The 72,089-nt window shown below is 39.0% G+C and overlaps 2 protein-coding genes across 2 annotated transcripts; both read right to left on the bottom strand.

Annotated features, from left to right (window-relative positions):
- Positions 1-58,063: 58,063 nt before the first annotated feature.
- On the bottom strand, positions 58,064-58,797 carry LOC141613543 (uncharacterized). The gene is made up of 2 exons (XM_074432279.1): positions 58,488-58,797; positions 58,064-58,380 (listed from the first exon to the last, which is right to left on the bottom strand). The coding sequence occupies exons 1-2, from the start codon at positions 58,795-58,797 to the stop codon at positions 58,064-58,066; spliced, it is 627 nt and encodes a 208-aa protein (XP_074288380.1).
- An 84-nt stretch (positions 58,798-58,881) lies between these two features.
- Positions 58,882-59,529, bottom strand: LOC141613542 (uncharacterized). Its single transcript, XM_074432278.1, has one exon. The coding sequence runs from the start codon at positions 59,527-59,529 to the stop codon at positions 58,882-58,884; it is 648 nt and encodes a 215-aa protein (XP_074288379.1).
- Positions 59,530-72,089: the final 12,560 nt, after the last annotated feature.

Here is a 72,089-nt window from a genome sequence, read left to right as displayed (position 1 = left end):
ATTGAGAGCTCGTTCTAGATCGGGTGCTAATGAAAGGTTTCTATTTCCAGACATGGAATAGGTAAAGAGAATGGACACGGAGTTTGGAGTCCTTTGCTTACTCGGTACGGAACGTCACTCGAGTGTACTCACATTGAATTGGAACATGTTGCTTGTTTTAAATCATTTCTCAAATCAATTCTCGTTGTCAACGGGAACTGGTAAAGGCGAGAATATATGATAGTAGGAAATCGTGCTTTTATTTAGATAAATAAGAGGTTGGCACAGACTCGATGAATACATGTGACTCATGGGGACAGCCCCCAGCTTGTCACTTAGGAACAAAAGGACATACATTAGGATAGATATGAGAAAGCCTAAGACTCGGACTCGAACTCAGACTCAATCGTAGATACAGACTCCTAATCATCACTTTCCTCCTCGAAGGTCTCCTCCGCAGCATCCAGCGGCTTGAATGTTCGATGTTGAGCATTGACCCACTTGAGCACCTTAGTCTCGTTGTTGGGAATGATATGAGGACAACAGTCCATGAGGCTCTTATCTCCTTGCAGAAAGAGATGTTCATGAGTGTTGTTTTCATCAATTGGTTGGCCCAGGGATGAAGCTACCAATTCATGGTTGTCGATCATATTTTGAATAACATGTTTCAGTTTGAAGCATATTTCAGTGTCATGACCTCTTCCTTGGTGATATTGGCAATAGGCACCGCCGTCCCAGAATCGGGACTTATTGCAATCAGACGGGTCCGGAGTGGGCCCGACTGGTTGTAGCTTCCCTTCAGTCATGAGCTTTTGAAGAGCTGCGGCATAGGTTGTGTTGAGTTTAGTGAATGTCCTTTGAGAACTCTCAACCTTGCTGTTTGATTTGAGACATTCAGGAGGATTGTCTTGACTGAGAGGTGCAATTATGATTTTGCAAGCTTCAATCATTGTTGGAATATGTGTCCTCCGAAAATAATGCGATCACAACTGTCGATCATGATGATCACATGTTTAAGTCTCATTTATAAGAATATATGTGGGAAGTAATATTTTACTGTCAACTGGTCCACACATATCGGTAATGATTGGCTGACTAGAGTTTGACATTATTGTCGTGCGACGGTGGTGATCAGTTGATCCCCTTAGGTCATACCTAAAGGGTAACACTCTTAATTGAATATTTAATTGGTCGTATGACGATACGAGTCAATTAAATTACTTAAAATTGACGGACGATTTTGGAAGTAATATTTACGTATCTCATTATAATTTGATTAAATAAGATACGGTCTAAGTGATCGAATTGTTTTATTACTTAGATGAAATTATTGTTTACGGAAACAATTGAATTTGAATGAATAATTTATTATAAAAACAAGATGTTGTGATTTATAAATTGGTAAACCATTTTGGTACAAGTAATTGTGAATTACTATGTTATTTTTATAAATGACATATTTTATTAATATGTTGATTTTTAATTGTTAAAAATACATTTCAATTATAAGATGTCATGTAATGTGTCACATGTGACATATTGACAGAATCACAAAAAAAATGGCCACATCCATTTTATGTGTGTATACCGAAATGGAGAGGGTATTAGGTTAAAATTGTGTTAATTATTTATAAGTGGAAAACACAATTATGAAACCAACACCTAGCCTTGCATGCCTACATTCTTGGTTAGAGAATCAAGCCCATGCATAGGGCACCCTTCCCACACCACCGGTTTTCCCCCTCTATGAGAATCAAATGGGTTGTTTTTCATTATTCATTCATACCATATACAATATTTCTAGAGTAAGAAATAGAAAATGCTCTCTAAGAAAAACTAGAGAAATAAAACTCCAAATATCTTCCTCCCTCTTGACCGAAAATCCAAGAGGACAAAACAATAGTTTTGGGTCATTTTTTAGTTAAATTAATATTGTTCTAGTATTAATAATATTAATTTTTAAGAGGTTATCTTGGGTATAATTCCTTGGGAGGGATTCTAAGCTTGAATCCTTTGTTCATCCAATATTTGGAAGCTCAAGAACAAGTGAGTAGGAGAACTCATTTGTGCCCATTTATCCGATTTCTCAATGTAAGGAAAACGATTTATTCTCTATATTTTTCCTTGTTTGCATGCATAAGATCTAAATTAATTTTATGACTAAATTAATTGAAACATATATGAATATGTTGAGTATAATGAGATATAGATTTCTAACAAGCGGTATCAAGAGCTTTAGGTTGTTTGCATGCAAATCGGTTATAGTTTTTCCGAGTTATACGATTAACAAATAAAACATATAAATTTGTGTTTATTATGATATATAACGAAATCAATTACGCATGTCAAAGTTTCTGGTCCTAAAATGTATTTAGGATTTTTGGTTAATTTATGAATTTTTATTGTTCATTTTATATAATAATGGCATTAAAATGTGATTTTATGATAAAAATGTCATTTGTGGAATAAAATTAGCTAAACTTCGTTTTTTCCAGTGGTTTTTGGATATGTTTTCACATATATTATATTTTGATGACCTGTAAATGTTCATAATTTTATGAGTTCTTATGCTCGAAATATGGATTTTTCATGATAAAACCGAATTTAAATGGAAAAATAGGTTAATATGAGTAATATTTCGAATCTGGTCATAGAAATTTAGTATGTTGTCACATGAAGTTTTACAAGATGTGTGTAAAATAATTGGCTATAATGAAGTCTTTATGCATGATTTATGAATTTTTGATGGAAAATAACATAAATAGTGACTTTAATTAGTGAAAATTGCTAAAACATACTTCATGACTAAGGAAAAACGTCACATGTTGCATTTTATCATATATTTCAGATCTAAAAGTGACAAGTTAATATATATAATTTTTCTCATATTTTTATGGTTATTATTGATAAATCCGATACACCGCAACATTGTTTTTCCTTGATAATTTTCGAAATTTTTAACCTAAGTTTTTGAACAATGAGTGGCATGGTATTTTTCCAGAATGTTCATGAGTTTAAATTTCAAATTTCAAATTTATTTGAAATTTTTATGATTTGTTTGAAGTTTATGGCTTTTTATTGTAATTTTAAGTCCTTTTATGAACAATATTAAGAAATATAAGTTAATTATAGTCAATATGTTAGTGGAGACTAATTTTGAGTCCTAAGATGGTTAGGGTAATTAACTAGTACATAAATATGATTTTATGTAATTTATTGTGATTTTAAAAGGTTGAATCACGCAAATCTGTAAAAACCGTTTAATATATGATATTGGCTCCTTAAAGGCAATTTAGCATAAAATTGGGCATGTTCATACATATTATAATGCTGCATTTTATTTATGATTGTCATAATTTTATTTTATGTAATTTTTGAATTATGTAATTTTACTTAGTATGGCCTTAGTTTTTAATTGATATTACCCGAAATGTATGGGAATATCGATTCGGTTGTAATTTATTGTGATCTCGTATCACCGTTTTGTAATTTAATAGATTTATTTTATTTTAATTACAAATGTATAATAGGAAATTATGTAATTTGTTATGTAATTTATTTATTCCGGAGATCCTTGAAGACGGTGCCACTTAAGAAGGCGATCCATTAAAGACGGTGTTACCTCGAGATGCGTGCCAAAACCGAAGTTCAAGGGACCAATGGAGTTGGTTTCCGAATTTGTAATAGTTTATTAGATTTACTATTTTAGGAAGGCCATACTAGGATTTTTTTTTTTATGCTTTGCATTTTATTTATATGTCGCATGCATCGCTAAATCGCCATAACTAAAACATGCATTATCTTTTTATCGAGTCTATCGACCGTGTCAATTACAATTATCGTAGTTCACCGCTTTAGTTCACTTAAAACGTGATAGATAATAAATTGACATGACCTCTCGCTAAAAATAAACAATTGAGAAATAGCCTTACCAAAAAGTAGAAACCATGAAAACCTATTTCGTGAGGGAGTGCACTCGGCCACACCGGGGTACAAACGTTGTTACGTAGGCGAAGTGGGTGATAAATGTCTATCCACCGAATTTATGTTAATAAAGGGTATTTCGGCACACCGTGCCCTAAGTTGATATGAGTTTGGATCTTGGACACATTTATTCGAAATTTGGGTTGAACTCAACGAAAGTATTCACGACGATTTCCGGATGTGTTTCAGGCTAGAGATAAATATTAATGTAATTTTATCGACCAAGAGTTCAAAAAGTAGAATCGATTAAAAGGTTAATCCACCGAATTATGTTAATAAAGGGTATCTCGGCACACCGTGCCCTAAGTTGATATGAATTTGGATCTTGGAATCATTTATAATAGTTGGGTAGAGATCACTATATAAATGTATTCATATCTTGTTGAAATATTTACAAGTATGTTTTAAAAAGACAAATGTTAATATTTCCTTTTCCTCCATACTTGTAGTTCATTACAATGAATCCATCAAACGCTACTACACCGATAACCATTGAGTCTTGCCACAATGTTTTTGACAACGTTTGCTCCAACAATGATTTCGACACTACTAGAGAACTTCATTTTGGGATAGGTTCGGATGGAAACCTTAACTTCATCACTTCTTCTTGACCACCTACTACTACTAGATCTCTTGTGAGCCAGTCTCAGGAAGACCGCCTCATAAAATCTATAGGATCTTTGTCTTTGGAAGAGAAGGATGCCGAAACTAGTGGGAGTTCAAGCAATCAAGCTCGTGCTTCTAAGGGCAAAAAGTTAAGAAGAAGGAAAAGAAAGGGAAAAACTTCAAGTAAGTTGAAGATGAGTGCCATTATTGCTATGGCATGGGACATTGGCTTAAGAATTGTCCCGTATATTTGCGAAATATAAGGGAAGGAATCATCGTTCCAAAAGGTAAAATTCCTAAGGAAATTTATGTTATTGATATAAATTATACTTCCACTACGACATGGGTACTGGATACCGGTTGTGGTTCTCACCTTTGTAATCATTTACAGGGTTTAAGAGACGTGAAGAGGCTTAGCAAAGAAGATGTGGATCTACGCCTTGGAATGGAGCTCGAGTAGCGGCCGAATCCAAAGGAACTTATGTATTAGCTTTGCCTAATGGATTTGAATTGTATTTACATAATTGTTTTTATGTGCCTACACTTTCTAAAAACATTATTTCTATCGCTATGTCAGACATGGACGGATTTTGTTTTGTCATTAAGAACAATCGTTGTACTATTTCAAGGAACGACTTGGTTATAGGCCAAGCTTCTTCCATTAATGGCATTTACATTTTAGAAACCTCGAATACGACTAATCATATCTATAACATTCAATCAAAGAAACTCAAATCAAGTGACCCAAATGAATCATTCATTTGGCATTGTCGATTAGGTCACATAAACGAGAATCGCATCAAAAGATTAATTTTGACTAATGTGATTACACCATTTGATTTTCAATCATATGGAACATGAGAATATTGCCTTCTTGGCAAGATGACTGATACCGTCGTAAAGTATCAAGATTTAAATTTATAAATTCGAAACTACTACTGTAGACAGCGGTAGCACGAGTCGAACCACAGGGAGGAAGGGAATTTCAGTTGTTCTAGATTTCAGTCTAAAAGTAACAAATAAGGGGGGTGTTTTGGGTTTATCTAAAGCTAATATGCAATATAATTAAACTAAAGCAAATATATAAACAGTTAAAGAAAATGGATAAAATCAAATATTAAAAGGGATGCTAAGATGGTCGGTTCACTATAGCTATGACGGCGCATGTCCTGGGTGAGTCTGAAATAAAGTCGTGTAGATGGGTAAATAACAAGTCCTCTCGGTCGAAGTTAACCAGTAGCTCCTTTCGGCCTATGCTACTAGCCCCTAAGTCTCACTAATGCTAGTTCTCGCCCTGAAAAGTGATTCTTAAAGCCTAAATTACCTATCTTTCGATCTTAGCAATTTAGTCCTTCTAATTCATTAATTATTTCCCTCCCCTATCTCTCGATCTTAATGGGTTGGTCAATACTAAGCATCTAACAAGTCTCCTCTCGGTCTCGTTGTCAAATATTGTACTTAATAAATTAAAAACGGTGCTAATCATACACGCGTCAGTCGATCAACCACTATAGGCAAATCGATCGACCAAGCGGCACATCGATCGACCGGAGAAGCTTGATCGATCGACCAATGCCCTAATTCAAGTCGCCTAATTCTACGCCATCTACGCTATAGGTCCCCTACATCTTAGCACGAAGGGTTTAGCTACACATATTAATGAAGATAACAAAAACTAATTCGATAAATACGATGAACGAATGCATAATTGAAATTGAACGATTAAAAGCAATAATAAACTAAAGGTTTCGGGATTATTCTAACAATTCTAACTACTGCAAGAATAACTAAAACAAACTAGAATTATGAAGAAGGAATACCGTAACAAGGCAGGAACAAGAGAATCCGAAAGCGAAATAACGAATTCTATTGAGAGTAAAAATTAAAGTAATTGAATGTAAACCGCATGCTGAATTCTAAAATAATGTCTCTGTTCGGAGATACCTCCTAATCTGATAGCAGTCGAGTTATATAGGAATAACACAACTTCTTATTTTCTAAAACCTAATTGCGTTGGGCTTCTAACTTCTCGTTTAATTTGCGTCAGATTCGAAGCTTGGTCGATCGACCACTGAGTCCAGTCGATCGACCAAGGTACCTGGCACAGTAGTTTCTGGAATTCGCGCTCTGGTCAATCGACCATGTAGGTCAGTCGATCGACCAAGGGTGCTGTACAGTAATGCATTCTGACGAATTCTGCAGCGCGTAATGATCTTAAAAGAGCTGCCATTTCTTCGTTACTTGGTCAAATCAGGCGTTCTACGTGGCGTTGGAAAGCTAAGAGGATAAGCTTTCACCTCCAGTTAGAATCACTCAATTATCAGCTTTAGAACTCGAGATATTGCCATCTGAAGCAGGCTGGAATATCGTGAAGTACTTCTTCGCTTGTTAAACTCGTACGCACCCATGCTTTTGCTATCTTTAGGCCTTGAAACGCGCACCAAGCTCATTCCTCGAGCTTTCCCTTCATGTCAAATGCTATGCTAAACACTTAGGGACGGATTTGGCCCACTTTCCGCTGAACTCTTCATATTTCTGCAATATCACACAAAAAGGAAGAAATACACGAAACAAGGGAAATAGTAGCATAAACTACTCAATTGAGCTCTGAAATGCGTGTGAAATGACGTGCAAAAACATCATATATTAGACACGCATCAAACTTCCCCAAACCAAACCCTTGCTTGTCCCCAAGCAAGAACTAGGCTCGATCTTAGAACCTAAGGGAACGAGTTCAATCTCAGAGCGAAATGCAACATGTAAAGCCTAAACCAATTTAATGCTACAAATCAACAATCAATTAGTAATGTGAATCATGCAAACGATTTATGTAGTCGTTAAAAACTTGCTGAACCGCCAACTATAGAGACTTATCAATTCGGACTCTCACGGGTCGCTCAAATCACACATAAGCATAGGTGAATATATGTAAAAGATAGGAAGAAATAATTTTGTAATGACACTCACCTAACTACGACCTATAAGAACATGCCTGCAGTCTAATATGAAAGTAATCTCTACAACCGTACATATGCATTCCAACCAAATAGATGACCAGGACACATGCCGAGGTAAATATGGATATGTGAGGTATGGGTAAGAAGGGGCTAAGATAAATTTGGATATGAGGAGTTAAAGCCAAGCTAGTAACGACAGATCCAAACTTTAACGACATCCCAACTTCAAACTCAATGTAGACGATACAAGACGATGCCAATTCGAGGCACAAAACTCACAACCTCCATAAAAGTCAACTCCCCAAAGAATATAAATGATAACATGGGAGAAATAATCGCCATCTAACAAAGACTTAGAAGCATGCGACGTTTCAATTCTGCAGAGGAGGGTCGACCGACCAAAGGGGGCGGTCGGTCGACTAAATGTCGGGTCTGATATAATTTTTTCGTCTCTTTTTTTTTCTTTTTTTTTCTTTCTATATTTTCTTTCTCTTTCAAACCTTTTCTCTTCTTTTCCTTCTCATCATTTCACGAATCACTCAATTGAGCATATAACCAAATAGCATTAAGCACATTCCCAAAAACACCATTACTAGCTCGGATAAGGTAGGCTAATTATAGAGTGTAGTTTATGGGACAAAAAAAAGGCAAATTCAGTTATGAGCGGTTCATGGGTAAAATGAGAAAAGGGGTCCTCTTCCACATGTGTCAACAAACCACAGACCGAATGCATACAGGTATTAAGCAGATTAAGTTCATATTTATGCATATTGATATAACATGTCTCATAAGGAGTACTACTCACAATCCTAGATAAACCGGTCACAGATGACACCAGTTATAAGCTCTAATAACTCAGAAAATGATGTAGTTTGCCAAAACTCAAAGTCAAGTCTAAAGCTCAGCAAGATATTCAACGAAAACTCGTAGACTATGCATATACGATTCTACTAATAACATGTCAATTAAGCACGGCTTAGGCATAAACAGCTGCAAATGCAATGTCATCATTGAAATACTACCGTTCCAACTCGACCTATATGCTAAAATAAACGTGCATTTTTTTTTGAATTTTTTTTGAAATTTTTCAATTTTTTGGATTTTCTGTATATATAGGAAATGAAATAACAAATGCAAACTGAAGTGCAATAAACGTGAAACAGAAATGCAATAAAGCATGTGAATGCAATGCAAAACCCTTCTCCAAACCAAATCACACAATGTCCCCATTGTGCGAAATCATGTGTATAAATAAGCAAAGGAAATTGGGATTTTGCGATAAAAAAAAAAAAACTAAATAGGACATGAAATTGGGACTCGGAAACTTACAAGATTTTAAGCGCAGCAAAAGGAAACCTCTCCAAACCAGCGTGAGCTAGGAGGTTTCAGTAGCCAGCAGTGCTACCAAAAGGCATCTGAAAAGAACAAAACATACCACGCATAAAACCAGAAAACAACATTTGAACGGAATTTACGTGCAAAAGAATTAAGATTGAAAATAGAAGAAAGGAAGAAAGCAGCGTGACCGGGTCGATCGACCACTCCAACCAGTCGATCGACCAGGCTAATTGAAACAGTAGCCTTAGAGCTGCGTGGGACGGTCGATCGACTACTATGGCCAGTCGATTGACTGCCCACCTGACGTGAACAGTTCCTGATCTTCTAATTAACTCAATAAATTGAGTTAACTTGGTCTTCTTACCTGCAATGCACATAAATACGCGCCCGGAAATTGCGCAAACCCAAAAACACAGTCTATAGTCTTAATAATCCTAAACAAAACAAATAAAATACGTAGTCTCGCAAACTTAAAGCGGGAAATAGTCTAAAAAATGCAATAAAAAGAATTGTCTTACAACTCAAGCAATAAAATGTGAAAGTCTTTATCCGCGGAAACTGCGGGATAACTCCGACCATGGCCTTTGGCTAGATGCAGTCGCCTCAGCAATACTAATTTCAGCAGATGGAGACCACCCATCTCCGTCATCTAGGCAACTCAATGGATCGTCAGCAGCTCTAGCCCTCCATGCTCTAGTATCGTCCGGCTCATCGAACTCCAGATCATACTCCATGCCTCGCTCTGACTTCTTCAAAGCTGGAAAATCAGGTGGCTCTTTCTCCGGCTCCTCATCAGATCCATAGCTTAAACATCCCAGTCCACCTTTCTGAATAATTGGTTCCTTCACAGCTGGAGCAATATGCGGTAGTTCCTTCCCCAAACCAGACCCTGCAACAAGTAAAACACGAGATTTTTCCTCCAATTCGCTCCCAATCTGGGGCGGAGATGTTAAAGCAGGAATAGGGGTAGGAATAAAAGGCGAGACATCATCAATAATCACATAAGTATTAGCTGTCTTAGTATTGCACTGAACCATCATAGGATCCCTACTAATGGGAGACTGAGCAAATGAAATTTTTTCCTTCCCCACCTTAAAAGTCAATGTCCTAAGGCCAACATCAATAATTGCACCAGCAGTGTGCAGAAATGGTCTACCCAAAATAATCGGGGTGTGACGATCCTCGGGTATATCTAGAAGAACAAAGTCTACAGGAAAGAAGAATTTCTCGATTTGCACAGGAATATCCTCTAACACTTCTATGGCCTGGACTGCAGAACGGTCGGCCATCTGAACTGTCATACTTGTGCAAGCAAACTCAGTTAAACCAAGTCGTTTAGCTAGACTTAATGGAATAACACTCACGCTAGCGCCTAAATCACATAAAGCTTTATCGAGACTAAAGGTGCCTATTTGACACGGGATAGAGAAACTACCCGGGTCAGCTAATTTCTGCGGAGCAGTATGAATTAAGTAAGAACTAGACTCAGTAGTTAATGCAACAGACTCGACTCTTTCAAGTTTCCGCTTTTTAGTCAAAAGTTGCTTCATCAATTTCATATAAGCAGGAACTTGATTTACCAACTCAAGAAAAGGTATTTGAACATTTAAACTATGAATAACAGATTTAAATTTCTCGAAAGATACCTCATCCTTTGTCGGCACCAGTCCTTCTGGATAAGGGGCAGTGAGAAGTAATTTAGTACGCTCCCCTAAATATCTCATACCAGCATCTGAAAACTTGGGCTGAAAATCGACCATCTTCTGTTTGTTGTAGCTAGAACCCTCTTCAGTCCGTCGCAGGAATGAACCATTGACAGTAGTGGGGTCATACTTGGGCAATGGAATTGACCCATCAGCATTTGGGTCTTGCCTCAATATTTTCGGAGTTGTCGAACCCCGAAACAAATGGTCTCTCAAGTCATCAGGCATTGGAGGACGGAACTGTGCACTTTCAGCAGCTTCCTCGGTCGATTGACTAGGTTCATCAGTCGATCAACTGAGGTCTTCAGGTACAGTAGCACTGGAAGGTCGGGGACTGGTCGATCGACCATGATGGTCAGTCGATCAACTGATCCTGCTACTGTTTACAGACGCCCTTTCTTTCTTCTTTTCAGACCCATCTTTCGCCACAGTGGGCCCGACAGTATTAGACCCACTCCTCAGTGTTATGGCGTTCAAAGTCTCTTTTCGGTCAGTCTCGTCATTCGATTTCTGGAGCCGCTCAGGAGATGAAAGCTTTATCGACAACTTTGCTTGCTCTTCTACTTCCTTCTTTGAAACATCCTTTGAAGTAAGGACCTTGTCCTTATCAACACCTGGAAATAACTTCATGGCTCTTGAAATGAACGACCCGTCAAGAATTCGGGTCGAATTATCAACAATATCAGCAGTAGGCGAGGTCGATCGACTTTCAAATGCTGCAATTCTACTCCTAACGCTATTCTTCTGTTCTGACAGTTCAGCCTCTTCTCTTCCCGATTCATCTTTATTAATTTCCGGGCTTACCCTTTTCATAGCAGGCCCTTTAGGGGTTGACCCACTACGGACGCGCATAGCATGCACGGTCGCCACGTGTTGAGGAGGAGAAAGGTCGGCCATTCGGGACTGAAAAGATTTAAACCATGCTGCATGTTCTTCACGATGTTTGGCAGTTTTGGTCGCAAGCTCTTGTATCATAGCTTTGAGATCCGCCATCTCGTTAGAGGGAAGAGAGATTTGCGGAGGTGGTGCAAAAGAATATGAAGGCTCTTGAAAGCCTTGTTGATAGTACGGATGTGGCGGCGTATAATGACCTTGTTTATATTGCCAGTAAGCATAGACTTGGTCCATATCCGCTCGGCACATAGCAGGATCATGCCCCTCAGCACCACATCTCCCACAAAATTCCACCTGGTACTCCCAAGAATGGAACCTGGTGAATCCTTCTGAAGTACTGCTAATAGGACCTGTAGGACCTATCGAAACAACACTAAAGAAGAAGATAAGAACTGCCTCAAGGTACTCAGTCTTCCCTTGAGGCTAAAGACAGACCAAAATAAAAACAACTAAATCTAGCGCTACCTCCCCGGCAACGGCGCCAAAATTTAATACCGTCGTAAAGTATCAAGATTTAAATTTATAAATTCGAAACTACTACTGTAGACAGTGGTAGCACGAGTCGAACCACAGGGAGGAAGGGAATTTCAATTGTTCTAGATTTCAGTCTAAAAGTAACAAATAAGGGGGGTGTTTTGGGTTTATCTAAAGCTAATATGCAATATAATCAAACTAAAGCAAATAAATAAACAATTAAAGAAAATGAATAAAATCAAATATTAAAAGGGATGCTAAGATGGTCGGTTCACTATAGCTATGATGGCGCATGTCCTGGGTGAGTCTGAAATAAAGTCGTGTAGATGGGTAAATAACAAGTCCTCTCGGTCCAAGTTAACCAGTAGCTCCTTTCGGCCTATGCTACTAGCCCCTAAGTCTCACTAATGCTAGTTCTCGCCCTGAAAAGTGATTCTTAAAGCCTAAATTACCTATCTTTCGATCTTAGCAATTTAGTCATTCTAATTCATTAATTATTTCCCTCCCCTATCTCTCGATCTTAATGGGTTGGTCAATACAAAGCATCTAACAAGTCTCCTCTCGGTCTCGTTGTCAAATATTGTACTTAATAAATTAAAAACGGTGCTAATCATACACGCGTCAGTCGATCGACCACTATAGGCAGTCGATCGACCAAGCTAATACGATCGATCGACCAGAGAAGCCAGTCGATCGACCAATGCCCTAATTCAGGTCGCCTAATTCTACGCCATCTACGGTATAGGTCCCCTACATCTTAGCACGAAGGGTTTAGCTACACATATTAATGAAGATAACAACAACTAATTCGATAAATACGATGAACGAATGCATAATTGAAATTGAACGATTAAAAGCAATAATAAACTAAAGGTTTCGGGATTATTCTAACAATTCTAACTACTGCAAGAATAACTAAAACAAACTGGAATTATGAAGAAGGAATACCGTAACAAGGCAGGAACAAGATAATCCGAAAGCGAAATAACGAATTTTATTGAGAGTAAAAATTATAGTAATTGAATGTAAACCGCATGCTGAATTCTAAACTAATGTCTCTGTTAGGAGATACCTCCTAATCTGATAGCAGTCGCGTTATATAGGAATAACACAACTTCTTATTTTCTAAAACCTAATTGCGTTGGGCTTCTAACTTCTCGTTTAATTTGCGTCAGATTCGAAGCTTGGTCGATCGACCACTGAGTCCAGTCGATTGAACCTGGCACAGTAGTTTCTGGAATTCGCGCTCTGGTCAATCGACCATGTAGGTCAGTCGATCGACCAAGGGTGCTGTACAGTAATGCATTCTGACGAATTCTACAGCGCGCAACGATCTTAAAAGAGCTGCCATTTCTTCGTTACTTGGTAAAATCTGGCGTTCTATGTGGCATTGGAAATCTAAGAGGATAAGCTTTCACCTCCAATTGGAATCACTCGATTATGAGCTCTAGAACTCGAGATATTGCCATCTGAAGCAGGCTGCAATATCGTGAAGTACTTCTTCGCTTGTTAAACTCGTAAGCACCCATGCTTTTGCTATCTTTAGGCCTTGAAACGCGCACCAAGCTCATTCCTCGAGCTTTCCCTTCATGTCAAATGCTATGCTAAACACTTAGGGACGGATATGGCTCATTTTCCGCTGAAATCTTCATATTTCTGCAATATCACACAAAAAGGAAGAAATACACGAAACAAGGGAAATAGTATCATAAACAACTCAATTGAGCTCTGAAATGCGTGTGAAATGACGTGCAAAAACATCATATATTAGACACGCATCAATGACTCATAATCCTTTTAGCGGTAAAGGAACTGGAGCAAGTGAACTATTGGGACTCATACATACCGATGTATGTGGACCAATGAGTATCACCGCTCGAGGAAATTATGACTACTTCATAACCTTCACCGATGACTTGAGTAGATATGGGTATATCTATTTAATGAAGCATAAAAGTGAAGCTTTTGAGAAATTTAAGGAATTTCAAAACGAAGTAGAGATCCAATTGAACAAAAGGATAAAGGCACTACGATCCGATCGTGGTGGAGAATATCTTAGCCTTGAATTCGATTCACACTTGAAAGGTTGTGGTATTATATCACAACTTACTCCACCCGGAACACCACAACTCAATGGTGTTGCCGAAAGGAGAAATCGAACCCTACTTGATATGGTTCGATCCATGATGAGTCAAACCGAGTTACCGAACTAGTTTTGGGGATTTGCGATTCAAACCGCAATAAAATCTTTGAACGTAAGTCCAACCAAAGCATCTGAAAAGACTCTATATGAGATATGGAGAGGAAAGGTTCCAGTTCTATCCCATATGAAAATTTGGGGTTGTGATGCTTATGTCAAAATTAAAAATGACAATAAGTTGGCACCACGATCCGAAAAATGCATTTTTGTAGGTTATCCCATGGCCTCACGAGGCTATTACTTCTATAAGCCTCAGGATAACAAAGTCTTTGTGTCTCGAGATGTTGTCTTCCTAGAAAGTGACTTTATTTCTAGGCGACAGAGTGGGAGAAATTTTGAACTTGATGAAGTTCAAGAGCCACAAACCGAGATAGATACGCAAGAAGATGTTCCTTCCTCGTCTAACGTGGTTGTCTCTCCTCCACTTAGAAGAACGGGCCGTGTTATTCGCCATCCCGATCGATATGTGGGACTTATCGAAGAAGATGGAACACTCGATGTTGCTTTTAGAAAGTGACGAGCCCGCCACCTACAAGGCCGCAATCTCTAGTCCAAATTCCTCCTTATGGCTTGAAGCTATGAAGTCCGAAATGGATTCTATGCATGAAAATTAAGTTTGGAACTTCGTAGATTTGCCTAAAGGGGCAAGACCTCTTCAATGCAAATGGATTTTCAAAGTCAAGAATGGCATAGAAGGATATGATGATGTCTACAAAGCTAGGCTAGTGGCAAAAGGATTTACCCAAGTCCAAGGTCTCTATTATGATGAGACCTTCGCCCCCGTAGCCATGCTAAGATCCATACGGATTTTGTTAGCGATTTTCGCATTTCATGATTATGAAATATGGCAAATGGATGTCAAAACCGCTTTTCTAAATGGGCATTTAGAAGAGGAAGTGTACATGATACAACCCGAAGGTTTTGTTGATTCTAAGAATCCTAACAAAGTGTGCAAACTTAAGCCTTAAGCAAGCATCTAGAAGTTGGAATCATCGATTCGATGATGTTATAAAAGAGAATGGTTTCACTCGAAGTGTTGAGGAACCATGTTTATACATGAAATTTAGTGGGAGCAATGTTGTGTTACTAATCTTGTATGTCGATGACATACTACTCATTGGAAATGATATTCCGATGTTATCTTCTGTTAAGAAGTGGTTAGGTAACCACTTCCAAATGAAGGATTTAGGAGAGGCACAACGCATATTAGGTATCCGGATCCATAGAGATAGATCCAAGAGGATATTGGCACTAAGTCATGAGTCTTATGTTGATAAGATTCTTCGAAGGTTCAGCATGGACAAATCAAAAAGGGGTTTGGTACCTATGGTAACTGGGACAATATTGAGCAAGTCTCAATCTCCCTCCGAACCCCACGATGTTGAACGCATGAAGATGATCCCTTATGCTTCCGCTGTTGGATCAATCATGTACGCCATGATATGCACACGTCCTGATGTCTCGTATGCCTTGAGCATGACGAGTAGATATCAAGGAAATCCAGGTGAGAGTCACTGGATAGCCGTCAATAACATCCTTATGTACTTGAGAAGGACTAAGGATTCTATCTTAGTGTTTGGAGGAGACACCGAGCTACGTGTTAATGGTTACACGGACTCAAGTTTCCAAACGGATAGAGATGACATGAAATCACAAGCTGGTTTCGTTTTCATGCACAATGGTGGTGCCGTTAGCTGGAGAAGCTTCAAGGAAGTCTGTGGATCATGCGGATTCAACAACGGAGTCTGAGTACATTGCGGCATCGGAAGCTGCCAAAGGAAGTGTGGATCAGGAAATTCACGGAAGGTCTAAGAGTAGTACCTACCGCCAATGATCCCATCACTCTCTATTGTGATAATAGTGGGACGATCTTCCAAGCTAAAGAGCCTAAGTGTAGTAATAGATCTAGACATGTACTTAGAAAATATCATGTAATTAGAGATTTCATTGAAAGAAAGGACATTGCGATATGTAAGGTTGGGACGGATGACAACATAGCCGATCCGCTCACCAAGTCTTTACCGCAGGCCAAGCATGATGGACATGTTGCGTCCATGGGACTTAAACGTGTACCAAGTTTATGTTAGATTTTGAAATGAAATAAAAGTGTTTTTTTTGTTCATGTTCATAATCACATTTGTCTTTTATCTTTTCTTTATACATTGTTAAATCCAAACGGGTTGTAGTGACAAATTGAAACCCGTTAAAGTGAACACAGATTAACATAGTATTCGCCTATAGTTACTTGTATGAGGTGACGTCTCGAAGTGACTAGAGTGTGATGCGATTGATGGCAAGTTCAAATGCCATGAAGTCATATGAGATGACTAGTCGATCACATAGGCAGACTGTTAGGAACACTTTGTCGGGCCTAATGACCGCTTATAGAGTTCTGGCAAATTTATATAGCCTGGTCGTGGTGAGAGCTACTATAGTATTCTAATGAGTCGATTCTTTTGACTAAAGACTGTTCGCCTGAGATGGCACAGTTTCAGATTAACTTTGGTTTGTGTTACTACGACCTTCGTAAATGGGGTCAAATGGGCATATTTTGGGTTATGATGGCTGTGGCTAGTCGAAGGGAATGAGTGCGATAGGAATTGTCCACCCCTTGTCAGGGTTATAACAATATCTCAGGGCCACTCGAGGAGTAATTAACTGGAAATGCGTGGCCACGCTCGGAAGATATCTATGGTAGATAAATCCGGTCAATCAGTTATTCTCCAGATCGAGGAAACCACTCTCGATATGATCACTTGCAAGTACGACCTGAAAGACACCTTGCATTGAGTGGGAGATAGTAATAGGACAAGAAAATTGGTGACGCACACTTGTCGAGGACAAGTGGGAGATTGTAGGAATATGTGTCCTCCGACAATAATGCGATCACAACTGTCGATCATGATGATCACATGTTTAAGTCTCATTTATAAGAATACATGTGGGAAGTAATATTTTACTGTCAACTGGTCCACACATATCGGTAATGATTGGCTGACTAGAGTTTGACATTACTGTCGTGCGACGGTGGTGATCAGTTGATCCCCTTAGGTCATACCTAAAGGGTAACACTCTTAATTGAATATTTAATTGGTCGTATGACGATACGAGTCAATTAAATTACTTAAAATTGACGGATGATTTTGGAAGTAATATTTACGTATCTCATTATAATTTGATTAAATAAGATACGGTCTAAGTGATCGAATTGTTTTATTACTTAGATGAAATTATTGTTTACGGAAACAATTGAATTTGAATGAATAATTTATTATAAATACAAGATGTTGTGATTTATAAATTGATAAACCATTTTGGTACAAGTAATTGTGAATTACTATTTTATTTTTATAAATGACATATTTTATTAATATGTTGATTTTTAATTGTTAAAAATACATTTCAATTATAAGATATCATGTAATGTGTCACATGTGACATATTGACAAAATCACAAATAAAATGGACACATCCATTTTATGTGTGTATACCGAAATGGAGAGGGTATTAGGTTAAAATTGTGTTAATTATTTATAAGTGGAAAACACAATTATGAAACCAACACCTAGCCTTGCATGCCTACATTCTTGGTTAGAGAATCAAGCCCATGCATAGGGCACCCTTCCCACACCACCGGTTTTCCCCCTCTATGAGAATCAAATGGGTTGTTTTTCATTATTCATTCATACCATATACAATATTTCTAGAGTAAGAAATAGAAAATGCTCTCTAAGAAAAACTAGAGAAATAAAACTCCAAATATCTTCCTCCCTCTTGACCGAAAATCAAAGAGGACAAAACAATAGTTTTGGGTCATTTTTTAGTTAAATTAATATTGTTCTAGTATTAATAATATTAATTTTTAAGAGGTTATCTTGGGTATAATTCCTTGGGAGGGATTCTAAGCTTGAATCCTTTGTTCATCCAATATTAGGAAGCTCAAGAACAAGTGAGTAGGAGAACTCATTTGTGCCCATTTATCCGATTTCTCAATGTAAGGAAAACGATTTCTTCTCTATATTTTTCCATGTTTGCATGCATAAGATCTAAATTAGTTTTATGACTAAATTAATTGAAACATATATGAATATGTTAAGTATAATGAGATATAGATTTCTAACAATCATATCTTGAATGGCATGCTTGAGTTTGAAACAGGTTTCGGAGTCATGGCCCTTGCCTTGATGATATTGGCAATAGGCATTACCATCCCAGAATCGGCCCCTTTTGTGTTCGGGTTTGTCCGGAGTCGGACCAATGGGTTGGAGCATTCCTTCTGAAGCTAGTATCTCCAGAGCGGTGCCATATGTTATTCCCAGATCTGTGAATACCCTTTGATGTTTTCCCATGGTTCCAACATTGGTGTTTTTGGGGATGTCTTTGTGAGTTTTGTTTTTGTTTACCCTGAGCGGAAACAGAGTTTGGTCATTGTCAATGGACAGTTTTGGGGATGTTGCTTGGTATTTTGAAAGGGTATTTGGCGAGGCCATTTCATGTTCTTTGTTGGTAGGTTCGTGGATGTGCGAACCATCGGAAAATTCCTCATTTTCAACAGTTGGTTGGTGAACGGAGTGTTGGTTTTCTCCTTGGTGGTCAGGTTCATTTTTGGTACTACCCAACCTTTTCTCCAATTAGCCACCCGGATGTTCAAGTCATCGATAACAACTTGCAACTTTGAGAATATGTTGTTGATGGAGATGGAGAGCATCATTATGGCGCTTTGTATGCCATCCTCGTCAATTGCATGAATTTTCTCATCGTCAGGAGAGATGAGGTGAGAGTAGTCTAGGGAAGATTCCTGACTCTGTCTAGTAGGGTTTTCTGGAGGGTTGTTCTTGTTGTTTGCTGAGGGAGGTAGTGGTAACTCGCCCTATTCGATCATATCAAGGATGATACCTTTTAGATGGAGACACATTTCAGTGTCATGTCCGCGACCTTGGTGATATTGGCAAAAGAGGTTTCCATCCCATCTTCGACCTCGCTTGTTTGGTAGAGGGTCTGGAGTTGGACCAATTTGTTTGAGTTTCCCTTGTGAGATTAGCCTTTCCAAGGCTACGACATAAGGCATACCCAAATCAGGGAAGGACCGATGAGGTCCTCTGGTTTTGGTTTGGTCATTGGCCAGTAGCCGACTTTCAAGAAGCTTAACCCTTTGCTCAATATCAGAAGCGGTAAAATTCCAGGTTATCATTTTGTCCTCAAATTGGGAGAGACGAGTGCTCAAGTCTTTCACGGTAGTTAGGAGTCGAAGGACAATGTTGTTGGTTTCAGCAGAAGTCATGGCAGATGCAGATTGATCGGCTTCTTGAGTTTCTTGTCGACGATCGATGACACCCAAGGGATTCCTATTTGACATAACGATAGGCGTTATAACTTGTCTTGGCAAGAGATTGCACAAACAAAGGCAAGTACGACACATATGCACAAAAGGCTGTTTTGCTGTGAAGACGCGACAGTCTGACTAGGTTATGAGTTCATAAAGATCGTGAATACCTCTTGTGTTTGAACTCTTGGTGCATGACATGAATTTAGACTCGAGTGTCGACATTGGAATAGTGATGCCTAGACAGACGACTTTTGACGAGATTTGGAAGTTTGTCGATGGCGTGATGCCGTTGGACGAGACATGCACACAAACTTGACCTTTGACCCGTAATGTGGGGGGAAAGATGGGTTTAATACCCTAGAGGTTTTGACTCTGCTAACGCCATTGAAGATGCCTTGACAATTAGGCAACACGACCTAAACCACAAGGTAGGTGCTAACTTCGGTGGAGACTCGACGTTATCTAGACGACCTGACTTGAAATCGACTGGACATTAATCGACTCGAGGCTGAATCGAAAAGGTGGACTGAAATTTTCGAAAATAGAAATTTTCAAAAGGGTTCATTTGTCGTTTTATGGACGGCTTCCGAAGAGTAGGGATCTTTAGAAGTTCGGCCAGTTAAAAGGGTTGTCTTAGGTTTGTTTTCAAAAGACGGTCTGAGTTGAGATTGTGGCGGCTCTGAAAACAAAGTGTTGTTTCCGAAGACGGTTTTTGAAATTTCGAATCACGGGTTTGAAAATCGATAATTGAAGGATTTGGAATCGTTATCACAATGGCCATGAAAACGGTTGAATTTGTTTTCAAAGAATTGAAATTGGATTGAAAATTCGAAAACGGTTAAATTTGTTTTCAAAGAATTGATTTTGAATTGAAATTTGAAAACGGTTAAATTTGTTTTCAAATAATTTGAAATTGGATTTGAAATCTGAAAACGGTTAATTTTGTTTTCAAAGATTTGATTTTGAATTGAAATTTGAAAACGGTTAAATTTGTTTTCAAATAGTTGATTTTGAATTGAAATTTGAAAACGGTTAATTTTGTTTTCAAATGGTTTGAAATTGGATTTGAAGTCTGAAAACGGTTAAATTTGTTTTCAAAGATTTGAAAATTAAAAACAGTTAAATTTGTTTTCAAATGATTTGAAATCGGATTTAAAATATGAAAACGGTTAAATTTGTTTTCAAATGATTTGATTTCTGGTTTGGAATTTGAAAGCGGTTAAATTGGCCTTCAAATAATTTGCTTTTGAATTGGAATTTGAAAACGGTTAAATTCGCTTTCAAATGATTTGATTTTGAATTGAAATTTGAAAACGGTTAGATTTGTTTTCAAATGACTTGAAATTAGATTGAAATTTCGAAAGCGGTTAAATTGGCCTTCAAATGATTTGATTTTGAATTGGAATTTGAAAACGGTTAAATTCGTTTTCAAATGATTTGATTTTTGATTGTAATTTAAAAGCGGTTAAATTGGCTTTCAAATGATTTGATTTTGAATTGGAATTTGAAAACGATTAAATTCATTTTCAAATGATTTGATCTTGAATTGGAATTTGAAAACGGTTAAATTCGTTTTTATATGATTTGATTTTTGATTAGAGATTTGAAAACAGTTAAAATCATTTTCAAGACTTGAAATTGGAAATTGTGAGGATTGAATTCGTCATTACAACGGGTTAAAAAACCGTTTTAACTTTTGAAAGACGGTATGCAAATCGAAAAGTGTGAGAATTGAAAACGTCATTACGACGGCTTAAAAAAGGCAAATTTGATTTCGAAAGCGAGATTTGAAATTTGGAAAGTTGCATGGATTGAAATCGTCATTACGATGGTTTCAAAAACGTTTTTGTTTGAAAATTAATTTCGAATTTTGAAAATTCGAGAGTAGAATTCTTCATTACGACGGCGTAAAAGGGTGCTTTGAGAGACAACGGTCGGCGAGGGACCGAGGTTTAAAACGGTCATTATGACGACGTAAAATGGTATTTTGAAATGGTTTGTGAAAACTAATGTTTGAAATCGTCATTACAACGACGTGAAAAGGCGCATTTGAAATTGGTTATAAAAACCGAGTTTTGAAAATCGTCATTACGACGGCCTAGAAAGGCGTGTTGAAATGGTTATAAAAACCGGGTTTGAAAATCGTCATGACGACGGCCTAGAAAGGCGTGTTGAAATGGTTATAAAAACCGGGTTTGAAAATCGTCATTACGACGGCCTAGAAAGGCGTGTTGAAATGGTTATAAAAACCGGGTTTTGAAATGGCCATTATTACGGCGCGAAAAGGTGTTTTTGAAAGTTTTGAAATGACACAGAAGGACTTATGATCACATAACACATAAGCACTCGCAGTTTCATTATATTATGCATTATGCTGACACGGGTTTTGGCTTAGAAGGGTGGGTTACACACCAAGCAATCAAACCCCGATTTGCGAGAGGGATACCAATCCAAACAAAATGTGTAAGGAGGGTGCCCTAGCCTCGTGCTCGAAAGTGATGAAAGCTCTTTGACGAAACAGAAATGTGTGACGTCAACGGTATGCTTGACACAATCGGGATTCGAAACGCGGGGATGAGAAAACTCACGCCGACGGGACGAGCCAATTGGTCGGTAAGGGTTAGGTTGTGGGCCCGGACAAGGAACCCGACTTATGACCATAATATCAATTAATTCACTTTTAACCACGACCTCGTTCGAGTTTCACCTCTAAGGATCTCAAAGACACAAGTGTCCTAGTTTTCCCCAGCATAGTCGCCAATCTGTGGACATGGGCCACAGGTCGGTCTGTGGATTTAGGCCGCCTACCGGTCTGTGGTCACGGGCCACCTGCACGCCAAGCCAAATCTGTGGACATGCAGCGGTCTAGAAAGCCACGCTCGGTGACGTAAAAATGCTTTCGACCGGATCGCTTTAGATCGGTCGGTTTCGTCTCGGCAAGGGCCTCGAAACGATTAGAGATGTTCGAAGTCGCCACCAAGCATTTGTGGGATGCTTGGAACCCATTCGAATCCACTTTATACCTAGGTCAATCAAGGCAAAAAGCGGTGTTTGACATAGGTACTAAAAATAAGGACTCGTCCCCCTTTTAGCATTCTATGCCTAAAATGACTCTCGTACGCCTTGGATAAGGCCATCCACTATCCAAAGGTTCTGAGTAAGGGGTGAGGGTACGTATTGGGAAGCCCTTTAATCGGACTGTTAGAATTTTATTAATCTCATTAATTTACATATTCATATATGTCAGAAATTATTTAGTCATAAAATAATTACAAATCTTATGCATGCAAACATAAATAGAAGAGATGAAAAATCTAATTCTCACCATCTAATTTTCGGCTATATGGGCACCAACAAGATCTCCTTCTTGTTTGTTCTTGAGCTTTCCTTATTATGGATGAACAAGGATCAAAATTAGAATCCCTCCCAAAAGTGAATAGCCAAGGAATACCCTTAAAGACTAAAAATAATATGATCTAGTATTAGGATTAGTCTTACTTAAAATTTTGACACAAAATATTTACTTGTTCTCTCTTGTTTTCCGTTGAGAGAGAAGAGATTAGTGAGTTTTTATTTCTCTAGGATTTTCACAAATAGTAGAGAGTTAATTTTCTTACTCTAGAAAATTAGATGAAGTAATGAATAATTGTAGAGGAAAAACCTCTTATCATCACCCTTGAAAACCGGTTGGGGGGGGGGGGGGGTATTTTAAGCTCAATGCATGCAAAAGTTGCTCTTCTCAAAAGCTATAGGGTTTCATGGCTACTAGTTAGCTTTTATCATTGTGTTTTCCATTTAAAACAATTAACACAATTTAAACCTTATACTCCCTCCATAATTTGGGCACATGTGACATAAAATGGGAGGTCCATTTTATTTTGTCATTTGTCAATTGTAACATATGTGACATGTTACTTGACATGTGAAATTGTAATGTATTTTTAACATATTAAAAATCAACATACTCATAAAATATGTCATATACAATATCGACTAGTAATTCATAATTACTTGTACCAAAACGGTTTATAAAATTATAAATTACAACGTCTTGTATTTATAATAAATTATTCACTCAATTTCAATTTCAATTTGTTTCGTAAACAATAATTTTATCTAAGTAATAAAACAATTCGATTACTTAGACCGTATCCAATTTAATCAAATTATAATAAGATACGTTAATCTGACTCACAAATCATCCGTCAATTTTAAGTAATTAATTAACTCGTATCGGCATACGATTAATTAAATAATCAATTAAGAGTATTTCCCTATAGGTATGACCTAAGTGGATCAACTGATCAACACCGTCGCACGACAGTAATGTCAAACTCTAGTCAGCCAATCATTACTGATATGTGTGGACCAGTTGACTGTAAAATATTACATCCCACATGTATTCTTAAAATGAGATTTAAACATGTGATCATTATGATCGACAGTTGTGATCGCATTATTGTCGGAGGACACATATTCCAACAATCTACCACTTGTCCTCGATAAGTGTGCGTCACCAATTATCTTGTCCTATTACTATCTCCCACTCAATGCAAGGTGTCTTTCAGGTCGTACTTGCAAGTGATCATATCGAGAGTGGTTTCCTCGATCTGGATAATAACTGATTGACCGGAATTATCTACCATAGATACCTTCCGATCGTGGCCACGCATTTCCAGTTCATTACTCCTCGAGTGGCCCTGAGATATTGTTTTAACCCTGACAAGCGGATGGACAATTCCTATCGCACTATTCCCTTCGACTAGCCACAGCCATCATAACCCAAAATATGCCCATTTGACCCCATTTATGAAGGTCGTAGTAACATAAATCAAAGTTAATCTGAAACTGTGCCACCTTAGGCGAACAGTCTTTAGTCAAAAGAATCGACTCATTAGAATACTATAGTAGCTCTCGCCACGACCAGGCTATATAAATTTGCCAGAACTCTATAAGCGGTCATAAGGCCCGACAAAGTGTTCCTAACAGTCTGCCTATGTGATCGACTAGTCATCTCACATGACTCTATGGCACTTGAATTTGCCATCAATCGCATCACACTCTAGTCATTTCGAGACGTCACCTCATACAAGTGACTATAGGCAAATACCATGTTAATCCGGGTTCACTTTAACGGGGTTCAATATTGTCTCTACAACCCGTTTGGATGTAACAAGGTATAAAAGGAGTTTTGATATTTAAAAACTCGAACGACAAATGTGATTATCACATATGAATGGTCAATACCTAATTACTACTTCATATTTTTATAATGCATTTTCATCTTATATGTAGTTGTTCATCTCAATGCAATTGAAATGACATATGACATGACTCATCATGTTAAGCCCATGAGAAGGCTTTGGTTAGAAGGTTTTATCAACTTCTTGTACCTTACTCAACCTTACTACATACTCGTTTTCCTTTGTAATGTATACATTTGCATTACAAAACTTTATGAGTACGTGTCTAGATCCAATCTAGACATAGGCCCTCTAGCCTTAGAATAGCTCCCACTATTTTCACAGTGTACGGGACTCATCCTTCTTGCACATCTCATGATTGCAAGTGTACTCAATTTCCGTTGTAAATATCTCTCATTGTTCTTTATTGCCTAGAACAATTCTAGTAAATCTATTTCTTAAATAACATAGCCACAATGGTTCCTTAACCATCTTCACGTGTTTTGATTATGGTTTTGTCTGAAACCTTTCGCAATCTCAATTGTCATTCGTGTAACACCCTTACACAAATTAGTTAATTGCATAAAAAACACTTAACTTTCCATCCCTAATGCTTCCTCAAGCACTTAATAATAATCTATATGGCTACTTGGTAACTATTACTTAAATTCGATTTTAAAACAATTCATCATACTCAAAGTATATGAAGTGTTATACATCATTACTTATTTAATTTATCCGGCAGCGGAAGCAAATGGAATCAATCAAATATGTTCAACTTGATTGAACTAGTCATGAATCTTATCAACATAAGACTTCTTATTTGACGCTAATATCATGTGGATTTATCTCCATAAATCTGGATATTAAAGATGTATTATATTTCTCCAAGTCTTAAATCATTTCCAATGATCAATATGTCATCCACATATAAGACTAATTAAAATTTCCGTAACTCCCACTAAACTCCATGTATAAACACAACTTCTCAACCTATTGAGAAAAGTTTTATAATATGATCAAAACATTGATTCCAACTCATTGATGTCCTACTTAAGACCCTCTCTTAAGTTTCACATTATCTTAGGATGACAAGAATCTACAAAACTCCAGACATGTATTGAATACATTCCTTCTAATTGAAGAAGTGAGTTTTAGATTCACTTGCTATATGTATATCATCATAATGAAACACAATCCCTAAGAAGATCCAAATAGACTTAAGCATTTCAACTAGTGTAAAACCCTTTGCTACCAATCAAGCTTTGATATCTAACAATTCACTTGGAATTTATTTCGGATTTTCATGGCTCTAAGCCTTGTAATGAGTTGTGACTTAAACACTCTCATGTAAGTCATATGTTCATTACTTTCCAGAAGTAATCAATTTGAATCAACCAATTTCTTTGTAAGTTGCAAGCTCTTTACTTTCTAAAAGTAACACTAATTTATCATCTTCAACAAGTGATGACTTTAACCTCCTAGTGTTTGAAGAAACAACGTCTTACACAAAACGTCTCATGTAGCCAAGAAAGACCAGTTTCTTGCGACATAACATTCTTTGTGGCTCTTGAATAATTTCTCCCACTCTGTCTTCTAGAAATAAACTTGTATTCTAGAAAGACAGCTTCACGAGCCACAATCCCGTTGTACTCGTGATTATAGTAAGGAAAAATGAGCATTTGTTTCTTTTGAAAACTTACATACATGGTACCCTACCATTTAATATCTCATATGATTCGTTTTAGATTTAGTGGAATAATAATTTAGACAAAATGATAAAATCCCCAAAAGGATCAAGTAACTAAAAGTAACTTGATCGAAGTCCAAACCATATCGAATAGCGTTTGATTTCTTATCCAACCACACATTATCCCATAATGTGTGTTAAGAGAGATTAACTTGTGATACTATATCACATTTAATTTGGCTTATATCAAAGTCTTCACTTTGATAATCCCATCACGACTAAATCGTGATTCCTTGAACTCTTTGAACTTCTTCAAAGATTTCTCTATTTACCTTATCAAGTGAACACATTAGCGTCAACTTAAATTGTTGGTAAAAGAAAATGATCAACCTATTTTGGGTCAATGATTTACAACCTCGATCTCCTTTTCAACCAAAAGGCACGAGACATCTTGCTTTGAATACAAGATACGCATATACCATAAGATTAACAATCTAATGGTTCCAAGAGTACTCGATAACTCTTTGCGTTCATCATTCCAGAATTTAAGGTTTAATCTTGGGATACCAATTTGAGTCTTGCATCATCTACATGATGTATCATTCTAGTTTGGTTTAGAATATTATCACCTTGATAATGGGCTAGCCATACATCAAATCATGGTGTATAGTGTCACAAAAGTGAAACCTCTTTTGTATCTTAACAAGTTTATATTCTTATTTAGAGTTTATGCACTTAATAGTCACAATTAAGTACAACTCTAAACCCATAAACTAGATTGAGTACACAATGACTCTATCTCTCAACATTATTGTTGCTAGTCGTCATATTCTAATCATCCTATGTATCAAATACAATGATGAAAACCACCACCGGTTTCTAATATTGACGAAGTAGTACTAGCAAAATTTATGTCAATCAAATAAACATTTAAAGAAGAAGGTCCCATTAGATGTCCCACAACTAAGTTGTTGATTCTTCAATAATTTGGGGTAGTTTCCTTTCTAGCGTCCAACAATTAAGACAATGGAAACTTTATCGGTCGGGATTGATAGGTTTAGTGTCGTTATTCTCAATAACTTTACTTTTAACATTACCTTGTATCAATTCCATTCTAATTTTACCCTTTTTAAAACCTTATCCTTTTCTTAACGGTTTAAGAGAATGCTCCCACTCATTTCAATGAGTTTTTGCTAAGAGAAGCAAAATTGAAATTCATGAAGACTACTCTTCATTCGTTTGTTTAGTCTTAAAACTTTCATTGAAGTGGTTGCGGTATTTTGGTTAATTTTGATTTCCTACAAATCTAGTTACCAAAATGATTTAACGTTTCAAAGTACTTAACTCAATTAAGCATATGAGAAACAATTCATTGTAAGTAGATATGTTAGTCAAGAATCAAAAACCCGTTTGCTCATGAATAACTTTTATCTATATTCTTCACAAGAGATCCTTACAATGGATAATACGAGGTTTTAAGATGAACATTCAAATTTTGTCTTTAGTTACGATGTTTTAATGGAGATTTGAATCAAAAATCGAAATGATATCGTATATGAATTGTGGTAAAGAAATAGAACAATATGATAACGGAATAGTGGATAACTTAACATTTATCGTTTTATTAATACTTGTAAATAACAAGTAAAGCATTTACATAGTGACCTCTCCCCAACTATGATAAATGATTCCAAGATCCAAATTCATATTAACTTGGGGCACAGTGTGCCGAAATACCCTTTATTAACATAACTCGGTGGATTAACTCTTTAATCGATTCTACTTTTAGAACTCTTGGTCGATAAAATTACATTAATATTTATCTCTAGCCCGAAACACATCCGGAAATCGTCGTGAATACTTTCGTTGAGTTCAATCCAAATTTCGAATAAATGTGTCCATGATCCAAATTCATATTAACTTAGGGCACGGTGTGCTGAAATACCCTTTATTAACATAAATTTGGTGGATAGACAGTTATCACCCACTTCCCCTACGTAACAAGGTTTGTACCCCGGTAGGGCCGAGTGCCCTCCCTTATGAAATAGGTTTTCATGGTTTCTACTTTTTGGTAAGGCTAAGTCTCAATTGTTTATTTTAGCGAGAGGTCATGTCAATTTATTATCTATCACGTTTTAAGTGAACTAAAGCGGTGAACTACGATAATTGTAATTGACACGGTCGATTTACTCGATATAATGATAATGCATGTTTTGTTATGGCGATTTAGCGATGCATGCAACATATAAATAAAATGCAAAGCATAAATAAAATCCTAGTATGGCCTTCCTAAAATAGTAAATCTAATAAACTATTACAAATTCGGAAACCAACTCCTTTGGTCCCTTGAGCTTCGGTCTTGGCACGCATTTCAAGGCAACACTTTCTTTGAAGGACCGCCTTCTTGAATGGCACCGTCTTCAAGGAACTCCGGAATAATAAAATTACAAAATGAATTACATAATTTCCTATTATACACTTGTAATTAAAATAAAATAAATCTATTAAATTAAAAAACGGTGATACGAGATCACAATAAATTACAACCGAATCGATATTCCCATACATTTCGGGTAATATCAATTTAAAACTAAGGCCATACTAAGTAAAATTACATAATTCAAAAATTACATAAAATTAAAATATGACAATCATAAATAAAATGCAGCATTATAATATGTATGAACATGCCCAATTTTATGATAAATCGCCTTTAAGGAGCCTATATCGTATATTAATCGATTTTTACGGATTTGCGTGATTTAACCTTTTAAAATCACAATAATTACATAAATTCATATTTATGTACAAGCTAATTACCCTAACCATCTTAGGACTCAAAATTAGTCTCCACTAACATTTTGACAATAATTAACCTAGATTTCTTAATATAGTTCATAAATGGACCTAAAAAACAAAATTATGCCATAAACTTCAAATTAAATCATAAAAATTTCAAATAATTTAAAATTTTGAAATTTAAACTCATGAACATTCTGGAAAAAATACCATGACACTCATAATGTTCAAAACTTAGGTTAAAAATTTCGAAAATTTATCGAGAAAAACAATGTTGCGGTTTATCGATTTTAACAATTTTGACCATAAAAATATGAGAAAAATTATATTTACCAACTTTTCACTTTTAGATCTGAAATATATGATAAAATGCAACATGTGACGTTTTTCCTTTAGTCATGAAGTATGTTTTAGCATTTTTACTAATTAAAGTAACTATTTATGTGATTTTTCATCAAAAATTCATAAATCATGCATAAAGACTTCATTATAGCCAAATATTTTACACACATCTTGTAAAATTGCATGTGAAAACATACTAAATGTCTATGACCAGATTCGATATATAACTCATATTAACCTATTTACTCATTTAAATACTATTTTAACTTGAAAAATCCATATTTCGAGCATAACAACTCATTTAATTGTGAAAATTTACAGGCCATCAGTAGATAATATATGTGAAAACATATACAAAAACCACTGGAAAAATCGAAGTTTATCTATTTTTAGTCCAAAAATGACATTTTTATCATAAAAATCACATTTTAATGCCATTATTATATAAAATGAACAATAAAATCCATAAACAAACCAAAATGTCCTAATAATCACTTAGGACCAGAAACTTTTAACATGCGAATTTATTTTAAGGTTCATCTTCATTAAACCAAATTAATTAGTTTTGTATGTTAATCATATAACTCGGAAAAACTATAAACCGATTTGCATGCAAACAACCTAAGGCTCATGATACCGCTTGTTAGAATTTTATTAATCTCATTAATTTACATATTCATATATGTGAGAAATTATTTAGTCATAAAATAATTACAAATCTTATGCATGCAAACATAAATAGAAGAGATGAAAAATCTATTTCTCACCATCTAATTTTCGGCTATATGGGCACCAACAAGATCTCCTTCTTGTTAGTTCTTGAGCTTTCTTTATTATGGATGAACAAGGATCCAAATTAGAATCCCTCCCAAAAGTGAATACCCATGGAATACCCTTAAAGATTAAAAATAATATGATCTAGTATTAGGATTAGTCTTACTTAAAATTTTGACACAAAATATTTACTTGTTCTCTCTTGTTTTCGGTTGAGAGAGAAGATATTAGTGAGTTTTTATTTCTCTAGGATTTTCACAAATAGTAGAGAGTTAATTTTCTTACTCTAGAAAATTAGATGAAGTAATTAATAATTGTAGAGGAAAAACCTCTTATCATCACCCTTGAAAACCGGTTGGAGAAGGGGGGGGGGATTTTAAGCCCAATGTATGCAAAAGTTGCTCTTCTCAAAAGCTATAGGGTTGCATGGCTACTAGTTAGCTTTTATCATTGTGTTTTCCACTTAAAATAATTAACACAATTTAAACCTTATACTCCCTCCATAATTTCGGCACATGTGACATAAAATGGGAGGTCCATTTTATTTTGTCATTTGTCAATTGTAACATATGTGACATGTTACTTGACATGTGAAATTCTAATGTATTTTTAACTATTAAAAATCAACATACTTATAAAATATGTCATATACAATATCGACTAGTAATTCGTAATTACTTGTACCACAACGGTTTATCAAATTATAAATTACAACGTCTTGTATTTATAATAAATTATTCATTCAATTTCAATTTCAATTTGTTTCGTTAACAATAATTTTATCTAAGTAATAAAACAATTCGATTACTTAGACCGTATCCAATTTAATCAAATTATAATAAGATACGTTAATCTTACTCACAAATCATCCGTCAATTTTAAGTAATTTAATTGACTCGTATCGGCATACGATTAATTAAATAATCAATTAAGAGTATTTCCCTATAGGTATGACCTAAGGGGATCAACTTATCACCACCGTCGCACGACAGTAATGTCAAACTCTAGTCAGCCAATCATTACCGATATGTGTGGACCAGTTGACTGTAAAATATTACATCCCACATGTATTCTTAAAATGAGATTTAAACATGTGATCATTATGATCGACAGTTGTGATCGCATTATTGTCGGAGGACACATATTCCAACACGCACACCCAATCCCGCCCACGTTAGCGGTCTCTACTGATCGATCGTGGTTGTTTAAGTGCAAAAGTTGATAAAACGGTGTAAATGCATGAATGCACATCCAAAAGTGTTAACCTAACATGTGAGGTTTCTAAGTCGGTTTGTTAATCCAATTATCAAGCATAAGATGTCAAGTTGGATTTAGATTGATTTGCATGTGAAAACGGAAATTAAACATCCATTTACCAAGTTCGGATTATGATGCTTAACACGATCCATTTATTGAAAAAGGGTGTCAAATGACAAAGTGTAAAAAATGTAAACTTTTCAATCTGATCTGTCATGTATTCGGATACACCGTAATCGGGGTCGTCCTAGACAAGTACCAAAATGGGACAGAACAGTGTCGGGCAACCCTGTTAAGGCGCGAGCCTATTGGCGAGATAAAGGGCTCTGCCCTGGTTTTGAAATATGGAAACAGATGGCCGCTTGGGGCGCGAGCCATGAGCTGACCTAAGTGGGCGTCTCTTGGTTCTTGAAAAGGTTATTTAAAACCGTATTTATGATGAAAGATTTGCAAAGGTTGTTTGCATGACTCGGAATAATTACTATTGTGTTAGTAACATTCGTTGTCGGATTTGCATATTTGAAAAGTATAGTTTACAAACAAAAATGTAAAATATTTGATTTGAACTAATCATGTTAAGTTCATTTCTTTGTAATTAATCAAGTTAATCATCGTACTCGGATTAAACCGACATGGTATAAAGAACCAAAGATGATTTTGAATTATGACTAATATATTTACAAATGTAAACAAATGAGAAAAATGGTAAATAAAATAAAAGGGGATTGAAAAACCCATTAAAATGTAATTAACCAATAATATCATCGAGTCACGGAATAAACCGTCACGGTATAAAGAACCAAGGATGATTTTTGTAATGGTCAAAATATGTTTAACATAAAAATGAATTAAAATGGTAAATAAAAGAAAAGGATTTCCTTTAAAATGTAATTAACCAAATAATATCACCGAGTCACGGATTAAACCGCCATGGTATATGGAACCAAGGGTGATTATAATTTATGGCTAGAAAGTTTATCATAAAAATGATTTGAAACATTTGAAATGGTAAAACCGATTACAAATAAGAAATGAAATAAAGAGGAAAGACGAGAACAAACACAGCCGGATTAAGGCCTAAGAGGGCATTGAGGCGCGAGCCATGCTGCTATACAAGCAGCCCCTGTCTCAGGCCAAAATCCAGTTTTGGCTCGTCTAACCTATATTTGAATCGTGTTATGCATTGTTCATGCATATAAAGTCGTAAAAACAGTAAAGACATGAAATAAATGAGATATTTACACCCTCAAACTTACGTGTATTGATGTTTATGATGTAGACGACTTTAGGGACGGTTTTCTCGTTGTGACTAATCGCGATCAAAGAAGTTTAAAAAGGTGCCTTAAAAAGGATTTAGTTTTGAAAATATGTTGAAAATATGTTAATTAAAACATGTTGATTGATGAGTTGAGTTGGTCGAATGGGTCGGTCGAATGCACGGCGACGGTACCAAACAAAATGTGTAAGGCTTGTGTTTACGATCGGTAGGTCGTAAACACGTGTCGATTTTGTGACTTAGGAAGTCGGGTCTAGAAGTTTAAGAGAGAGGTGAAGGGGCGGACACTCGCGTGAGGATTGTAGTGTGTGAAGGGTGGTATTTATAGAGAAATGTGGGGTGATAGGTCGGTTGTGTTTGCTTGGAGGCTAAGCAGACACCTGCTTTAGGCGCGAGCTACCTCGTGATGGAAATGGGTGTATTGTCCTTTTTTTTTTTTTTTTTTTTTTTTTTTTTAACAGCAGTAAAGAAAGTGTTTTACATTCTAGCGATACAGCCCACTAGGCCATATCTATAACTACAACATAAAACCCCAAAGTACTACTAATAACATAAACTAAGACAACAAGGTAATTGCATCGGCTATCTATAACGTGTTGATGGCGTACGACGGATGCCTCATGAACTTCAAACTCAACATACACAACAATCTTTAAAGGACGAGTAGCGCTGGCCATAGGAAAACACCCATCTTTGCTAGTCTTGATTGATGAAGCTTCGGAGAAATACCTGCAACAAGGCCCAAAAAAGAGTCTCGGAGATTCATCTCCTTGGCTATGATAATCTTCCTCTGGGAACCAACGAACCCCCATAAATCTATCCTTACTCGTCTTAGTCAATACAGCTTCAGAGAAATACCTACGACAAGACTCAACAAAGCGTCTTGGAGATTCATCTCCTTCACTATGATACACGTTATCTTGAAAACCACGAGACCCTTGACCCAACGTGAGAGAACAAAGTGCACTTACGCCACAGGGACGTAGAAAGAAAAGACGGAACACAGACCGGTGAAATCTGACCCCAAAGGAGAGTAATCTCCTACACTTTGGAACGCAACCCCCGCTAACAAGAACCTCGTTTTCAAGAACATCGAGTAGAAAGGTGGGTACAACATGAACAAACCACCACCTGGACATCCCTCTAACCAAACACATCTCTGAAGGCGGCAGAGATCTAGGCTCAACACAGACCCGATACAATACACCAGTCGTAGAACCTAACCCTTGGGGAAGGGGACAGGACACCCCAAACCACCAGGTGTTTATTAACAGGAACAACAAACCAAAACCACTCCACAAACACGACTTCAACATGAAAAAAGAAAACCCGCCGCATCCGATCCGAACCAACAACACCGCCTCACAAACCATCAGCCCCACACCACCATACCACACCCATCACAAACCAACCAACCCCACCCAAGACCACAGACCGAAGTCAGAGAAAAACCCCACTGACAAACCGAACCCCAAGCCGACAAAACCGAGCAAACTGTCACCAAAAGACACCAAAAAACAAGACCCGACACCACACAAAACTCCCCAGGACCATTGGCCTACATGCAACTAGATCAACCATAAGGGACACGACAACTGACACGAAAACCACCCGGACAAGGGACCAACACAACTCAGACAATGTTTTCATCAGAAAACAAACACATACTTCTTGATTTAAACAGATTCTGACAACAAAGACAGCAATTCCTAGCTATCGATGTCGGGCATCAGGTCCTAACACTGAACAACACAAATGTCGACCACTCGACAATACACCAAACCAGAAGTTGATTTCTGCCAGGGACGGGGGGAAGGGGCGAGGGGAAGGGGAGCCGTCCCTGGGTTGCATGTGAGGCTTTCAATGACAGGACAGAGGATCGTAGGGACGGAAAAGACAGGATAACAAACCAGGTAGACAGCCAGCCACCATCGGAAGGTCCAAACCGAACGGAACGGCGTCAAGAGGACGAAAAACGAGGTCTCAACAGAAGGGAAGGCAACGGCGACGAGATGCGATCAATCACCGGAGATGGGCCTTGATATGACCACATCTCCGGCGATTAGAAGGGCAAGACGGGAGGGCGGTGTGTGGTCAGGGAGGCGGCAGCGCAGAGATTTAGGGTTTTTTTAGGGAAAGTTAGAGAGAGAGGAAAAATAGAGAGATAAGGTGCTCACGTTTTTGTATCGTTCTTCTGGATAATGTCCCTTTCAATTTGGACGTGGCCAATTCTCCATCCATTATTGATTTGTGGTAATCAAATAGGATGTTGTGTAAAAATATGGGCATCTAGTAAGATGATTTTGGTGTTACTTGATGTAGGTGTTTTGTGTGCTTGACTCGGGTTTGACCCGTGTGAGTCGGGATTTGAATTTCGAGTCGGATTTTGGTCCTGTGTCGGTTTAGACTCTAAATAGGGTTATTTTAATGGAAATGACATGATAAAGACATTCATGGCATTATTTTTGACATTCGGGATTTGAGTTGGCTCGGGTTGACTCAGGTTGACTCGAGTTGCGGGTTTCTGAGTCGGTTTTGGGTCCAAAGACGTTTTTAACTCTAAATAGTGTTATTTTAATGCAAATGAAGTTTGAAAAATTTTGAAATCATTTTTCATATCCGATTAGTGCATTAAACCGTCTCATATATAGTCAATCCACGCACGCATATCAAAAACACGTTACAGTCCGATCATCATCGGGTGGTTTTTGGAAGGTGCAGATACCGGGTATCTACAACTTCTGTTGGAGGTATGAACCTTTTTTGCAAATATGAAAGCTCATTTTGTCGTTAGTCTTCTCTCTTTTGAAAATATGAAAGATCATTTTTGTAGAGAAGGAGTTATAATTTTTGTCAGCAGGCGTGGGTGTACTCCTACTTTCCCAGTTTCGCGCCCACGAAGGCGGCGAACGTACCGAGAGAGTACCCATCGTTAGGGACTGGATCATCTGCCGTTGGAAGATTCATCGGTCTTCCTACAGCGATTGCCGGAGGGGCGTGAACGCCCTGAGCTTGGACAGCGTAAGCGTCTTTGATTTTCATTTACCTTTTCTTCACTTAGAAACGATCATAGGAATGACCCCATTCGCTTGCTTGGGTGGGTGCCCCGGCCCTGGGAGGGCTACTCTAGAGCTCCGGCTTTCGTGGCTGAGGTTCTTCATCCTCGGAGTTCGAGGCGGTTGCTGTTCACGACGCCCATGAGGTCTGTGTGGTACTTGGGTAAGCGTTTGGCTTGGTAGTGCTCCCATGACGCTTTTACGGTTCCCATTGATCCTCCATGGACGATGTTTAGGGAGCCTTCAGAGGCTGAGAGGACGACGAACCTGGCCGGTGCGAGTGGTGACGCTCTCCTTCTTCCTGGCGAGGAGTACGCCGAGTTTGTTCGCCAGAGGTTGGCGTACTGGCCGATCGTGGTAAGCATATCTTCCGCTTATTTGTCTTTGATAAATCTGATAAATGATGAATGATCATCAAAATAATGAATCACTTGAGCTTCGCAGGAGATCGAGGTGGCGGGCGTCGAGCCCCCAGCTTTCCCAGAGACACTGGAGTACACTGACTCGGCGGGCATGATGACGATCTCGGAGATCCAAGAGTTCAAAGAGGCCATGACCGACGATGGTCTGGACGAGTTGCAGCACATGTGAGGAGGGTAAGTCCCCAGCTTTGGCTGTCTTTTATGTTTTATTTATATATGAATGCATTTGCTTGAACCTTCTCTGTATTTGAATGAAGGTGGCACCGTCCAGGCACGTGGGGCTGTGGAGGATGGCCAACCGGCTGCGAGCTACAGCCATTGAGGCCCTTGCAAGTGGCTCTGGGCGACAGGTATGAACCTTTCGTACCCGTTTCTTATTTTCATTATCTCCAATTTTGGGAAGGGAAGTGAAGTAAAACATTGCTCCATTTCTTCTGTGTAGAGGGAGCGTAGCTTGAAGCGTGAGCTGGCGCAGTCCTAGGAGGAGACGACCTAGTTGCTGAGAGAGCTCGAGGTTAGAGATGCTGAGATTGCTGCTCTTGAGGCGACGGTAGCTGAGCTGAGGGGTCGTCGGGACTAGTTAGCTGGTTGTTTATTGTACAGTTGTACATTTCTTTTGATGTCACTTTGGCTTGGGCAGGATCCCGTATTTTGATGTACACTTTGCTTTTTGGTTGTATATATGATGGCATGTGTGCCTTTGCAGCTGGGTGTTTGCTGTATCTGCAGGTTTGCTTTAAAACAGGTTTGGCATGTGACGGTTTACGCCGTTATGCTGCCGAAATTCACGTAGAAAATCACATAGCAAAGCATAAATTAACTCAACTTAAATGAATGGCCTAAATAAGCACGAAAAATAAAAGAAATGAAAATGAAAAAAAGTGCTCGAAAAAAAGACAAAATGAAAAAAGTGTCCGAAAATGGACAAAGATGACGCAACCGAACGGTAGGGAGGGCTATCCCCTAAAAAAAGAATTTAAAAGAAATGTCTAAGTGTATTAGAGACATTTTAAAAAGAGGGAGTGAAATGATTCCCCGAAAAGAAAAAGAAAATAGAAATAAGTGTGCGTATATGGCAAAAATGTTGATTTTGCCTCAAAAAGCAAACCCCGTAGCGATTAGGAAACACAAATTTGGCAATTACACGGAATTACCGAATTAAATCCCTATACGAATAGGAAATTTTAACTAAAACGGAATTAGGAAAGATCCACGACCGTCAAACGAGGAAAAGGACCTGGGGAAGAGGCGCAAGAGGAGCTGCGATCCTTGGAAGAGGCGCAGCAACTGCTGCGTCTTCTCTCGAGTTGGTCCGTCCATAGCTGAAATTAGGAAACAGCGAATAGTATAAATAGAGACCTCGGTTGAGCTTCTATTCTCACAATTATTTTTTCCCCAATCTCGTCTATTACATAAAATCTCTTATAAATTTCTCAAAATTTCCAACAAAAAATGGATACCTTTGAAAATCGCATTAAGGAGTGGACGAATGAATTCACAAATGTGGAGAAACACGACATGGGTGCTTTCAATTTGGGATCAATCATAAGTTTGAAGCTAGGGAAGGTAGTTAGGCCCTTTTTGGATGGTTGTCTTGAATATTGGGACCGTAAATTCCACGTATTTGCCTTTCCGGGAGGCAAAATTTGTCCTTTCCCTGAAGAAATTGCTGCGGTTGGAGGATGGGATGCAGAAAGTATTCTGGTTATACGTCCTAGCTCTCAAGGATAAAAAAAACAAATTTAGGGACTTGCTTGGATTGACCAAGCCTGAGGTAGACCGTCTTGTGACCTCAAAAGGTGTCCGCATATTTGAATTTGTTGATCCATTTATAAATAGGGAGGACCCTACTATCTCCTATGTGGCGAGGCGCCGACCTTATGGATTCTGCCTTCTTCATTGTTATATCTTGCGAAGGCATGTGGACCAAGAGATGAGGGGTGACCCTCGATTTCAAGGCATAGTTGAGCAAATGGAACTGCGCAGGAGCCCAACATTCTTGATTTTAGGGGAGACCATTCTTGGCTTGGACAATAGGAAGTCGAACCGTGATAATCCTTATCTTGGGAGTCCTATTATCTAACAGGTAGGAACCCGTCTTTTGTCCCATTTGGGCATTTTTTTATTTCCGTTTTTTTTTTGGCCGGTTATGGGACTGACTCCCGTCTCCTTTTCTTTGTGGATTTGGCTGATGGAGAGACTGCGGTTGATCAAGCCCCCAGTTGATGTGATAGGATACCGCTCCCGATCAATTGCAATGAGGACGAGGTTATACATGGTGGACTTCACTCTAGTATGCGATTATTGGGAAAATAAACTGAAGAGTAAAGGTGAGCCCTTGATCAAGTGGATAGTGCTATGGTAGAATCTCAGATCGGTGACTGGAGTATCATCCTTGGACCCGACGCGGTTCATTCGCGTTCCTGGCTTGGAATTCATGGTCCATACTTTCCCGCAGAGATTATTGAGGCAAGTGGGTTTAAGACAGAAAATCCCGAAGCTAGACATTGTCCCTTAAACTGCCTTGGCGCATACAACGGAGTCTTGTCGGGAGTGGACGATTCGCTGGACCCAAAGGAATATGTGGTTCATACCTGTCCCGGTTGGCTCATTATGGGTATCTGACTCATATCTGCAGAAGAGGAAAGCTAGTACCCCTGAGGAAAGTGAGAAGCTAAGGAAGCACGAGCCTGTAGACCGCAAAATCCGTGAAGTGGCGAAGGAGAACCAAAGGTACTTGACTGAGGATGAAGAAGAGGTCGGATATCGGGTTGTTCGTCTATCGAAGAAACCAGAGAATGCTCCTGCTGAGAAGATGGTGGTGGATCAAAATGGAAATGTTAGACCGCGAGAACGACCGTTGGTGATTAGGTCGGAAATAACGCAAGAGCGTCCCGCTCGAGGTCAAGACAAGAAATATGACAAGGACGACTAAGGCAAGGGGAAAATGGAAGAATAGCCTTAGTCATTTATACTAGTATTATTTATTATTATTTGAGTTGTAATAAATGGCGGGGTTTTTAGAATCTTAGCCTAGCACTTTAAATTTCGGCATTTAAATTTATATGTATTCGGCGTATTATTATTATTTATGGAACAATGAATAAAAGATTTATTAGTTAAGAAACTATCATAAATTTCTTTTTTTTATTCTTGTCGAATTTCAAATGCAACATGCAAATGTCCTTCTATTTACATTTTGAAATGACGAGTTGTATCCGGTGAAGGATTGCCTACGTATTCATTAGAAAAAATGAAATCAAACCATGTGCGTAGTTCGAGAAAATGTAAAAGAATAAATGTTCGAAGCAAGAGCTTGTAATGAACTTAGAAAAAAGCATGTGCTTTACTTACTCCTAAGGAAGTGCAATTTAATTTATTTGATGATATGAATATGTCAAAATGTCAAAACGCAAGAGCGAAATGTCATGAGCCTTTCAACGGGCCGGGGGCGGGTTTTATTTCGTGTCGCATGAGCGGCACATGGGTTACGTGAGGCGCATTTTATCTTATTCCTAAGGGTAGTACCGTTTCAATTGGTCTAGGTTGGTCGGGTTAAAAAACATATTGCCGTCTAGGTCTGTGATCTTGATCGCACCCCCTGAAAGTATGGACTTAACTAGGAATGATCCTACCCAGTTAGGATTAAATTATGTCCGTGGATCGACAAATAAAAGAGCTCTGACTGACGTGAGTACTAAATCTCCTTCCTTGATATTTCTGGTTTTGACCCTTTTATTAAAGATGTGTGCCTGATATTTCTGCACATTATGTAATGCGCGTAGCCTCCGTTCGTCCAAGAGGACGATTTCGTCATACCTATCCCTTTTCCAATCAGCTTCTGAAATTTGACTTTCGAGTAGAATGCGCAGAGATGGGATCTCTAGCTCTACTGGTTGCACAGCTTCCATGCCGTAAGTTAAATAGAAAGGAGTAGCCCCTGTGGGCGTCCTAACTGACGTGCGATATCCCCATAATGCAAAGGGTATTTTGCTAGGCCAATCGCGATAATTATCGATCATTTCCTTGAAGATTGTGACGACATTTTTGTTAGCTGACTCTATCGCGTCATTAGTCTGAGGTCTGTATGGCGAGGAACGGTGATGCCTGATCTTATATTTGGCTAACAATTGGGCAGCTTTGGCCTGAAAATGTGATCCATTATCACTGATGATTTCATGTGGGCAACCATATCGGCAGATGAGATTGGTTTGTATGAACTTTGCCACATGTTTGGCTGTAAGGCTGGTGTAAGATGCTGCTTCGACTCATTTAGTAAAATAGTCGATAGCTACTAAAATGAAACACTGACCTCCTGTCCCAGCTGGAGTGATCTTTCCGATGATGTCTATTCCCCAAGCAGAAAATGGCCAAGGAGATGTCATGGTATATAGCATTGAGGGAGGAACATGTTGCACATTCCCGAAGATCTGGCAATTGTGACAATGCCAAACATATTTGAGCAATCCGACTCCATTGTTGTCCAATAATACCCTAGACGCGTAATCTTCTTTGCCATCATAGTTCCACTCATGTGAGGACCGCATTCTCTATCATGAACTTCTTCTAGTACTTTTTGTGCCTGTGAATGATCAAGGCAACGCAAGACGAAACCTAAAGGTGTTCTTTTGTACAACTCTCCCTACATGAGGAGGTATTGAGAGGCAAGTAGGCGTATGGCGCGTTGTCCCCTCTTATCCATATCTGGTGGGTATGTACCATTGAGCTTGAAATTGAGAATGGCCTGGAACCAAGGTTCCTCTGGGTTTTCTTCTTCACCTGCAAGGTAGTGTACATAAGTTGGCTCTGATTGTCATTCGATGCATAAAGGCATTTCAACCATGTCGTCTGGCATATTAATCAAGGATGCAAGTTTTGCAAGAGCGTTTGCAAACTGATTTTCTTCGCGAGGCAGGTGTAGATAAGTAACCTGATCGAAGAATTGAGCGACTTGATCTATCCTAGCCTGATAGGGTGCTAGACTTTCTCTTCGGATTTTCCAGGATCCAGTGATTTGGTTAATGATCAAAGATAAGTCGCCGTGAAATAGAAGATGCTTGATCCCCAAACTCACTGCTGCTTGTAGATCAATGAGACAAGCTTCATACTCTGCTGCGTTATTTGTCACCTCGAAGTCGAGCTTGACAGAAAGTGGTGTGTGCTCGCCTTCAGAAGAAATGTGCAACACTCCTATTCCGAATCCTCTCAAATTGGATGCCCCATCAAAGTAAAGATCCCAACAATCCATACTGGTTTGTGGAATATCTTCGTCTGGAAATGACCACGTGTCTATTGCTTGCGTATCGTTGATTGGATTGTTTGCAAAGAATTCAGCCACGACACATCCCTTTATGACTTTCAACGGTACGTATATGAGATCGAACTCTGAGAGCATTAAGGTTCATCTTACCAAGCTTCCGTTGAGAACGGGTTTCTCGAAAAGGTATTTGACGGGATCCGTTTTAGAATACACCTTGACAGAGTAGCTAAGCATGTAATGGCGTAGCTTCTTTGTTGCCCACACAAGAGCGAGGCATGTCTTCTCAATAGGTGTATACTTACTCTCATACTCTAAGAACTTCTTACTAAGGTAGTAGATAGCTCTTTCTTCCTTTCCAACAGTTTGCGCGAGCAAAGCTCCCATGGCTGTTTCGGTGACTGTGAGATAAAACCAAGAGGTTGATCTCGTTGGGGAGGCATTAGCACAAGTGGCTTAGCCAGCATCTCCTTTATCCTCTCAAATGCCTTTTGACAGTCTTCGTCCCATATGGTATGGTCTGTTTTCTTGAGCTTTTTCAAGATAGGTTCGCAGATCATAGTGAGTTTTGATATGAATCGACTTATGTATTGCACTTTGCCCAGGTATCCTCTAATTTCCTTTTCTGTCTAGGGTTGTGGCATCTCGATTAAGTCCTTGATCTTGGATGGATAAATTTATATCCCCCTCTGGCTGACGACATATCCCAGAAGCTTGCCTGACGTTACTTCGAACGCACATTTATGAGGATTGGGCCTCATATTGTACTTGCGGAATTTGAGGAAGAATTTGTGAAGGTTATCGATGTGCCCTTTATTATCTTTAGATTCGACAATCATATCATCCACGTACACCTCCACTTCTTTATGCATCATGTCATGTAGCAAAGTGGTGCAGTGCGTTGGTATGTGGCCCCAGCATTGATTAGTCCGAATAGCATAACAGTATAACAGTATGTGCCCCACTAAGTGACGAAGGCTGTCTTGTGCATATCTTCTAAGGCCAATTTGATTTGGTTATACCCTGCATACCCTTCCATGAAGGATAACAACGCGTGATCCACTGTATTATCTACTAATATATCGATGTGTGGTAGAGGGAAGTCGTCTTTAGGACTCGCTTTATTCAAGTCTCTGAAATCAACACAAACCCGGATTCGTCCATCATTTTTGGGTACGGGGACTATGTTAGCCACCCAGTCTGAATACTCGGAAACTTTGATGAATCCGGCTTTGAATTGCTTATCGAATTCTTCTTTAATCTTAAGAGCCCACTCTGTCCTCATTCGACAAAGCTTCTGTTTTACAGGCTTAAAACCTGGCTTGATTGGCATGCGATGTTCTACAATATCCCTGTCGATTTCTGGCATATCCTTGAAATACCAAGCAAAGACGTCTTTGAACTTGTGTAGGAGGTCGATGATATTAGCCCTTTCAGTTGGGTCGAGGGTCATCCATATCCTAAGTTCTTGTGGTTCTAATTTCGTTCCTACGTTGATAGGTTCGGTGTTTTCTATAACTGGTGCCCCTTCCCCCTCTTCTTGTATTTCTTTGATTATATAGGGAGGTAATTCGATTTAGTCTGAGTCAGGATCATCTTCATTATCATCGTAAATAGAATTGCATTCAGAATAACACAAGGAGTAAGCGAAATCAGATTTATTCATATTAAAATTTCAAAACAGCTGAAACAAAGAAGCCATCTGTGCAGTAGTCAGTGGTGGTAAAGAGACAGTTGCTGGGACATTCCCCAAGCTATTGCTACCAGGCGATGATATGCTAGGAGAAACAGAGGGGAGGGGAGTGACGACAGGAGGAGACTTTTTAGCGAGTTCTCTAGACTTAGGTTCCGAATCCGATTCTTATTCCGACTCTGACTCAAGTTCATCGTCTTCGGGTTCTCCTTTAATCATCTCTCCTTATCCAGTAGTGACGTTGAAGAGCTTTCCTTGATTGTTGGTCCACTTGATCGACTTTCTCCATCCTTTTTGCTGATTTGAGTTGGTGTTAGTAACCAGTGTTGTAGGGTTGAAATGGTCATCTTAAAGTATAATGGTAATGATCTCATCCTTCGCTGCCCTGATGAATCGATCCTCTCTAAACAGAAGGCTAACAGCCTGTTCGTCGAGACAAGGTGTCTGACTAGTTTTGACGGTAGGAACCATTTCTGGAGGAATGAAGTAGCAATTGTGGAAGACCTCAATTCCAGCTAGTTGAATGCCTTTGTATCTCCAAGGTTCAGGAAATGCATAAAGATGTTCACCGCCCCCTTCTCCGACGAAGTAACCATTTATTGTGGGGAGATAGGGTTGCATTTGGATCCCCTGACTTTTACGATTTAAAACTTGAGCAAGCATTTCAAGAGTTTCGGCTTTTGTGGGCTTGTACCCCAAGCCTAGTGGTATCTTTTGGGAGTCTCCTTCCTTAAAAGGTGCAAAGGTATTCTTTCTAATAGGGTTTAGTGGCATTCCTGGGAAGTATCCCTGGGATTTGAGTATGTGGTTGACCACTAAGTTGTAGTATGGGTTGAAGTATAGGGGAGCTAGTTCTCTCTCTATAAGGTTTATGATTTGAAATCCTCCAAGCTCATAAACTGGATCTACAACTACTTGGTTGCTTGACATTTTCTCTATCACGGCCTTGATATGTGACGAAGTGATCGTCACTACCTTGCCATCTAGAGGGATCTTGATCTTTTGGTGTAAGGTGGATGTTACTGCTTTGGAAGCGTGAATCCAGGGCCTACCCAAAAGTATATTGAAAGATGCCTCGATGTCCACTATCTTAAAATTAACCTTTCGCTCGATTGGCCCAGTCGCCACAGTAAGGTTAACTAGCCCCACTACTTTACGTCGCGTTCCATCGTACGCCCGAACGCCTTGGTTAGTAGGAGTCCAGTCTGATTCTTTCATGCCTAACTTGTATGCTGTTTTTAGTGGTATGACGTTGACTGCGGAGTCATCATCCGACAAAGTCATTGGTACATTTTTCTTCAAGCATGTGACTGTGATGTATAGAGCAAGGTTATGAGTGATGCCAAAGAGAGGCACGTGGATTCTTGAGATTAGATTGGAACCACTGGCCTGTCTCCCCTAGGTATAGCGCTTGGACTACGTAGGGATGTCACTACAGCTTCTAGCTTTGAAACTTGTTCACTTACACTCTTTGCCCATGCGACAAAATCAGCGATAGTAGGGGAGATGGTGGAATAACTCTCCTCATTTTCCAGTGCATTGACCTCATCTTCAGCTGGAGAAATGAGATGTGAGCAATCCAAAGTGAATTCCTTATCCGTGATCATCAGAATTCCAAGAGAATTCTGAGTGTTGTTACGCTTGCTTGCAAGAGGTATAGGCAAACGCCCATTCTCAATCATATCTTGAATGACATGTTTTAATTTGAAACATTTCTCTGTATCATGCCCTTTGCCTCTATGGTACTCACAGTAGGCATTTTCATCCCAAAACCTAGAACTCTTCTCTGGGTCAGGCGTAGGTCTTATAGTTTGGAGCTTACCCTGTTTCATCAATCTTTTTAAAGCATTGGAGTACGAGTCACTAACGTTGGTGAATTTCCTCTGCAGGTTATTCTTCTTAGTAGATGATTCGACAAGGTTGACCTCGTCGGTCTTGCTAGTGGAACTATAAGAACGACTCGTTGTGCCTTGATATCCGTGACCTACCATTTTGGACAAGATTCCCTTACGGATGTCGTCTTCGATTCTTGTTCCTAATACAGTTAAGTCTTTGAAAGACTTTATGTTTTGGTATCTTAGGTGGTTCGCATAGACTGGCCTTAAGTTGTCCACGAACTTTTCAACAAGAGTAGCCTTGTCTGGGCGTTCGACGAGTTGTGTGCTAGTCTTTCTCCACCTACTTAGGAAGTCGGTGAATCCTACTTTCTTATTTTGGGTAAGAACCTTCAGAGTGCGCATATTGACTTGAATTTGAGCATTATCTGCATACTGTTTGGTGAACTCAATTGCAGCATCTTCCCAAGTAGCAATTTTCTTGTGTTCCAAAGAGTAGAACCATTGCTTAGGAATAGTATCTAGGGATGAAGGAAAGATCCTTAGGAACATCTCTGGCTTGATGTCTTTGATAGACATATAATCTTTGAAGGCACGAATATGGTTCAAAGGGTTTTCATACCCCTTAAACTTCGGGATGTCAGTCACGTTGAAGTTAGTTGGTAGTTGAGCATTTACTGCTTCATATTTGCGATTGTTTTCCCTATAGAAGTCATCTCCCTTGAGGTACATTAGTTGTTCCTCCAAACACTAAAGTCGTTTTTCAGCTTCAGTAGGACCTGGTGGAGGATTGACTTCTGGTTGTCCAACAAAAGGTCGAATATTGTCGTGTATGACCGTGTCGGGGATGGCATCCTCTACAGGAGGAAGTCTAGCTTCTACAGCAAGAATTCGGCTTTCAATGGTGTTGAGGCGAGCATAAGCTTGGTCTTGGCTTGTCTGGAGACGAATGAGCGCAGCTAGGATTTGATCATTACCATTTACGGACGGTTGGGGTTGACCATTAACGCCTCCGTGACTAGTCCCCACCATTTTGGAACTGAGGATAAGAGACCGACGACGAATCAAAACACGATTGACCATTTTAGCACACTTACTCAAAAGGGACTCGACTCGTGAAGTGGATGTGTGCCACTGTGACAAGTGAGGTTTGAAAATGACAAATTTAGAAACGTTCGTCCAAGACAACTGTAGTGTAGTTGTAGGAGTGCTGACTCGAAGTGAGGTTTGAAATGGATTTGAGGCCCGAATTTTGACTCGACATTTGGACAGAGTTTCGGCTTATTTTGCGCTATTTTAGGCCATTTTGAAAATATTTACTTTTTGAAAAGGATTTTATTTTACAAAATTTTGTCATGGTTTTGTTTACAAAATGGTGATCACGTATATGATACAAACATACGTATGTGCATTGTAACAGTATGTTGAGTGCATTAAAAGGATTTTGGCTTTAAAAGGTGGGTTGCCATACCAAGCAATCAAACCCTGGTATGTGGAGAGATCCGTGCCAAACATGAGTAAGGTCGTTCCTAGTCCATTCCCTCGAGTAGTGAAAGCTCTTGATACAAACATTAGTATGTACCACGATATGGTTGACGTCAATCGCTATCCATCTTTAGGCGCAGATAAGAATTTGGACCGTCCAGACGGGACGATTGGTCGAATGGGTGGGTTAAGTCTAGGAAGGCCAAATGAAACAACCTAAGAAGGTCAAGTAATGAAAACCGACAACCGTCTCGTATAAAATATTCCTTAACCTCGTTCAAGTTTCACCCTGCGTAACACGTAAGTGTATCATCCCCAGCGGAGTCGCCAAACTGTGGCCATGGGCCACCCGCGCCGCGCGCACCCGCGCGTTGGTCTCGAGGCGGCGACACTTCTCCCACGGAGCCTTGGGTTTTCCAAAGCACGTCATGGGCCGTTACCGATTTGTGAGGCATTGAAACCGTTCAAAGGTTGAATAAGCCTGCATTTCTGGAGTCGGCACCAATTTATTCTGGAAAAATTGAAACCGTTCGAGTACCTCATGTCATGTCAAGAGATAAAGTAATAACATGAACACTAAGAACTCGTTACCCTTTGCATTCTATGTCTAAAATGACTCTCGAAGATGCCAATGGACACGGATGTCCAGAGATAACTGGAGTAAGGGGTGAAGGTGCGTATTAGGAAGCTCTTTAATCGAACACCTAATCCCGCCTGCCTCGATAGCGTCCTCTACTAATGATTAGGGAAATTGTTCATATTTGATATGTCGTCGATGTAATGCATGCAATGAACCAAACACAGATTAATCCTAGCATGTGAAATTAGACTATGTTGGTTAACACGTATTTTAGCAAACAATTGGGTCGAAGTCAGATGTTAGGTTAAATTACATGTGAAAACAAAGTAACTAAATCATACATAATAAATGAATTAAAATAACTAATTACAAGATTTATCTGATCTACGTCAAAAGCATGTTCAAAACGAGATTTTGAATTAGAAAAAAAAATTAGAAATAAAAGTATGAAAATACGTCATATTAGAGGCGATAATACGATTAATAGTTGATTTAAACCGTAATTAGGAGCTACGTCAAAGCAAGAAAGAGTTCAGGGATAGAAGCCAACCCAGAATAGGCGCAGCATCTGTTGCGTCCTCTGGAAGAGGCGCAGCACTTCCTGCGTCTGTTCTCCAGTTAGGTTCTGGCTGTGAAGTTGTTATCGTTCGTTGGTAATTTAAGATCGGTTATTGATATTAGACTCGAGTTGAAGTATTTTAATTGATTACATGCATCTGGAACTGTCATAAAACGAATTAATGATGGGAAATACAAAGGTTTACATAATTATACGATGTCGGATTTCATAAAGGTCGAAACGTTGAACTTGAAAACGAAATTGAATTGGATAAACTAGAATCAAATAAAGAAAAGTATGTACAAAAGACGAACTCCAGAGAACCCTTATGAGAAAATCGAACCTCTAAAATCCGGGTTTGAATAAGATGACGAAAACCCACAATATTGAATTATAAGGGATTTAAGTCGAATTAAACGTTATAATTAAAAATGAGTTATTAAAAGATGATTTATGTACTGAAACGAACAAAAGAAACGAAAGAAATAAGAAAAATAGAAAATTGCAGAAGATCGAGGAAGAAGAAGAAGAGCAGGAGCAGCGGCGGCCCCAGGAAGAGGCGCAGCAGATGCTGCGACCCTTCGAAGAGGCGCAACTGCTGTTGCGTTTCTTCTCGACGTCAGACCTCCGCTGTTTTGTAAATACAGTTTTAAAAGATGTTTTTTAAATTGGTTTTGAACGTGCTTTTGATGTAAACCTTACATTAGATGATACAAAATAAAAGTACAATAAAATAAAGGGTTATTTAATATAAATACTCTAAACTATAGGTGGTGTTCTCAAAATACTATGAACTTCAGTAAATCTCAAAATAAACCCAACTTTTAATACTCTCTTCTCAAAATGCTCTCTGGTCACCGACTACCTGATAAACAAGTCCTTGTCGACTTTTATACCTTACCTTCCTTCATCTTCGTCCCTTTCCTTAGTTATCTTCATCCCATACCTTAAACCATCTCTACTATCCACAACCCATCAACGCCTCAATTCACCACTAAAATCCACCATTGAAACCCTAAAATAACCACCTGCCACTCTCCTCGATCTGCCACTGACCAACTCAAGCCTTATCGTCGCCACAAGCACTGCCCCTTTACTTCCCCACTAAAATCCACCATTAAAACCCTAAAATAATCCACCATTGAAACCGTAAAATAATCAATCAAACCAAATTTCCACCAATAAACAACATGTGAAATCGACAACAAAGACCTGGCCTACGCAAATTTCAAAGATCTCGCCTTCTTCAATTTCAATTTCCTTGAACTACTTGTGGATCTCATTTTTGTCAATTACGAATTCTTTCAACTAATTAAATTAACAAATTCTCAAATTCACAAACTCATAAGCATCTAAATTTACATTACCATGCAGGAGCATTAATTTCATGAGTCTGCAATTGAGCTCCGTATATATCATACGGTTTAGGTTTCGATTTTGGAGTTGGTTTGAGGTACTGAAATCCGGGTGTTTGGGCCGGATTCATAGGTTATTGGGTCTGAATTTGTGGTGGTTGTTGATTTACATTTGATGATTGTGAATTTTGGAGAGGTGAGATTTCGTAAGAAAGGTCGAATTTGGAAGTACAACACTCACGTTAAGCCGTCGACATCGCCCACATCCATTGTGCACCATCATTTAAGTTTGGGAAGATTATTGTGATTTTTGAGTGTTGGGAGTATTTCGGATTGAGATTGATGAAGGGCAAGGGGTGAAAGATAGAGTTTAATTGCAATGTTAATTGGAATTAATGACGGATTTTGTATGTGAATTGGGGATTAATCACTGATTTGCTCGACAATAGAATGGGTTTAAATTTGGAAAATTCCTAAGTTGTGAAACGTAGAACATGAAGAAATTTAGAGAAATTGGGATTTGAAGAGAGGAGAGATTGGACGAGAAATTGGAGGTAGCCATTGTACATAGTAAAAATGGAGTTTTGAAGAGATACAGATGAGGCGCTTATTAAAAAAATGGGGCCCACATTAAGTTTACCTGCTGCAACAGGTAAAAAAGAGGGAATTCTATTATAAGAGAGGCGGTACATTAGTTGGTGTTATTCATAGTTAATTTATAGGCCAGAGTATTTTAGGAAGGACCCTTATAGTTTATCGTATTCATGTTAAATAACCCTAAAATAAAATAGGATTTTACACCCTCAGACTTACATGTTTGACGAAACGAGATTGACTAAAGTTATTGTTTAGTGATTGATCGACTCGAGTATGCGTGGAAGGTGCCCTTGTTAAAGGATTTAAAATATTGATTAAGTTGATTAACGTGGAGTTGGTCAAATTGGTCGGTCTATGCAACGTGACTGGGACTCAAAATGATCTGAGCTGACGTGGTCGATTGATCAAGAACGTAGGCGTCGAAAGCAGTAGCGTGGTTTAGAATGCAAAGAGAGAAGATAAGGGCGGACACTCGCGTGCAAATATGGAGGCTGAAGGTCTCTATTTATAATAAACACACGAAGGAGTTTAGGAATGACACGGATACGGAAACAAATCACAGAATTATTCTGGAAAGCATGGAAAGAGGGCTAGGGAAGAGGCAGCAGCCACTGTGACCTCTGGAAGAGGCGCAGCACCTGCTGCGTCATTTCCCCAGAGGTTTTCTCCTCAGCAAGAAAGATTTCCGCGTTTTTTATGGAATTTCGGTAGATATACACTTCCTTATTCCATGAAACACAATGTACAGAAGATATTTCCTTAAACATATTAAATTTAATTAGGAATAAATATCCATAGAATTCTAAAACGCTCCGGAACATTCCGACTCGGCATTTAAACATTTTTTAGAAAATGAAGCGGTTTTTTACCCAGACTCCAAATGAACTCTAATTACTGTCAAAACAACCGTATCGGCGCGTAAATGACAACCATGAGGTTGACTCGAGTGTTTGAGCCATCACTTGTCGATGAACTTAAGAACTGTCATAAAATATTCCGCATATCAAACATGCGGCCCAATCATCGCTGGGTGGTTGGCGGGAGGTGTATATATATATATATATATATATATATATATATATGCAAGAAACATCAAGTGGTTCAGTGGTAAAGGTTTTGATTTTTTACCTATGGGTCCTAGGTTCGATTCCCATTATATGCATATTCATTAATTTTGCTACCCCAAATTTTACATTCTAGGTCCGCCCTTGACGATCGCCACCACCTACTCTACCTTCTCCAGCCCTCTGCCATCCACACCCATGTCCACAATGATATTAAAATCCCAAGTAAAAATTTTTTTTGTAAGATCATTCTATAATATGAGATGAGTCCAATAAAAAAAGTTACACAAATTCTCATTTTAAACGGGAGATATCCGTCTATAATTATAGACGAGCCAAATATTCACCCACTTTAAGCATAAGACAAGCAACAAGTTGAATGGAGGGGCCCAAAAATGTCACTACTTTAAGTATATTTGACCCGTATATAGTTATAGACTGTGGACAAGGGAATTTACATCCACTTTATATTTATTATTTCATATTAAACACTTTTGATTTTAAAAGAGTCGCCACTAAATTTTTAAATGGAATTTAGAAACCAAATTGTAGAGATTTTAAGTTCTTGTGAGATTACGGGTTGGGAAGTCTATTTTAATTTCATTAATTAACACCCAACCCCGCCCGTAAATATAACGGTCTCTACTAAATAAAACGATGGCTATTCTGGATACGTATCTCATGCGAGTAAACAATCATTGTTTTAAACCCTAACATGTGAATTTCATTCTATGTCGATTTAATGCTTTTAACTTGTCAAGTTATTTTAGCATGTGAATATTGGTTTAAACTATTCTAGTAAAAAATAAGCATCCAGCAGAAAAAGATTAGAGTATTTCCTACCCATTCGTGGCGCTGCATAATTTGTTAATTTATAGCAATAAAGATAATAAACTAATAAACAAACAATTGCAAAATAAAACAAAACAGACCAAAAGAAACGCCCTAATGCCGTGAAGAACCACACGGTTTTCTAGATGAAAGGGGTTCACGCTTATCCTATTCTAAGTCAAGTTGGATTGTTAACATGTGATTTAAGATAAGATGCAATCGTAACATATTTTAACCTAGCGTACAAGCATATGATTCAAATGAATAACAATCGATAAAACAGGACGAAAAGGGGAAGAGGCACACAGCCCTAGGGTGCATACTACACGGTTTTAAGACGGATTCAAGACAAGACCCATGTTTAATTCCTGAACATGTGAATATGATATAATAAGACACTAGTAACAAGCATACTATAATCAAGAATATACTCTGAACATTCTATTTAGATATTTCCAAGAATAAAGAAACTAAATTAAACATGCATTAGATTAAATTGCAAATTGCCAAAACAAATTAGGAAACTTTCCACACACAAAAAAAGTGGCCGTGCCACACGTCTCCCAAGGTCACGGCTTAGGGGTTGAGTTGCTAGGTTATTTAGGTCATCGAGTGTTAATAAGACGGTGTTAGGCACGCGGTCTTATGCTAGCGAGAAATAAGGTGAAAGATGAGAAAAGATTGATTAATTTAAAGAAAACCAAGATTTTCAAAATTCAAGGTTAAAAGTTGCCTTTAAACATATCCTATATGTCTAATGAACTCGTATGTATGACATATTGTGTTTAATTGATTAAATTACCAAGATTTATTATTTAATTGAATTGGGAAAGCTCATTTATGTTAAAAGGTTAGCCACAAGACAACTATTTAACTAAACAGGTTATAAGATGAGTTAAAAATTAATTACAAATCATAAACTAAACAGATTAATTAAAAGGGCATGGGGACGTGTGATATGGCCAAAGTGAGAAGAAAGAACAGTAAATCAATTTCATCAATTTGCAACTCAATCATGTTCATTAAATCGACCTCTTACAAGCACAGGGACATGTAAACAAATAAGGCAAGGCAAATCGATCACTTCAGACGAATTAAGCCCTTTCTTATTCGAATCAACACAAGTATTTATATGGGTATTTTAACTCATACTCATATCTATTCTAATGTTAGATTTAAACAAAAACCAAAACAAAACAATAATATACAATATGATGAACAAAAGACATAATTAAAAGATATAAACGAAAAGGGAGAAAGGAGGATGTTTTTGTCACCCTCAACCTGCATGTATCGTTGACCGTTGTCTTAAGTCATGATTTGAATGCAGGGTTTTATCCCAAGGGGCCGTCGTCGACGAAAACAATTGAATTGATTGAAATGACTCTCGGGTACACGTTTGAAAAAGGTGCTGTATGCGCAACGATTTTCAAATGAACACCGCGAGTTCGTTTCTCAATATTTTTGAGATCCGAAAGACGTTCTGGAAACTAGACTCTCTGAACTTATAAATTTTGTAAATAAACTTAGGGTTTGGACAAAAACTTAGCACGGAAATCGAGAAATAAAACGATGCAGAAACTTTAAAACAAGAAAATGAATCCTTGTTTCCAAGTTGCTACTTCCTCTTGCTTGCTTAAGTTTTGGGAGATGTTTGAACGTGAGTATGATGTGAGGGGACTAATATTTTTGGATCCCCTACTAGGGTTGAGGTGTGGGGGTATTTATAGGGATAGAATTAGGGTAGAAATAGGAGAGGACAAGGAAGAGTCCAACCGTGTTCCTCCTTAGCCCCACCCGGTTTCTCTCAACTTCTTGATAGGGTTTCGGTTGGTTTTTGATAGATTTAGGATAGGTTCTTATTATGGGAAGATAGTAGTATAGATATTGATGGGAATAGGATTTGGAAATAGGGAATAAGGATCAAAAGAGGACCCGAAAAACAGCTCAGCAAAACCGTGTGGCTTCAACCGTTCGGCTGTTTTGAGTCGGTTTTCTTGGATCCTTTTTGGGCTTTCTTTGGGTGTTGGTTGTAGGCTATAATAGGGTGGTAGTATGGACTAGGAATAGGTTTAGGTTTGGGCCAAAATAGGTAAGGTTTGGGGCTGTTTTAAAAGCTTAAAAGACGGTTGCGCAAACGCGAGCCAAAATGGCATGGTTTCGGGTAGGGGGTTTTGGATGGGTTCGTTGAGGGGCTAAATGGGGGGTCGACCTGGAGTGGTTAGGTAGGATGGGTAGGCAGGTTAGCATACTCGAAATTCGTGCCAATTCGCAGAAGAAACGGGCTTGACAAACGAGCTAAAACGAGCTCTAAATCGCTTGTTCAAACGAGTTTTAAACTTGATTTTCAAAGCATTAAAATCCAATTATTCAAATAACACATTTTCAAATTGAATAAAAATATCTCATTTTATTTTCAATAAAACAAGAAAATTTAGATAAATTAATTCAAATTAAATAAATAAAATGAATTTCTTTAAATGAGACGGTAATCAAACGGTTATTTAAATCGTTAAATTACAAAGATTACTCTATTTTCAAATAAAATAAAATCAAGAAAATAAAACTCAAATTATAACAATAAAATGAATTTACTAATTGAAAATATTAATTCAAAATTCATTTAAATTAAATAGAAAGGATGAAAACATTAATTTAAATCTCATTAAAATTAAATAAAAGAATTGTCATCGACAACGGCCATTTTACATCGTAAAACGAACTCAAATAATGACACGGTCAACTTAGCAAATACATGTTGTCCTATCATCATCGGGTGTTTTGACGAGATTTCCATAAATGCCAATATCGAAAGATATGGGTATCTACAGAGTCCCCACTTTGACTGAGGCTTGGACTTGGCGAAAGTCAAAGTATACCCCAGGTCCCTCTCGACCTGAGGATTCCGCGGGTCATTTATAGTCCATTAGACTTGCGTATATAAGCTCGCTAGCCATAAGAAGAGATCATACCTGAAGCTTCGCTGGGGATTAATCATCGGTGGTCATCGACCGATTGAAAAGGTGGTGAGTTGAGCCTTATCCTTAGGCGCCTACGCATCCGTTGTGACGGAATCAAACCCGTATCATACTTCGACACTGCTGGCATGCATTCTGCTAATCTATGCCTAGAATGGAATTGGGTTTTCCAAATGAGGTTACCATTCCTTCAAAACTTTGCTTTCAGCTGTGGAGTTCCTCCACTTTGTATTGAATTGGTTCGATTTGAATTTGATTTGATTTGGATTGTGGATGTCATCCGTTGATTTTGATAATGGTCTCTGAAGCCAACGGCTTTAGAGCCCCCGGTTGCAATGGGTCTAAAGGCGAAGCCTTTAGAGCCCCCAGTTGAAGCATTTCATGTTACATTCGAAACGAGGAAAACAAATACAACAATAATCATATTCTTATAAGCACACATTTAGATCATCGATCTTTGAAATTTGAAACCTTTTGATAAACTGAGTCATCGACCCGAAGCTTGGATTTGAAACAACCATTGTTGAAATGGGCCTTAGGCCTGGATTTTGAAAAATATTTTCATGCTGGGGATGTATTGCTATTTGGATCATCGATCCTTGAAAAAGGATTTGAAAATGGGCCATCGACCCGGATAAGCATTTTGAAATTGGATTTGAAAATGGGTCATCGACCCGATAGACATTTGAAAATAGAAATGGAAATGGAAATTTTGAAAATGGAAATGAAAATGGGTCATCAACCCGGATAAACATTTTGAAAATGGACTTAAAAATGGGCCATCGACCCGGATAAGCATTTTGGAAATGGATATGATCATCGATCTTTGAAAAAAGTTTTTGAAATCCCGATTTTAAAAAGGGAAAGGATAGGGTAGACAATCCCGATTTTCAAAAGGGAAAGGATAGGGTAGACTCGATTTGCATTTTGAAATGCGACAAAAGGGTAAGACTCGTGACTGACGTGGGCGTAGCCCGCTACCTTCGAACAAAAATAAAAATAAAAAGCCGTAAGTGTGTAGGGGTTTTAACTCAAACATTTTGACTTGATAAGGGTAGAAATGTAAATTCCGTTCCGAATTTCGAAATGTGACAACCAAAATCCGCGCAAGGGATGCAGAAGGACAAAAAATACGGTTGAAGGGTGCCGCGGCCTCCCCCTTGACCGAAAGCATGGTGATCAATCCTTGTTTAGGCAGGTTTTCCTATTTCCCTTAGGTTTCCTGAATTCCCACAGTTTCCATATTTCTTCAGGCTTCCTTATTCTCCAGGTTTCCTTATTCTTTCAGGTTTCCTTATTTCTTCAGGTTTCCTTATTTTAGTCCCCTTATTTTCCTATATAAAGAGACTAAGGCATGACGAGAAATCACAAATCTAATTCTTTCTTTCTCACATCCTTCTTCAAAACTCTTCTAGTTATGAATCCTTTAATTGGAATGATGAAAGGTTGGGCCCAAGAATTCAAAGGGCGAGAAACTCAAGCATTTCTTGACTCGGGTATTCAACAGATACTTTGCCAAAAACTAATATTACCTCAAACCATTTTCTTAGATGAATGCCTAAAGAGGTGGGATTCCCTTCACCATGTCTTTGCCTTTCCTGAAGGTGAGTTATGCCCACTTCCTGAAGAATTCACTGTCTTAGGAGGGTGGAAAAATGTACAAGAACCTGTAATTCCCGATCCCATTCCGGATTGGGAGAGGAAATACCGAGATTATTTGGGCTTGTCCCATGACGAAGCCCGTAGCATCGTAAAAGGGAAGAGAGTAAATTTACTCACACTGGCCCATAAGTTCCAAAAAGCCTATGATCCTGCAATTCCTACAGTTTAGCGTCGTCGGGTTTTTGGACTTATCGTATTACATCTTTATTGCTTTGAAGGAAGCATAGAGATCCCTTCTTGTGAAGGTCAAACTAGGCTTATTGGGGTCATGGAGCAGATGGAGAGCCACTCAAATCCGGCTTGGATTATCTTGGCTGAGACAATTAATGGGTTAGATATCAGAAAGGCTAACCCGACCGCTACTTATACTGGATCATCCCGACTTCTACAGGTTTTGACCTTCTTTTCTCTCTTTCTTCTCGTTTTCTTCTTCTTTTCGCTCTTTTTGTTCGTGTTTTTTTTTTCTTTTCTTTTTCTCCTTTTTTTGCTTCTTTTCATTTTTGTTTTCTTCTTTTTCTTTTCTCCTTATTCACTTCCTTCCTTTACTAGGTATGGCTCTTCGATCACCTTGGATTGTTTGATTGTTCTGCCCTCCCTGAGAAGTATCACGTGAGGCGTTGTATCAGTCGGCCTCTGAGGTTCAAATTAAATAGGTCGTTTGCTTATTGGCATGAAGTGCTGACTACTGGTATAGGGTCCCATGTTCGGTGGGTCTTACCCGGGCTGGCTATAGACTCTTTCACAGGCCTTTCTGATGCTGACAAGACAAGACATATTCCTTTATTGGGTTTGGATCACCCTATCTATATTTATCTGGACCGTGTTCTTCGACAATTTGGCCGGCCACAAATGATTCCCTTGATGGAACCCGCCCCAGGACTGCCCTTCAACCTCACTCACTCTCGTTGCCAGGCGTGGCTCTATGCCTGGCACCGCAGGACCTTATGGCGCGTGCCCAAGCTAATTCCCTCAACATGGGTGTCTCCTTCATACTTAAGATGGGTCAAAGAAACTTCCCCCGAAATCAGAAGGAAACTTAAGAAGGATGATGTTGTAGATTGGAAATACTATGAGGAAAGCCTCAAAAATCGAGCATTCTTTGAAATGAATTTAACTGCGACCGAGTCTGAACCTAAAACTGACAAAAACCCTAAAGATGACCCTAAGGTCTCAAGTTTTTGGAAAAGATTAGGAGTAAAGGCTGATGATGGGCCGACATTGGCTGAGAGGTTGGGTCCCCGACCAAGTGCAAAAGACAGACTGGGCCCGCGTGAAGAAAGTGCAGTTCCTCCGAAGAAACGGGCTACAGTGAAGATGGGTGAGACTTAGTCTCGTGATGGTTTACATGACTCGACTATATGAGGGATAGGTAGCTATTATATTACGTTTTATTATTATTAGCTGTTTTAGACACTATGGGCTTCGCCCGGAATTATTGAAATAAATAAAGGAAATATTATTTATTAGAAATTCTCAGTGTTGCATTTAGAATTAAATTTTTTCGGTTGTACTCTTTTAAAGAGTTGCCTACGTATCTGCTTTTCAATAGAATCAAACTGGGTTCGTAGTTCATAATTCATAATATAGAGACAACAAATGTCAAACTTTGAAACTAGACTCGAATACAAATGCAATCCGAATTTTATTTCATAACATTTGAGAACGAGGTCTTTAGGGATAGTATTTTTTCAACTGGTCCAGATTTGTAGGATTCGAATAGTCGTTTGTATCTAGATCAGTTAGCCGAACCGCTCCTCTTGTCAGAATTGTTTTCACCAAATACGGGCCTGCCTAATTTGGTTTAAATTTACCCCTCGGGTCGACTGGCAGTAGTGCACGAACCGATTTCAACACCAAATCTCCTTCTTTGATTTTTCTTGGTTTCACCTTCTTATTAAAAGCCCTTTCTATCCTTTCTGATATAGTTGAACCTGATACAACGCGTTCAAGCATCGTTCATCCAGTAAAACTAAAGAGTCATATCTAGCTTGGACCCAATCTGCTTCTGGAACTTGGCTCTCAAGTAATATCCTTAGGGATGGTACCTCTAGTTCTATGGGCTGAACTGCCTCCATCCCATAAACCAAGTAGTACAGGGTCACCCCCGTGGCTGTTCTGATTGAAGTTCTATATCCCCACAAGGCAAAGGGTATCTTCAATGGCCAATCTTTATAGTTATCAGACATTTTCCTCAAAATGGCTGTAAGTGTTTTATTGTCAGCTTCTACAGCACCATTTTACGTGGCATGTATGGTGATGACTTATGGTGCTTGATTTTATACTTTTCGAGTATAATCTCCGTTTCAGCTTGAAAATGGGTCCCGTTATCACTGATGAGTTCGTGGGGTGTCCCATATCGACAAATGATCTCATTTTGAATGAACTGTGCTACTTGCTTTTCCTTTAGCACTTTATAAGACTTGGCTTCTACCCACTTCGTGAAGTAGTCGATTGCGACCAAAATGAAACAATGTCCTCCTGACCCAGAAGGGTTGACCTTTCCGATAATGTCGATCCCCCAGGTTGAAAAAGGCCAAGAGGATGTCATGGTATATAGCATAGAGGGTGGTACATGCTGTACATTTGCAAATATCTGGCAATTATGGCAGTGTCGAACATAATGTCGACAATCTGCTTCCATTGTGGTCCAGTAATAAACAAGTCTCATAATCTTACGAGTCAACATGTGAGCATTCATGTGGGGTCCACATTCCCCGTCATGAACCTACTCCATGACTTTGTCGGCTGTCTTTTGATCAATACATCGCAATAAGACACCTTGCGCGGTCCTTTTGTATAGTTGCCCTCCATTAGCCTCGACGAAATGGGTCGAGATCATCCATAATGCTCGCTTTCCCCGAGCATCGAGGTTGTCAGGGTATTCTCCCGTGTCTTTGAATTTTAAGATTGATGTGTCCCAAGGTTCGATCTCATCTTCCTCAGTGCCATTAATCTCATTTATATATGATGGTGCTGATCTTCGTTCGACACATAGTGGCATGCTGTCTATATATTCTGGGATGTTAACCAAGGCTGCCAACTTAGACAGAGCGTCGACGAATTGATTCTCTTCTCTGGGTAAATGGACATAGTGTATTTCCTCGAAACACTTTTTCAATTCCTCTATCTTAGCCTGGTAAGGTGCCAGACTATTACTTTTGATTTTCCACGACCCTGTTACTTGGTTATTGACCAAAGATGAGTCACCATGTACCAGTAACTTCTTTATATTTACACTGATAGCACTGTGCAAACCCAGTAGGCATGCTTCATACTCAGGAGCATTGTTGGTGGCGAGGAAATCTAATTTGATGGATACAGGTACATGTTCTCCCTTTGGTGAAATGAGGAGGATTCCGACCACATATCCCATGCTACTCGATGCTCCATCGAAATAAAGATCCCATACTTCGTCTTCGACATGAACCACGTTTTCATCTGGGAAAGACTACATGTCCGTAACACTGTCTTCCTCTATTGGATTGTCAGCGAGGAAGTCGGCGACAACCCTTCCTTTCACTGCTTTCAAGGGTACGTACTTAAGATCGAATTCAGCTAACATGAGAGTCCATCTCGACATTCCGCCATTTAATACTGGTTTTTCAAACAGGTATTTGATTGGATCCATTCTGGAGTATATACTTGCACTATAACACAGCATATAATGTCTCAGCTTCTTTGTTGCGCAGACTAGGGCTAGGCATGTTTTTTCTAACGTGGTGTACTTAGCTTCATATTCTAAGAACTTTTTACTGATGTTGTAAATTGCCCTTTCTTCTTTTTCCACAGTTTGGGCCAACATAGCTCCCATCGCGGTATCAGTTACTGTTAGATACAAGGATATTGGCAATCCGGTTATGGGTGGACTAAGCACAGGTGGAGCAGACATAACTTCTTTGATCCTGTCAAATGCGGCTTGACATTCGTCATCCCACATCTCGTGTTCTCCGACTTTCAATTTCTTATAGATTGGTTCACATATCATTGTCAACTTCGAGACAAAGCGGCTTATATATTGGATTCGACCCAGGAAACCTCGAATTTCTTTCTCAGTTTTGGGATGAGGCATTTCCATAATGGCCTTGATTTTCAAAGGATCAATCTCAATACCACGGTGGCTGACGATGTGACCCAAGAGCTTTCCGGAAGTAACCCCGAAGGCGCATTTTTGAGGGTTCAACCTCATGTTATACTTCCTTAATCTTTCAAGGAATTTTTGTAAGGCCTTTGGATGACCGTCATATTCCTTTGATTTCACAATCATGTCATCGACATACATCTTGACTTCCTTATGCATCATATCGTGCAATAACGTTGTCGCGGTTCTTTGGTATGTTGCCCCGGCATTTATCAACCCAAACGACATTACCTGTAATAATAGGTTCCCCATTGCGTGATAAACGCAGTTTTGTGCATATCTTCCTCGACCATCTTTATCTGATTGTATCCGGCATACCCATCCATGAAAGATAGTAGGGCATGATTCGCGGTATTGTCAACCAAGATATCGATGTAAGGTAATGGAAAGTCATCTTTCGAACTGGCTTTGTTCAAATCCCGGAAGTCCACACACACACACGGACTTTCCTATCTTTCTTAGGTACTGGGACTACATTGGCTACCCAATCTGAATACTCTGATACTTTAATAAACCCGACCTTGAGTTGTTTATCGATTTCTTCTTTGACTTTCAAAGACCACTCAGTACGCATTCTACATTATTTTTGTTTGTTTGGTTTTAACCCTGGCTTGATTGGGATTTTGTGTTCTGTAACTTCCCTATCGATTCCTGGCATGTCTCTGTAAGACCATGCAAAGATATCTTTGAACTCATTCAGCAAATCTATGAACACTTGTTTTTCTGTAGGATCTACAGTGGTACCTATTTTGAGTTCTCTAGGTTCTAAGGTGGTTCCTGCATTGATGGTTTATGTATCTTCGATAACATAGTTTCTTTGGTCGTATTCCTCCAACTGCTTAACCAATTGCGGAGGCGGTACTATCTCCTCTTCCTCTTCTTCAACCTGTCCCTTCCCGCCCTCATTCTCAAAGTCATTATTAAAACCGACATTTTCAGATATGGGATTTCAATGTAAAGGAGACGAGTCGTAAGCAAACGGGTTCATCTTATTATTAATTTGAAACTACGCGAAATGTGCTAATATTTGGGCCAACTGATCAGAGGTCAATGGCGGAATGGGGGTGGCATTTGGGACGGGCCCCGGAATACCAGAGCTAGGTGGAGGTACATCAAAAGGAAAGACTGGGGAAGGGGTGTTTTCAATACTCAATTCTTTAGACTCAACCCTAAGACTCTTATCAGACTCAGACTCAAACTCAGAATCATCATCTGGATTAAGCATCTCTCCTTCTCTTGTGGTCAGCTTGAAGAGCAAACCTCTGTTATCAGTCCATTTGGTAGTTTTACTCCATCCAGATATAGTCCCTTTAGGAGCTACATCAGTGATGAGGGTATAGGGATCGAACCTATCGCTTCGTAGGATCATACTAACCAACTCTTCGATTGGTTTTTCCATTTCTCTCTCCTCCACAAAAAGGAGACCTAAGGCATTCCCGTCTTCGACTGGGGTAGGTCCGGCCTTTCTGAGTGTCACGGATAGAACATCCTCCGGAATGTAGTGATAATCTTGGAATATTTCAATTCCAGGGACCAACTTCTTACTCTTTTCGTCAAAAAGAGGTTCGGGAAAGTCGAGACAACGTTCTACTTCTCCGGCTCTCACGAAGTATCCATTCAGTATTAGTGGATAAGGTTTTCGGTCTGTAACCGTTCTTCTTTTCTTTTCGAGATCTTGTTCAGTGGGCTAATATCCCAACCCGAATGTCGTTCCTTTAGGGACCACGCCCTTTAGTACCAAGGTATCCTCCTTTCGAGGGTATAGAGAGAAACCAAAGTACTTCCCAGTCTTGAGAATGGTTTCATAGACGTGACTTCCAGTATACAAGTCCATGTTTTCTAATTCAGGACAAGTGTCGATCACGTTTATAACCTCGAACCCGCAAGCATCATTTGAGGTATCGAGTGTTACTTCTGAGACCAGATCCCCCCCAGTTACTACGATAGGGGTAGCATCGATGGTGATAGTTTCTCCTTTGAGAGGGATTTTGATTTTTCTGTGCAAAGTGGAGGATACAGCTTCCGCTCCATGGATCTGATCGAGGCCATTTCGTGTTCACAATTAAGTATATGTGGTCGTTGGTCAATGGTCGATACAAAACACAATTTATACTTCACAAACAACTCTACAATTAGTAAAGAGGGAAGTAAAGGTCGGATCCCAAGGGACGGGTATTGAAATGAGAATTCTATTGTAACTAGTAGTGTCTAGGGGTGTCACAAATTGGGTTGGTGTAGAAGGTCACTAAACTAAAATAACAATGAAAATAAACTAGCAAGGTGAATAAAATAAGGGGTGTAAACAATTGATTAAAAGCACTAGGGTGTCATGGGATCATAGGGGAATCATGGGATATGATCATACAAACATGTTCTCAAATTATAAGCAAGCAATTATTGTTGTGATGGATTGAGTTGGGTTATATCTTACAATCCTAGGAAAGTTTTGGTCCCGGAGCCGAATCGATTAGATTGTACAACACCTACAAGTCGACTTAATCTTTCCTACTCAACACATGCATGGTCTAATGAGACTCGAGTTGGGTTATGTCTTACAAGTCTCATTGAAAAGATAGAAGATGATAGTAAATGCAAGGATTCATAGGCTTAGCATTTCATCAAATATAACATGTGCATGTATTAAGACCAAAACAAGCAAGCAAATAAGATATGAAAGCATATTAATTTAAGCATGAATCATTCCCCATGTTGGTTTCCCCTAATCACCCATTAAACCCTAGCTAAGAGACTACTCACTCATTATCATGTTGATCATGCTAGCAAGGTTGTCAATCATACCAACAATATGAAACATGATGAATAAATGAAAGTAATTAAGAATAATTAAAAAGGGATTAAGAGATTATACCTACTAATGATTCCAATAATAAAGCAAGAATAATAGAAGTACTTGAATCCTAGATTGAGAGGTTGTCAATCTCCCAATAATAACCCAAACAATCTTCAATTACCCAAAATAAAGGAAGAACAAGAGAGAGATTAAAGAACTAAAACTTGGATTAAAACTTGATTAATACTTGATTACAATATTGAAGAGAGATTTGATTGATATTAACTACACTAATTATTGATAAGAAGAACATGCTCCTCTAATTAACTTAATGGGGTATTTATAGTGAAAATTAGGGAGGATGCATTAGGGTTAACTAAGGGCTAAACTAGTAATTACACTTTTTAAGTTGAGCAAGGAGACTCCGGTATTTTCTGAGAGAAGGGCTTCTCTTTTCGTAGCTTGAAGAATGAAATCCGTGCTGTGCAGGAATCCGTGCGGATTAGAGTCGGGACGGCCGGATTTGGGCTGTGCAATCCGAGCGGATTCAGGAGAGGGACGCTCGGATTGTTGAGGGGGAATCCGAGCGGATTCCAAGGAGGGAAACTCGGATTGTAATGGCTGGACGGGCGGATTGTCTGCAATCCGTTCGGATTGTTGGTCAGCGTCAATTCTTCTTCTTTTCTTCCCTTTTCTTCATAAATTCCTTGGGGATTTCCTTGGGGACGCAAGGATCCTTTCTCAACATTGTTCTTCTACTATAATATGTACAAAGGCCTTCTAGTCTTGTCTCTTCTTGATGCTTGGTCATTGAATACAATCAATTTAGCCTCGTTTTGCCATGAAAATGCAAGATTCTTACTCCTTTCCTACCAAGGGATCAAAATCTCAAATAATATGCAAAACAAAGAACTAAAGATAAGAAATGACCCAAATAGGCACTAAAAAGCATGGAAACAATGGTAATTCGGGGGCTAAATATGCGCTAATTATGGTCACATCAAATATCCCCAAACCGAACCTTTGCTCGTCCCGAGTAAAGAGGTGACAAAGACTAGGACCAAAACTAACCTATCCTAATAATAATAGCCGATATGAGACAATTAGCGGGTCTCACTCCGCCCCTTCAACTCACAACAAGACAACCATGAGGTAGGATGCCTTCTTGCAAGGCAAGGTGGGTCTTGCCAAAATGGCGACACATCCAAACATTAAAGCACATAAAATCACATAATGGATGCATCTACAAAAAGAATAGCCACTTTCCTCATCTAAGTGGCGGAAATTATCTACAAGGGAAGCAATTCAAGGGCACACAATCCTTCATAGATGCAATTTGTTCAAACTACTAAGCCTAGAAGGATACCAATAAATCACCTCCAAGTTGTGTCAAGCTAGGGTACCTTTGTCCTCAATCGTTAAATGCTTTTGTCAAGAGTAGACTCCCTATGGTGTTAGAAACACTGGAGGATCGCGGAATTCCCCCTCTTGCCTAGACAAGAAGAAGGGTCGTCCCCTCTCTACCATGCACAAAAATGGATACGATGGATAAAAGGGATCAATAGATATTGAGTTTCATTTTGGGAGTTTGCTTTGTTGTTGTTTTTCCCCCCAATTTCTTGTGGCATTTGACATTTGAGAACACTTTCTTTTTGCCATTTCTTTTTGATTTTTGGCATTTCAATACTTGACAACTTTTTGCATTTCTTTTTGAACATTTTCAAAGTCACCCCAATTAGTAACGAGGGTGCCTTGTATTTGAAGCTTAGGAGTTCTATTTTTGCTCCTCTTTTCATTTGATGCATTTTTGCAAACTTTCTTTCACTTTTCATTTCATTGAACTCAAATTGATTTCTTTTTGTGCCCATTCCCTATGATTGACAAAAATGTGGTAGAACATGGATGATGGATGCATGGTTTCAAGGGTCACCTTGGAATAAACGGTAGCCAAGGAGTTATCACACCACAAGGTACTCTTGACTAGGCCTTAAACCATGGGTCAAAGGATACTAGTATGACACATCCTAGGGTGTTTTACAAGCATTCTAACAAGCAAAGTCTTAAGAACAAAAAGCATCTACTAGGGCCTATATACACTTGTCAAGCTTCCCAAGTAGATGGTTTCGCAAAACTTTTCTAACATGAAAACTACATGCCATGATGCAACTAGCATATAAACATACTAATGCAAATGATTCTACCAACTAATATGCCATATAAACTAAATGCAAGTCCTAAATTCACATTGTTTTTACCGCATCAATCAAAATAAAGCCACATAGTCATTAACATAAAGAGGAAAAAGGAGATTGGAAAGATCATACCATGCGGTCTTCAATATCCTCATGTCTCGGATGTGGCGTAGTCAATCAAAGTGAACAAGGATAAAACAAACACAATATATACAAGACAATATATACAAGACAATAAATACAAAGGAAATGAACTTGTTTTTGGTTTTTCAATTTTTCAATTTTTATGATTTTTGAAATTTTTATGGGTTTTTGAATAAAAGTTAAGTGTTAGAATTCCCATCCCCACACTAATATGGGCATTGTCCTCAATGGCCAAAATGATGGAAATTATGCAAAGATGATGCATGATTTCTATACTAAATGCAATTCTACACTAAGCTATACTACATGATGCATGGTTTTTGTTATGACGGAGAGGATAATTTAGATTACCTCCCGTTGTGTATGCATTAACTTCCCCAAACCAAATAAGACACTATTGCTAATGTCCAAGGATGGGTATAGTTCATGCACACACTATGCTATGCATGAAACTAGATTGTCATTTTGGATTTTACAAATGGGAACAATAAAGACCACCTCAATGGTACCGAGGTGTGAGTCCTTTGATGTTGCTAGGACTAAACCAACAAATGATCAAGATGAAATAAAGTACAAAGAAACAAGATACAAAGTTCTTTTCATGAAAAATAAAGATAAAGAGGAGAGATGAGAAAACTTCACTTGAACTAAGGTGGGTGCCTCTTGCCCGCTCCACCTAGCTATGAAGTAGTCTCCTAGATATCGGCGTCATCTCCTTCAATATCGGTATCCCAAATATCCTTTGAAGCATCACTTAAACTTGGATCCATGAATTCATCTTCACTCTCAAGCTTCACCGTATCACCTCCACAAGAATCCCCACTCTCTTCCCCTTTGCGACCGTTCGCCCCTTCATTAGCCTTCTCCGAGTTAGGAAAGAGCAATTCCATTTGAGCCCATGAGGGGAAAGCTCCTTCCTCACTAATCCGTCCTTTTTGAGCCATCTCATAGTATTGGGGGTAAAGAGCATAATAAGTGTCCACGGAGGTCTCATATTGACGGTAGTGTAAATCTTGCAAAATTCCCGTGACAAAGTCGTCACGGGGGAGGATGAAGGGATTTGGGTGGTTATATGGTTGGTAGGGAAAGGGGTAAGGAGGCACTTTTATCTTCTCATTTTGAGTTTGTTGTTCTTGTTGTGGTGGTGGATTTTGTGGAGGTGGAGTTTGCCTTGTTTGACTTGGGATGAGGTAGGAGGGCATTGGGGACAAGCTTCCTCTTCTTGGGGAGACCCGTGGTAGATCATGCATTGGGAGATAGAGTGGATCGCTCCCTTTTGTCAACCACTTTATCCTCTTATCAACCCCCTCAAGGGTTATCCAATGGTGTTGGACGACAAGTAGATCTTCATTAATTCTTGTTCCCCCCGTAAGTGGAGTGTACTCATTGTTCTCATTGAACCTTGGGTTGAAGTGCTTTGCAAGTCTAGTTATGAGTCCATCATTCACTATGTGCTTCATTCCATCATCATCCCCATTTCTAAACCTTGCCCACTTCTCTAGCAAAACTAGAGGTGCATTGAAGTGATACCTATCTCTCCCTTGAATGTTGAGGTATGATTCCATGAATACAAGGTCCAATTGGTTGACAATGGCTGGATCACGGCGGGCGAAAAGAGTACCCGAAAGAAATCTATATGTAAGCCTCAAGATCGGGTTTTGGATGTGAAAAGCAAGACACTCTTTGGTAAGAATGAAATCCCGGCCCGTCATGGCCCTCCACAATGGTGCAACATTATACTTTTTGGGCTTTGATGTTCGGGTAGGCGAAACATCAAGTCCGAACACATTGGCAAACTCAACAAGGGTCATCATCCTAGAAACATTTTCTAACCGAAACTCTATGCATATCACTTTGTTTACGGTTGTGATCTTCAAAAAGCTTAAGAATTCTAGCACAAGGGACCGATAGGTTGGTTCATACATGCGAAATAGAGTCGAAAGACCAAAAACCTCAAAGAGTGCTTCTACTTGGTGAAAAATTCCAAGCTTTCTTAAGGTATCATGACAAAGAAATTTAGTGGGAAGAATATTCTTACTTAAGAGTCGGTGGAAGACCAATCGCTGCACATCATCAAGGAATTCTACATTCGAGAAATCATCGAGCCTTGTGAGATCTACAATCTCTACATGTTTTCTTCTAATGGTGTTGAGATGTGAGGTAGAGGAACTTCCCACCATCCTTGGTCTTCTTGCACTTCTAAAGGAGGATCTCCTTGGTGCCATTCTTGCTTCTTTTGTTGGGTTCTTTTGATTTGAAGATTTGCTAAGGATGTTCCTTGTTGATTGAGAATTGGAAACCCTAGAAAATTGGGGATTTTTAATTTTGAGGGCAAAGAGAGTGATTTGGATATGTATGGGAGTCAAAAGGAAGTGGGTTTTATAGGGTAAGTGGAAGGAGTAGTGATGTGGCATTATATGGGTGGTGGGGTGTATTTTAATTGGAAAAAGTCGGGTCGAGAAATAGTGGGAGGAGACGAGCGGATTCGGAGGGAAGACGCTCGGATTCCTCCTTCACCAGACGGGCGGATTCTGGGCAATACGCCCGGATTCTGCCACAGAGTGAAATTCCAAAATTTTTGTCGTCACAAGACGGGCGGATTCTTCGACAGAGATTTTTCTTGACATGCATAGGCGGAGAGACGAGCGTCTTTCCACAAATCCGGCCGGATTCAACCAGACGGGCGTCTTCTTCCATAGGGCGCTCGGATTTTCAAACAGCCCAGAAACCTTCAATTTTTTCGACACAGCTGGACGTGCGGTTTCTCTCCTAGACGTCCGGATTCGGCCAAGACGACCGGATTCCAGGGAATCCGCTCGGATTCTGGCTGCGAGCTCTGACTTTTTCTTCTTTCTTTCAATGCATCCCCACACTTAGGAATTTGCTCCTTCCTTCATTCAAAAACTTGTTAGTAACCCTCCCTCACTTACGCTCATGAAAAGAGTTTATGACATTTATTAAAATAAAAGCAATAAAATAATGAATACAAGTTAGAGGGTTAGTATATTTACAAATGGTGGTTTAGGGAGGACTCCACCAAACTCTCCCTTAGATGGTCCTTTCAAGGGGGAGGAGGCCCGAGGTAGGTAGCCTCGACCTCTCCAACAAATGCTCCTTCATAGTATGGCTTCAACCTTTGACCATTTACCTTGAACTTGCTTCCATCTTCCGCCTTGAGTTCGAAATCTCCATATTTTCCAACTTCGGTTATCACATAGGGACCCATCCATCTAGAGTTCAATTTTCCCGGAAAGAGTCGGTAGCGGGAGTTGAATAGAAGGACTTTGTCTCCCTTGTGCAAGGCCTTTTGTCGAATTCTCTTATCATGAAGCAATTTTGTTCTTTCTTTGTAAATCTTTGCATTCTCATAAGATTGGAGTCGGAATTCCTCCAACTCTTGGATTTGGATCATCCTCCTTTGACCGCTCAATTTGAGATCAAGATTGAGTGCTCGGATTGCCCAATAAGCTTTGTACTCCAATTCGATTGGCAAATGACATGCTTTTCCATATACAAGCTTGTAGGGGGAGGCACCAATGGGAGTCTTATAGGCCGTCCTATAAGCCCAAAGAGCATCATCAAGCTTTGTGCTCCAATCTTTCCGAGTCTTGTTCACAACTTTTTCAAGGATTTGTTTGATCTCTCTATTTGAAATTTCCACTTGACCGCTTGTTTGAGGATGATACCCCAAGCCGGTTCGATGTTGAACACCATATTTGGTCAAAAGGGATGCAAGCTTCTTCTCATGGAAATGTGTTCCTCCATCACTAATGATAGCTCTAGGAACTCCAAATCGTGGGAAAATTATCTTCTTGAAAAGCTTGGTGACCGTTTTCGCATCATCATTTGGGGTGGCAATTGCCTCCACCCACTTTGAAACATAATCTACGGCGACAAGGATGTACTGGTTCCCATTGGATGTCACAAAGGGTCCTTGGTAGTCGATTCCCCAAACATCGAAAATCTCCACCTCTAGAATGCCCCTTTGTGGCATTTCGTTTCTCCAAGATATATTGCCCGTTCTTTGACAAGCATCACAATGAATGATGAATTCTCTTGTATCTTGAAACATTGTGGGCCAATAGAAGCCCGATTGGAGAATTTTTGCAACGGTTCTTCTTGCTCCATGGTGCCCACCGTAGGGTGATGAATGACATCCTTCCAAGATTCCTTGGATTTCCCATTGAGGGATGCATCTCCGGTAGAGCCCATCACTACACTCCTTGTAGAGGTTTGGGTCATCCCAAAAGTACCTCTTCACTTCGAATAGGAATCTCTTCCTTTGGTTGTGGTTCAAGTTAGGAGGGAGCACTTTTCCAAGAATATAGTTAGCATAATCGGCAAACCATGGGGTGATGTGCCTTTCAAGTTGAGTTTGAATAGCCATCAAAATATCGTCGGGAAATGAGTCATTGATCGGGGTTTCTCCATTTTCATCATGAAACCGGATTCTTAACAAGTGATCCGCCACTACATTCTCGGCTCCTTTCTTGTCTCTTATTTCCAAATCAAATTCTTGAAGAAGCAAAATCCATCTCAACAATCTTGGTTTTGCCTCCTTCTTTATCAAGAGATGTCGAAGAGCACGGTGATCCGAAAATACAATCACCTTGGATCCAAGCAAGTAGGAACGGAATTTATCCAAAGCATAAACAATGGCAAGAAGCTCCTTTTCGGTTGTATCATAGTTTACTTGAGAAGGGTGGAGGGTTTTGCTTATGTAATAGATGGCATGAAGGGCTCTCCCTACCCGTTGGCCAAGAACCGCTCCAACGACGTAGTTGCTAGCATCACACATAATCTCGAAAGGTAACTCCCAATTTGGGGGTTGGATGATTGGTGCCGAGATCAATGCTTCTTTGATTCTATTGAAAGCTTCAACACACTCGTCAGTAAATTGGAATTGGGCATCTTTAAGCAAAAGTTGAGTGAGGGGTTTTGCTATTTTCGAAAAATCTTTTATGAAACGACGATAAAAACCCGCGTGACCGAGAAAACTTCTCACCCCTCTAACATTCACGGGAGGTGGGAGTTTCTCTATCACCTCAACTTTAGCTTTATCCACCTCGATGCCCTTTTCCGAAATCAAGTGACACAAAACAATTCCTTCATTAACCATGAAATGACACTTTTCCCAATTTAAAACAAGACTAACATCTTCACATTTTTGCAATACAAGAGAAAGATTATGCAAGCATGAGTCAAAGTCCTTTCAATAAACACTAAAATCATCCATAAAAACTTCCATTATGGTCTCTAGGTAATCGGAGAAGACACTCATCATGCATCTTTGGAAAGTAGCGGGGGCATTACATAATCCAAAAGGCATCCTCCTATATGCAAAAGTGCCATAAGGGCACGTGAAGGTGGTCTTATGTTGGTCATCCGGGTGTATAGGGATTGGGAAGAATCCCGAATACCCGTCAAGGTAACAAAAGAATTTGTTAGAGGCTAACCTCTCAAGCATTTGGTCAATGAATGGTAAGGGGAAGTGATCTTTTCTTGTTGCGGAGTTTAATTTCTGGTAGTCAATGCACATACGCCAACCGGTGATCATTCTTGTGGGTATTAATTCATTCTTTTCATTCGTCACTACCGTGGTACCTCCTTTCTTAGGTACCACTTGAACGGGGCTAACCCACAAAGAATCCGATATGGGATATATGATTCCCGCATCAAGTAATTTCATGACCTCTCCTTTGACAACTTCTTGCATGTAGGGGTTCAATCTTCTTTGGGGTTGAATGGTAGGTCTATGGTCGTCCTCTAGATGAATCCTATGCATGCAAAAGTCGGGACTTATCCCCTTAAGGTCATCTAGACTATAACCTATAGCCTTCTCATGTTGTTTCAACACATTAAGCAATTTTCCCAATTGGTCATCATCAAGTCTATCATTAACAATCACGGGTTTGGTCTTTGATTCATCAAGGTAAGCATATTTCAAATTTGGGGGAAGGGGTTTCAAAGTAGGAGTTTGTACCTTACTTTCTTCCTTTGGAGTTTCATTGAGAATTTGCTCCATCTCCATTAAACATTCCATTCTCATAGCATACTCAACTTCACTTTCATCAACCTCATCATATTCAAATCCCATGATGGGTTCCTCTTGCTCTTGAGTTTGCAAAATATCCTCTAGGATGGATTGCTCATCCTCTACGGGTTGACATGCTTCTACTAGAATATTATGCACCAACTCGGATTGTGCATGAGTGAGTTCCTTGTTAGCTAGAGCGGCCTCGAAGAGATCCACCTCCAACTCCCAATACATGCTCTTAGCCTTACTTGCTTCTAAGGCTTCTAATGCTTTCATGGGATCCTTGAAGTAGGGGATACTCAAATGGTCCTCTACAAAACAATCTACGAAATCCATTCTCGCAAAATACCAAACAACTTGAAAACGATTAGAGCAAACCTTGAGGAGTTTTACTTCCCCAAGGTGAAAAAGACACAACTAATAACAATAAAAGAAATCTAAAATCAATTAAACACCGTCCCCGGCAACGGCGCCATTTTTGATCGAGGCCATTTCGTGTTCACAATTAAGTATATGTGGTCGTTGGTCAATGGTCGATACAAAACACAATTTATACTTCACAAACAACTCTACAATTAGTAAAGAGGGAAGTAAAGGTCGGATCCCAAGGGACGGGTATTGAAATGAGAAT

The sequence above is a fragment of the Silene latifolia genome, chromosome 11 (assembly GCF_048544455.1).
Source record: "Silene latifolia isolate original U9 population chromosome 11, ASM4854445v1, whole genome shotgun sequence".
Lineage (NCBI taxonomy): Eukaryota > Viridiplantae > Streptophyta > Magnoliopsida > Caryophyllales > Caryophyllaceae > Silene > Silene latifolia.
This window is presented reverse-complemented; position numbering and strand designations above follow the sequence as displayed.

Bases quoted from the DNA above. Each gene is read 5' to 3' on its own strand.
- LOC141613543 (XM_074432279.1), bottom strand. From the start codon at position 58,797: ATGGAAGCAGATTGTCGACATTATGTTCGACACTGCCATAATTGCCAG. The intron at 58,381-58,487 runs GTGATAACGGGA...ATGGTGCTGTAG, and splicing joins GACACCCCACGAACTCATCA to AAGCTGACAATAAAACACTT.
- LOC141613542 (XM_074432278.1), bottom strand. From the start codon at position 59,529: ATGGGATATGTGGTCGGAATCCTCCTCATTTCACCAAAGGGAGAACAT.